Here is a 72089-nt window from a genome sequence, read left to right on the forward strand (position 1 = left end):
TACGCAGGTACATCTAGTGATGAGGTGCGATTCGAATGGAGGAGGAGCGTGCACAGAATATCAACCCTTCAACCCTAGCATCAAAGAGGAACAAGTCCAATATATGGGTAACAATAACTCTAGATCCCAAAATAACCCATATAGTAATGTTTATAATGCTGGTTGGAGGAACCATCCCAATTTCTCGTGGGGCGGTCAAGGAAATCAAAGACCACAACATCCTCTGGGTTTCCAACAACCACCCTACCAACAGGAAAAGAAGTCGAACCTTGAAGAGATGCTCTCAAAGTTTATCTCGGTGCCAGAAACCTGTTTTCAAAATACCGAGACAGCACTTAAGAATCAACAAGCATCAATCCAAGGGCTCGAAACTCAGATTGGACAGCTTGCCAAATTGATTTCTAAACGACCACAAGGTAGCTTGCCAAGCAACATAGAATCTAACCCAAGGGAGCAACTCAACTCGATTACTAGTCAAGATGAAGAATGGTTAGTCATATCTGTACCAGAACCAACATAAGAAACTGAGATAAGCAAAGGTAAAGGTGAGGTCGACCACAATGAGCAGAAACCGATAAGTACAGAATACAAACCTCATGTGCCATACCTCAATGTGACAAGGAAAGACCGCTCAGATGAACAATTTGGTAAATTCCTTAAACTTTTAAAGAAACTACATATTAACTTACCATTTATTTAAGCACTTTCGTAGATGCCAAACGCAGTCAAATTTTTAAAAGAGCTTTTAGCAAACCAACGAAAGTTAGATGAAAGGTCGCATGTGGAGCTGAACGTGGTTTGCTTAGCCATTCTTTAGAATAAGCTACCCAACAAATTGAAAGACCCAGGGAGTTTTACAATTCCTTGCTTAATTGGTAGTTTAGATGTTAATAATGCATTAGCTGATTTAGGGGCTAATATTAACGTAATGCCTTACAAAATGTTTAAACAACTAGGTCTTGGGAAACCCAAACAGATTAGGATGAGCATTCAATTAGCAGATAAAACTATAAGATTTCCTAGGGGTATTATTGAAGATGTGCTAGTTAAAATCGATAAATTTATATTTCCCGTTGACTTTGTTATTCTAGACATAGAGGAGGATAGCAATACTCCTTTGATTTTAGGAAGGCCCTTTTTAGCAATTGCTAAAACAATTATTGATGTTGGCACAGGTGAGCTCACACTTCATGTGGGAGACGAAACAATCACCCTTCAAGCTCGTAATTCTAGCAACACATCAGAAATTGAAGGTGATCGTCTAAACTATTCTACTAAAACTGACAATATGGTGCAACCTACTTTGCAGGAAATGAGTCTGAAGGAAGTACATGAGCCATTCTTAAGCAATAGTATATGACCTATTCATGAAGAACGAAGGCTACAAATCGAGGAGCTAGATGAATGGCAGACGCATAAACAGTGTTGAAAAGATGAAATATAACGAAGGTATATCTTTTTTATCAGAGGTTGAATCAATCATCAGAAGAAGAATTAAGCCAAAAATTAGGATACATTCTGGGAAAATAAAACTTCCATCGAAGAGAAGCAAATGAAAGGCTTTCATAAAACTTCTCGTAGAATCGAGAATGAAGTTTTCATTCTGTACATGCCAGATCATGAATTAGTAAATGCATCCAATCTCCAAAAAAATCCCAATTGTTTCGAACTTTCTAGGTTTGGAATGGGAATATTTGCAGAATCCCTATGAATAGGCTCAAATATAGGTACTAAAGATGAAGAAACAAGGTTAGTTTTTTGGCTCTGAGTGTATACTAAAAAATGCCTTAGGTTATCCCTAGGTATCTCAATAGGCACAAATTTAATCAACCAAACAATCCCAAATTCAACAATCTATCATACACACTAGCGTGCTCATTTCTCTGTATTCTTTATATCATCTGGTGCATTCAATTGCTTAATGCTTATTTACGGTGTAAAATACAAAACTTAGTAGTGTAATCATAAAAAAATTAAAATCACCTACTTTCATGCCAAATTTATACTAAATACAATCAACCTATATACATGCTCCTAACCAATCACTTGTTTTTCTACAAGCTGAAGCACACAATTGACAATAAAAATTAAAATAATGACATAAAAACTAGAAAACAATTTAAAATAAAGGCATAAAAACTAAAAAAAAAACAAATTTCCTATGTTACCCCTACACTTTAGATAAGGAAAGAAGTTACCCTATTGATTGTGGTAGTTCTGTAATCTATTGGTGAGTGTTCCCTTTCATTTATTGTTGAAAGTTCTAAAAATTTTTTTCTTTGGTGTGGAGTTCATTCACAAAAAACTTAGAAAAAAAATAGCAACCTACTATTAATTCTACACCTAAAAATAAAAATTATTCCAAAATTAATTATAGTCTTTAAAAAAAAAGAATTAACAGCTCAATCATCTTCCTCCTCCTCAAAATTCATCCCCTCTCCTTCCTCACCCTCCCTCTCTTTCTTTTAATCACTTTTTTGCTCCTATTCTTCCTGCTCAGGATGCCCTTGGCTGAACATATCTAACGAATAATTGGGTACTATAATGTTATTCTACCATGCAAATTCTTGGAATACTGGGCTCGACTCTTGCATGGTGTGCATCATCCAATCTAACTTTGGATGACTGCTATCACCACTTTCTTTTCAAGTTTCCATTTTTTTCTTTCCTTTGAGATGAGGCCGAAGTAGTCGTCTTCTCTTGTTGGCATTTATTCTACTTCTTTATTTGTTTCATACAAAGCTCCATGTACTGCGTATACAGTGTGTCTCCTATTATGCTTTTAGACGGCTTCATAAATTGCTGAGTGGACACCATTAGAATGCCTACTCTTTTGCACAGGTTCGTCACTAAGTAGGGAAAGAAGATTTTGACTTTCTGGTCACTAACATACCGTTTCATATATTGATATATCCATGTTCTGATGCATACTTGTTTTCTCTGCAAAACAACATAAAGCAAAATCGCTCGAAAAGTATTGACATTAGATACATTCAAAGTAGGAGTGATTCGAATCCGTAAAAATTGAATCCAAATTTTCGCAAAAAGAAATATTATTGCTTGATTAAAAGATGTGGGAATATCAGTACCTGGGTGACGCTTCCATTCACCCAATCCTTTTGTTAAATAATTTATAAAGTTGTCCATATTTATGTCTCTAAAATTTTTCAGACCAGTTAATTTCACAAAATCTCTTTCATAAAATAGAGGATTATAGAATTCACAGATAGCTCAAGGGGTAATTCTTACTTCCTTCCCTCTCACCGGTACTATTTCCTATGTGGCACCTTCGTCCTCTTAGACTCTTGTTCCCGCAAAAATGAGTAAAATTCCTACACTACTAGGACCACAGTGGGATCTTTTGGGATCACACAGAAGCGTTCCCATCTGTGGGACCGGACCAAGGGCCAAATTTCTTGACACAGTGTCATAAACAGTTAAAATCCCCATTCTTGAATAAATGTTTTCCCTTGAATCTCTAAAAAAAAATTTCACATTTGCATTTGGGAAATTAAAGGAATTTGGAACCACTGATGATTTCGGTTCATTAGTTCTTTTAACTTTTGTTTGTGGTATACTCGATATTAATTTATGCTCAGACACTAATGAAATATCAAACAACATTTCCAATGGAATAGTAAAAAGATGGATTAGGAACCCTTAACCTCGAATCGAGACGCGTTAGCTTCCTTGTGAAACTCGTGCTCATTTCCTTGTTGCTATGGTGTGCCCACACCGATAATGTAACACTCCAAACCCGGCCTGGACGTTATGGCCAAATCTGTAATGTCACATTGAAGTGTGTTTTGAAAAGCATCGTTCTGTTTGAAAAGTCCGTACTATATCAATACCCTTGTAGTGAACCTTTTACAAAACTTTTAGGTATCTTGATCGTTGTTAAAAACTCAAGTAGGTTTAGCAAAAGTTAATCATTTCGGGTTGTTATTACACTTTAAAAACAATGTTTGTTGCGGAAGCTTTTTGAAATATGTTGTAATAGCGTGGTGTTTTGAAAAATATTTATCTTTTAGAAAACTCGCGTCCTACTACTAGCAGATATAAATCAAAATAGGTAAACCCCAAGTTAAAATAAAAATTTAAAGAGGCCTTATTACATAGCAAATACCCAAATTAAGTAGCTTGAAGATTAAAAGTTTAAAACAATATCAAAAGCAGTTGTGTGGCCTCCATTGAGTCCCTCGTAGCACCAACCCGCCTAAGGATTACCTGCACAGGAAAATAGAAGGGTGAGTTTATGAAAAACTCAGTGTGTAATGCCTTTACATTAATCAGCCAGGTCGTAGGCAAAAACAGTTTAGGTCTAAGCCCGTTTCAGTGATAGTCCAGTATCAGTTAGGGCCATAGCCCAATAGAGTAACAATAACAGAAACGCAATCGAAAGTCCTACCCATCCATCCTTTACACTCCATTTCGTCCAGCCCTACACTCCATATGGGGATAAAATTGACCCACCCATCCCTACACTCCAAAATATAGCACCGGTTGAGGCACTAAACAATATTTGCAGTAGAGCTGCCAGTATAGTACACTTCATTCAAATATATCAACCTACCCCATGCAACATGTCATGTCATATTATCATACTTCTATGCAGAATGTCATGCTCAGATACAGTTATACATAACCTAGGGGTATATCAGTCATTTTACCTTGTAGGGGTATAATGGTCATTTCATCAGTAAGGGGTCTAAGTGTACTTATCGACCCAACATTAGGTCCATAGTCTTCTTGGGCAACCCGTGCAACCTTAACAATCAAACAGTGAAAATTGGCCCAAGGCCCATAATACAGCCCATGTGGGCCCACATGCCTGTGTGGCTCGTAAAGCCCAAAAATGACCTTGGCCGTGTGAACAACACAGCATGGCCCAAAAAACTCCACACGTCCATGTGGTTTATCCGTGTGGAGCCCACGAGCTCATAAGGCTCACACGACCTATTTCAGCCTAACCTGGCCAAATGCAGCCTAAGCCCATGAAATCACTCATGGAGGCCTCTAGGATCTAACACCTACGTTTTACGCGTTCGGATTACTACACGAGTGAGTGCACGCTTGTGTAGCATTAGTAGACAAACTTTTTCGGCTTTTGCTGATATACGTTTATAGCAATGTGGTTACACACCTGATGCGATTTGAAGTTAGTCCACACCCCGAACACTCGTATACCTGAAGAACAATTAATATAAACTAATCCACTATTTAACCCAAGTTCCAAATTGAAAACTAATGGAGTGCCAAAACAATCACAATCTACTTACCCAAAAGCCTCCAATAATCGCACTCTTGATTCCTAGGGGATGTGTCAATCAACTTCGACCACCACCTACATAAAAGACACCACCTTTCTATGTTAGAAACGCATTTGAAGTAAAATACCAACACAACCGCACCACACTTACCAACAACAACTACGCAGATTATAGACCAAAGATGTAACACACACAGAACCAAGAATAAGAATTGATCTGAAAGATAAACAGAGGGGTAATCGGCAAGAAGAGATAAAATAAAAAAAATGGTTCAACAAGGTGAAAAGTCAAAAGGGGAAGAAGTGAAGCTAAGTCTTACCTATCACTATTCGGCCAACACAAAAGCACTAGAGTGAGAGAAGAGAACCCTGCGCCCAACCCAACTGATCACAACACACCTGCTAACTGAAAGCAAAATAACAAGGTGAGATAAGGTATTCGGCCAAGTTACCTAAATGAAAAAGGGAAAGGCATAGGGAGAAAGAAAAGAGGGAAGGTGAAGAAAAGAAGGTGTACTCGACCAAGAGAGAAACGTTAGAGTAAGGGAGAGGAAGAAAGGAGTCAGCTTACCACCAAGGCAGACGTATTCGGCCAAAGAGGCTTGATTACGAGAGAGAAAAAAAGTAGAGGAAATCAGTGGACAGGGACGTTAGAGGAGAACAATCCAAAAAAGACCAAAATGAGTAAAGCCCCGAATGATTACTACTAGCAAACCGTCCCACAAATGACAAATACGAAACAACCAAAGCCAATAGGTAGGAATTTGGCACCAAGGAGAAAAGAACCGAAAAAAGAATGACCAAACCCCCAGTTATTGCTCAAAAGCCAAAAATTACAAAGAGTGAAAGTCCCAATTTGGCACACCCTCTACCACTCCCTTCAGAACTCTTAATTTCTCTCCCCATATCACTCCTAAGATCACTCAACCCTACCCACTCATCCAAATTCCTACCAGCTGAAATTCCCTTCAACCAATCCCTAGAATTCAGCCACAACTCCTCACACTCCTCCAACACCCTAATTTCAATCCAACTACAACACTTCCCCAATGTCAGTAGCAAAGCAAAACAAAATATTCTTTTGCGTTGCTAAGCGTCAAACCTCAGATCCCCTAGAACACTCCACACGCCTTCATCCCCTAGATCAGTAGGCTTTTTATGACACAAAACACCCACATTTATTTAAGAAGCCTACTAATTAGAGACAGGGTTAATTCAAGCTTGAACCTAAGACTTCTCAGACACTTCCCAGAACACTTAACCACTGAAGTAGATACACAGTGTAACACAACATAAAAAAATAATTGCTTTGATTTTTGGGACGTTATAGATTAATATCACATTTTTTTGCAGAAAAGAGGAAGGAGATGGAGGAAAGGTTTTAGGATTTAAGGATTATTGAGAGGATTTGGGTTTTAGGAGTTGACAAAGATGTAAAGCTATGTAAATATAAGGTTTAAGTTAAAAACCTATGTTTTAAAGCCTAAAAATTGAGTTAAAACTATATTAAATATGGCAGGTCGTATGATCGGGTCAAGTCGACCTTGCAGAAAATTACAACTATGTCGCAATATAGGGGTTCCGTGTCGTGACACCTTTAGCAGCTTACCAATTTCGCGACATTGGGGCTCAATGTCATGATACATTCTGAAATTTTGGAAACCTGGTAAACTAACTTTTGTGTCACGACATAGAGGTGCTCTGTCACGACATCAAGATGGTTTTCTCAATTCTTTTTATTCTGGATGTGATGTTGTAACACAGGGACCCCATGTTGCAACACCGACTTTTTTTTAGCCTAAATTTCTAATTTTCAGAGTGTCTTGGGTTCTATAAAAAAATCATTATTAACAATTAAATTCTAAACTAAGTGGTTAGTTAAAGATACAATATTATACATAAAATTAAAATTCAATTTTAAATTACCAAGTCTTGCTGTCGGATTCATCCGTCAGCTCAATTAATGTATCCGGAGACGATTCTTTAGTTCTATCAATGTTCGTCTAGCGTCCATCATGCCATTCCACTTTCCTTCGCTTATCCCGCTCTCAAAACTTGTTTTTCCAACCTGCACTAATCACATAAAACACTTTTCCTGGCTCAAGGTAGTTAGGTTTGTAGATAGTTATTTCATAACAGGGCTTTCCTAACTTTTCCCTATTTCCCTTATTCTGTTGGTGACCACATTTAAACGTTTCTATCTCACCATTGATCTTCATTGTTAATTCATTATTTTCTAGGTCAATGGTATATCGTGATGTCACTAAGAATGGTCTACCCAACATAACGGGTATTTCATGGTCTTCCTCAAAATTTAAAATTACAAAGTCCACCGAGATGATAAAGCTTTTTACTTTAACTAATACACCTTCAAGTACTTTCATAGGTTAATTGTACTAAAGACCTATTAGCAAAATTGTTGTGTGATCTGTGTATTTTTAAGATCCCTTAACCCGAGATTTTCATAAATAGATAGGGGCATTAAATAAATGCTCGCTCTTAAATTACATAGAGACTTACTAAAATGGATGTCCATTATCCCTATAAGTATCGTAAAAGTCCCCGGGTCTTTTAGTTTTGGGAGAATTTTTTTGAGATAATGACACTATATGAAGCACTTAAGTTAACTTGCTCTCTTGTTTTTACTTTCTTACACCTAGACATAATTTCTTTTAAATATTTAGCGTATTCAAAGACTTTCTCAATTAAATCATTTAGAGGCAAGTTAACATTTAGAGATTTATATAAGTTTAGAAAACTTACAAACTTTGCCTTATCCCGTATTTTTTTATCTTCCAACCGTGAAGGGAATGGTATCCTCGTCAATCTAGATTCTTCTATGAACTTATCTTCTAGCTAAGCTTCCAGCTTGGCTACCTCTTCAAGTTCTGGTTCAACATCAGCTTCTTGAGAGTTTTCTTGAAGATCTTCAGAATCCTCCTCATTTTTCTCTTGGGGGATTTTTTCTGGGCAACTTATTACTTCACCCAAATGAAGAGCTATTTCCTTCACATGCTTCTCTCCCTCTATCCAAGGATTATATTCTGTGTTACTCGGGATTCCCTTACCAATTTGCCTTTTGCTATCTCCCATCATGATCATTAATTGTCTCATTTGATCATCGAGTTTAGTCAATGTTTTTGTCATATTGGTACACTTAGACTGTACCTATTTCACTTCTGTCCTCAATGACTACATCCCACCCTCAATCTAATCCAAGCGTTGACCGCATACAGTACAGTCATTTAGGTTGGCCATTTCTTAAGGATTTTCTAAATAAGGAGGTTGATAATTAGCATTTTTAACTTGGTTAGAATTATTACCTCCTCCCTAGTTTTTTTCCCATCTCAAATTTGGGTGATCTCTCCATCTGAGATTATAAGTATTTGAATATATGTTTCCACCACTATTCTCGATGTAGTTTATGTCCTCAGTAAGATTATTGATGTAATGGAAGAGAGGTTTATCTCCGTCATATGTTAATGATGCATTAGATAAGGACTATATACAATTTAAATTATCCACTATCTGTTGATATCTATCATCCTCTTAGTGAACTTGGACCGAAGATGGCTTTTAGCCATATGTGTATCATTCAGTTGGCCACTGGTAGGAATTTCATTGCCTTATTCTCTATCAATTCATATGTTTCTTCGTATGTCCTGTTCATTAAGGCTCCTCCCATGGATCCATCTAATCCTGCATCCAACCCATTGTAAAACGTTTACAGTCTAAGCTACTTCGGTAATCCATGTTGTGGGTGATAACTCTTGAAAAGAGTTATCTTGTAGGCCTTTAAATTGAATTAATTGTTTTTAATTAAGTAAATATGGTTGCATTTTTAGGATATTTTTAAAATATTGTATAAAAAAGCTTGGATTGTGCTATAAATGTCATTATTTGTTACTGGGGACAAAATGTGTTGGCTATTGTTGATAGTAGGTGTAAGATGAAAAAGAGAAGAGAGAAAGGAGCAAAAAAATGAAGGAAATGAAATACTTCTATAGAAAAATGTTAGTTATATTGCCAACAAGAATACCATGGCAATTTCAGGAAGATGATGCATCATTCAGTCCACGTTTGTCTCAGTCAACTGTACTTGTACCAGATAAACCACACTGAAAAAGAAAAAGCAAAATGTGTGCTGAGAGGGAGGGACCTACCCTATAAAAGAGGAAAGAGAAAAGAAAATAGGGAGCGAGGATTTAAGGGAGAGAGGAATTGGAGAGAAGTTTTTCTCTACATCGAACTCTCGTGGAAAAATTCAAAAAAAAGAAAGGAGAATGTAGCAGCTTATAGAGTAAAAAGTCACAGACGCAAGGAAGCGGAAGAGAAATCTACCCTGGGTTTTGCATCAAATTTCAGTATTAAAATGAAAGTTGGAGTAGCGAGAGCTTCTTGCAGTTCTACCTTTATTTTCTAATTTGAGCTTTGTGATTCATAAACTTGAATGATGATGTTGAATGGTTTTATTTTGGATATGAATGTCCAATCCATGAGCTATCTCATTAGGTTGGAATTATTTGGGTGAATTTTTACTATCTTTAATGCCCATAGTCTAATTTTGAATAGATTACTGTTTCATTTGATTTGTGGTTATTTTAAATGCATGGATGCAAGCTCAAGACATAGATGATTGTATAGTATGTTGTTAGATCTAATTTAATTCTGAAAAGATTAAATAAATTGGATTATTGTCGGTTGATACAGGCTAGTATTTGAAAGAATATTCACAGCACTCTGGATGTAGAAGTTGCGATCTGTACAGGGAAAGGAAGAATAGTCTGGATATCATTCTTAAGTTCTGTAGACATACAAAAATTCAGAATGATAACTTAAAGTCAGGCTCTCGAAAGAAAAAGACTACAGTAGTGAATCCCTAAGCAATAGAATGGTCAAGCTTTTTCCATGGCATTATTATGATATAAAAATAAAACTTGAGTAATTCCAACCTTTATCATTCAACAATACAAATCCTCCCCACTTATTCTTTGAGAATTGCCACAATATTTCAATTTCCCTAGCATTTTTCATTCATAATTGATTTTATTAATCCATTCATTAATTCTCTTCATCAATTTATCATTTGTTTCTTTTGCACTATTTAATTAGTCAAGTTCATAGTAATAGCGTAACCATTTTTTTTAATCAATTTCAATCTCTGTGGAGATGATACTCACTCATCACTTTATTACTTGATTCAACGTGTATACTTGCAGATTTGCATTACAAATTCACACGCGACAAGTTTTGGGTGCTGTTACCGGGGATCTGTAATATTAGTGAAAATTTGGTTTGTTATTACCTCTTTAAGTTTGTTAGTTTAGCTTAATTAGTTGGTTTAATTTTTTTCAGGATTTTTGTTGGTGTATGAGTAGATATTTTTACATTTGAAAAGTATTCTTTTGATCTAGAAATGGAGAGAACCTTGAGAAAAAGGAGAAAATAATTACAAGGAATAGAAAGAATTCAAAATGATCAGGTTAGAGAAGAGCCATTACATTAGAATGGAAGGGATATTGATATTCTTTGAATAAGAAATGACAGAGATAGACCCATCAGAGAACATGTAGTGCTGATCTTGGATAATCTGAATCTAAGAATTGTTACACTGCATATTCAAGCTCAACCTTTCGAGTTAAAGCCAATGATATTTCAAATGTTACAAAATGTAGAGCAATTTAGTGGATTGCCTACTGAAAATCCACGGTTGCACTTAAGACTCTTTTTGAAAGTCTACGATTCATTCAGGCAACAGGGTGTTCCTGAAGATGCCCTGAGACTGAAGTTATTCCCTTATTCATTGTGAGATTGTGCCAAAGCATGGTTAAATGCATTGTTGTCAGGTACGGTGGCATCTTGGAATAAACTTTTCCAGAGGTTTCTGCTAAGATATAATCCTCCAAACATGAATGCCAAATTGAGAAACGATATTAAGTCCTTTCGATAATCTGAGGATGAAGCATAAAAGTGATTCAATGAGTTAATTAGAAAATTCCCAATGCATGGTTTTCAATATTGTATGTAATTGGAAATGTTATACAATTGAGTGAATGTGCATACAAGGATGTTGGTTGATGCATCTGCCAATGGAAATTTGCTCAATAAATCATATAATAAGGCATATAAAATTCTAGAGAGGATAGCAAACAACAATTATCAATACCCTACTATAAGAGTAGAGACTAGCAGAAGAGTTGCTGAAGCAATGGAACTTGATGTGATTACTTCCCTAATAGCTCAAGTATCATCTTTAACGAATATGATGAAAACACTGAAAAGACTAGCTTTAGTGCAGGAAATGAAAGCAACTAAGTTAGCATGTGTTCATTAGAGAGAAGAGAATGTTTTTGATGAATGCCCATCAGACCTAGCCTCAATTTATTATATGGGAAATTTTAATCGCAACAACAACAACCCATATTCTAGAACATATAATCCGGGGTGGAAGCAATATCCCAATTTCAGTTAGAGTAATTAAGGAGTAGGAAATTCCATCATTGCTATTCGACAGAATGTTGCGAGTGCACCACCTGGATAAAATCAACCCATACCACGGCAAAATGCTCAGCAAAATTCAGCTTCGAGTTCTTCATCTATGAAAGCTCTATTGAAGGAATACATGGCCAAGAATGATGCTATCTTTGAAAGTCAAGTTGAATCTCTAAGAGATTTAAAAAATTAAATGGGGCAAACTGCCAAAGCATTAAACTTAAGACCGCAAGGAGAACTGTCAAGTAAGATAGAAAATTCATGATCTCAAGGGAAAGAATAGTGCAAAGCCATTACATTCAGAAGTGGTACGCAACTACCAGGAGTTGTTAATAACACCACTATTGAATAAGGTAGTTTGGATTTCAAAAATAAGAAAAATTCAGAACTATTAGTGGAGCAAGCTACGAAAGAAAAGAGCAACTAGAAAAATGTTAAAGCAAAATCATCTTGTATTGCCAATAAAAATGCTAAGGAAAAACAACCTCAACAAATGGAAGGAAGGTCACTGCCACTTTTTCCTTAACATTTCCAAAAATCTAAGCAAGATTTTCAATTCAAAAGATTATTGGATGTCCTGAAGCAATTACATATCAACATACCATTGCTGGAAGCATTGAAATAAATGCCCAACTATGTGAAATTCACGAAATATATCTTATCAAAGAAGAAAAGTTTAGGGGATTTCAAAATTGTCACTCTCATTGAAGGGTGCACAACAATTCTGAGAAATAAATTGCTACCAAAACTGAAGGATCCAGGGAGTTTTACTATACCTTGCTCTATTGGAAATCATTATGTAGGCAAAGCATTATGCAACTTAGGTGCAAGTATAAATCTAATGCTTGTGTCTATTTTCAAGAAGTTGAAAATAGGGAAAGTGAGACCTACAACTGTCACATTGCAATTAACTGATCATTCATATGCACATCCAGAAGGTAAAATCGAAGATGTGTTGGTAACAGTTGACAAAGTTATTTTTCCATTAGATTTTATTATTCTGGAATGTGAGGCTGATAGAGAGGTACCAATCATACTTGGGAGATCTTTTCTAGTAACTGGTAGAATATTAATTGATGTACAAAAATGTAAATTAATAATGAGAATTAATGATCAGCAGATAACCTTTAATGTTTTAAATGCTATTGATAACTCTTGAAAAGTGTTATATTTAAGGCCTCTAAATAGAATTAATTGATTGCAATTAAGTGAATACATTTGCATTTTTAGGATATTTTTAAAACGTTGCATAACAAAGCTTGGATTGTGATATAATGGTCATTATTTGTTACTTTTATCATTTGAAGAGGAAATGTGTAATTTTATATGAACGCAGGTATAGAAAGAGCAAGATGATGAAGAGGGAAAATAAGGGAAGTAAAACATTGCCATGGCAATTGGTAAGTTTTATTGCCAGTAGAATCGCCATGGCAATTCTGGGAAAATGACTCAGCACCCTATCCACATCACTCTCAGCCAGCTTGACTTGTACCAGAAAAAAAGAGAAAGAAGGAAAAGAGGATGAGAATTTGTGTGAGAAAGAGAATGATGACAACAATCCTCTCTTCGCACAGAGAAAAACTCCATCGAAGAATTTCAAAGAAAGAAAGGGTAGCAATTACAGAGAGTAGAATACACATGTGAAGAAGGGGAAGATACATCTATCTTGGATTCACGTATGATCAGAAGATAAAAGAGAAGCTGGAGTGTGGCGAGAAATCTTACAGTTCTGCCTTTAGTTTTCCTAATTTCTATGATTCAAACTTATTTAAATGTTGATGAATTATTTAAATTCAGTGTTTACTTTTTCACCCATGAACTAAATCTTTTCTAGGTTGGAGTTATTTGGGTGGATGTTTATCATCTATAATGTTCATGATTTGAAATTGCCTATATCACTATTTCATTCGATTTATGCCTATTTTAAATACATACATGCAAGCTCTAGACATAGTTGATTGTATGCTATGTTCATAGCTGTATTTTTAATTCTAAAAAGGTTAATTATACTGGATCTAGAATCGATTGATGCAAGCAAATATTTGACAGAATATTCATAGCACTCTAGAAATAGATGTTGCGAGTTGTGCAGAGAAGAACGTTCATTGCAGCTATTAATCCAGAGTTCTATAAACATACAATAACTTATATTTTTAGCTTAAATCTAGCTATTGAAAGAGGCAAGTTATAGTAGTAATTCTCTGAGTAGTTGATTAAATAATATTTTGATATGAGCATTTCACCTGAATAATTCCAACCCTATTCATTCAACAACAAAATTCCTTTTGTTTTTCTCTGTAAATTGCCACTACATTTTATCTGTCATATCAATTTTCTATTTTTAGCATTAGATTACATTAATTCATTATACCAACATCTTATGTAGTTTAAAAGTATTTCTTGCTATTTAGTATAGATAATAGGATTACAATAACTTAATCAATATTTTACCAATTTCCGATTCTTCTGGAATGATACTTATTTATCACTTTATTACTTGAAAGATGTATACACTTGCACAATTACATTAGTTATTTACACGCAACAAGTTTTTGGCGCCATTTTCGGGGATCGACAACATTGGTGAAAAGTTGATTTGTTATTCTTATTATTATTTTGATTCAAAATACTATTTTGATCTTGCGATTGAAAGGACATTAAGGCGAAGAAGGAAAACATTAAGAGAAATTGAGAAGACTATAAATGATCCAAACAGAGAAGATTAGGTACTCTAGAATGAAAGGAATGCTGATATTCCTCAAATCTTAGATGACAAAGATAGACCCATCAAAGAACATGTAGTGCCTACTTTGGGTGATCTAAGTACAGGAATTGTTAGGCCACATATTCAAGCCCAACACTTTGAATTAAAACCAATAATGTTTCAAAAGCTACAAATGATAGGGCAGTTTAGTGGTTTACCAACTGAATATCCCAAATTGCACTTGAGACTTTTTCTTGAAGCCTATGATCGATTCAGGCAATAGGGTGTTCCTGAAGATGCCATTGGATTAAAATTATTCCCTTATTCATTGTGAGATCAGGCCAGATCATGGTTGAATGCATTACCATCAGGTACGGTGGTGTCTTGGAATGAACTGTGTCAGAGATTTTTGCTTAGGTACAATCCTCCCAACATGAATGCCAAGCTGAGGAATGACATTACATCGTTCAGGTAATCTGTAGATGAAACATAATACGAAGCATGGGAGCATTTCAAGGAATTAATTAGAAAATGCTCGATGCATGGTTTTCAGTATTGGACAAAAATGGAAATGTTCTACAATGGATTAAATGATCATACACGAATGGTGATGGATGCACCTACTAATGGGACGTTGCTTGAAAAATCCTACAATGAAGCATACGAAATTCTGTAAATAATAGAAAACAATGATTATCAGTACCCCACTACTAGATTTGGTACTAGTAGAAGAGTTGCTAGAGCAATGGAACTTGATACGATTACATTGTTAATAGATCAGGTATCATCTTTAAGAAATATAATTAAAAGTCTGAAAAAACCCTTTACAGTACATGAGATGAAGGTTGCAGAACTAGCATGTGTATATTGTGGAGAAGATCATGTTTTTTATGAATGCTTATCCAATCCAGCCTCTGCGTATTACATGGGAAATTTTAATCGTAGCAACAACAATCCCTACTCCAACACCTACAATCCTGGGTGAAAGCAAAATTCAAATTTTAGCTGGAGTAATCAGGGAATGGGAAATGCCAGCATTGTTAATCGATAGAATGCAACTGGTGTACTACCTGGACACAGTCAACTAATGACACTGCAAAATGTGCACCAAAGTTCTTCATCTTCAACATCAACTATGGAAGCTTTATTAAAAGAGTATATAACTAAGAATGATGTAATTATTCAGAGCCAGGCAGCTTCCTTAAGAGCTCTGGGGAATCAAGTGGGACAAATTGCCACTGTATTAAGCTCCAAACAACAAGAAGGATTGTCCAGTGACACAAAAATTTTTATATCTCAAGGAAAGGAACAATGTAAAGCCGTAACACTCTGGAGTGGCATTTAGTTGCTAGGAGTTGCTAATGATGCCTTATTTAAGGAGAAAAGTTCTGAAGTTCCTAGAAGCACAACTTTCAAACCAAAAGTGGAACAAACTACAAAACATAGAAAAAGACAAAAGCATACAGAAGAAATTCATCTTGTTGAGCCAATACAAATGCCATGGCAAGGCAACCTCAACAAATGGAAGGAAAGCACCGCCACCTTTTCTCCAGTGTTTTCAAAAGTCGAAACAAGATGTTTAATTCAAGAAATTTCTAGATGTCTTAAAGCAATTACACATCAATATACCTTTGGTGGAAGTATTAGAACAAATGCCTAACTATGCAAAATTCATGAAAGATATCCCATCCAAGAAGAGAAGGTTAGAGGAGTTTGAAATTGTTGCACTTACTAAAGGGTGCACATGAATACTGAAGAACAAACTACCACCAAAATTAATAGATCCAGAGAGTTTCATTATACCCTGTTCAATTGGAAATCATATTATAGACAAAGCATTATGCAATTTAGGTGCAAGTATCAATCGAATGCCTATGTCTGTTTTCAGGAAACTTAGGATAGGAAAGGTAAGACCTACTACAGTCACACTACAACTAGCTAATAGATCATATGTCCATCCAGAAAGTGAAATTAAATATGTACTGGAAAGAGGCAACAAGTTCATCTTTCCAACCGATTTTATTATTTTAGACTGTGAAGCAGATAAAGAGGTACCTAAAATACTTGGATGACCTTTCTTAGCAACTGGTAGAACATTGATTGATGTACAGAAAGGTGAGTTAACTATGAGAATTAATGATCAGCAATTGACTTTTAATGTGTTTGATGCTTTAAAGTGTGCAGATCCAGAAGAAGAATCTCATGCTATAGAATTTGTTGACATTGTAATTCAGGAAGAATTTGCAGGACATATACATAAGAATTTTGATGTAGACGCTATCAAATTAAATGAAACAAATTCGACTGAAGAATATGAAGATTTGATGGAAACTCAACAATTTGAAAATGGATGCAGAAGGAGCTTTGAATAATTAGATTTATCAAGTCACTCTTTCAACCCTCCTCACTCATCAATAAAAGATTCACCAGTGCTGGATTTAAAGCCATTACCAGTGCATTTGAAGTACCCTTATTTGGGAGAAGATGATACATTGCCTGTAGTTATTTATACTAAGCTTACAAGAGACCAGGAGATGCAATTACTAGAGGTTTTAAAGAAATCCAAGAAAGCTTTAGTATGGTCAATTGTGGATATCAAAGGAATTAGCCTAACAGTCTACATACACAAAATAATACTTGAAGATTACCATGGCAAATCTATTGAACAACAAAGGAGACTTAATCCTGTCATGAAGGAAGTAGTTAAGAAGGAGTTTATCAAATGGTTGGAAGCTGGGATTATATACCCAATTTCTAATAGCTCTTGAGTGAGCCTCGTTCCTAAGAAAGGAAGAGTGACAGTAGTCAGCAATGATAACAACGAACTCATTCCCATACGTACTGTCACAAGTTGAAGAGTTTGTATGAAATATCAAAAGCTCAACAAAGCAAGCAAAGTTAAAATTACAAATTGGAGGGTGTTTAGTAACTTTGTCATGACCTTCAACAACCTAGCCTTCAAGATACTAGGGAATGAAACGACATGCACATATGTGAGGATGCCTGCGAAACTGTCGAACATGTGTTTCGGGATTGTGTAACTATGAAGGAATTATGGGGTAAGTTAGAGATTGGGTAGCTACAAAATCTTTCAGCAGTTGGATATAGCGAATGGATGACATACCTACTAGAGAATGGAACAAGTAGGCAGAGGAGTTTAATAATCGGGCTATTTGGGCAATCTGGACATCTAGGAAATGAGTCCTGCATGAAAGACATAGTCAACCGGTTCAAGAAATTTTGGAAATGGTGAAAAATATACAATAGAATGGGGAGAGGTTAGAAAACAGTTATCTTTTAGAATTCCTATACTAGAAGGATAGAGACTACTGATGTCAGATTTTATCAAAAGATACTTTGGTAGAGTTTTTCAAAGGAGCAAAAAAGAATCGTGTCCGATACTGGTAGTACAGAGGCCTGATGGGATGGTGGTAGGCTCAAAAATAATAATCAACAAATGTATTTCATTAGTGTTTGTAATAGAGAAGGTTGCATGTCTCTAGGTGACACATATGGGAGTAGTTCTGGGACTCCAAAGGGTCAAGATTGAGGGAGATACTCTCACAATAATAAAAAAGGCAAATATCAACAGGAGAGATGAATCGGTGATTAGTGCCTCCGTCGAAGATATCAGAAAGCTGAATGAATTTTTTCATACCTGTCATTTCTCATACACTGCAAGAGAAAGAAATGGGTTTACTTACATCCTAGAAACTGTGGTTTTGAAAAGGAAAGAGCAAATGTATATGTTAAGAGAAGTGTCATCGTTTGCAAAGAGGAAGATGGAAGAGGAGGGAATCTTAACCGGTTGGTGAAGCACTGGGGCAAAATATGACTTAAAGGGTATCTTAGAGAAAAAAAAGGAAACTTCTTGGAATCAAATCAGTTGGATAATTAGGAATTAATTTTGGGCCCTAGAATACCATTGGTTTTAGTGGTTTTCAAAGCATAGGATTTTATTTTAATTGGCTTTTTAGTTTTTATTTTTGTTATTGTGTAGTCACGGCTTTATTATATATTTTTTCTTTGATTTTGTTGATTCAATTAGTAAATCCAATTGATTAGTTTTAAAAATATATATTTACCTATGTCAGACTAAAGGACAACAGATAGTTAAGGTGGGGTGGAATTTAATGTATATTATTATTTAATATTGCATATTAATTGAAGGGAGTCTGTTCAACGTTCTAGATTGTTTGAAAATTTACCTAGCACAAACTATTTTCCTTAAAAAAAATTAAATCTTAAACCACTAATTGAATACATAATGCATTTAAATTCAAGTGAATATCAATTTTCGAATCATATATAACCATTTTTTTTATTTTTTTAAGATATAAGATTAAAATTTTCTTTAAAAAAATTAATAATTAAACTTTAAAATTTAATGTTTAAGGTTTTGCCAGATTTAAGTGCCACGATTTAATATTTATAATTTATTATTTAAATTTTAGGGTTTAGGATTTTAATTTTTAAAGATGTATAGTATGAAATTTTTGGAGTTGAGGATTTAAATTTAATGTTTTAGAGTTTATTGGTGAAGGATTAGGATTTTAAAATTATGGATTTGGGTTTAGAATCTAAAACTTATGTGTTTAGTGTTTAAAATTTAAAATTTAAAAATAAAATTATTTTATAATTATTTGTATAAATTATTTTAGAATTTGTCTGTTAATCTAAGAAGAGATGATGGAATGTGAATGTGTACAAGTCCTTTAATAAACTTAACAGGTTATCGATTTCACATGAAAGTTATTCGTTTTTATTCTGGTTATGTAAAATTATATTTTTGTAATTCTTTTATCTAATTTTTTTTCATTTTAGTTACTTAATTGTTAAATTTTTAAAGGTGGTTGACTATACATGTTACCTAATGTTTAAACTTTCATTTTAGTTATTTAAAGAAATCATTTTTTAAAGGATTAATCAGGGTAAAAAAAATTAAGGATTAAAGTTAAAAAATGGTAAAAAACTAAATAATGCATTAAAAATTGTCATATTGTATTTGTTTATCTCATTGTTAAAAATTTTAATTTTTTTTAACGTTAAAATTTTAATTTTAAAATATCAAAATCAATTAAATAAATTGCAATAATTTTTTTTATTCCTTGACATTGTCAACTAATTTGTTATTGTAATATTGAAATTAATTAAATTAACTAACTCTTCCTAAATTTTAAAATTTTATTTTATCTTTTCAGATTAGTTTCAACGAAAGAAGCTCAAATAACTCATATTTAATAATTCTCTACAGAATTTAAATTGCAATGATTTTTCTTTCCTTTTAACTTGGTGTGGAAGATTTAATATCATATAATAAAAAGAAATTTGAGATTCATAGACAATTATTAAATATAAGTTATTGGAGCAGATTTTAATTGGAAACATAAAATAAAATATTTAAAAATTTTAGAAGGAGATTAAATTGATTAGTTTAATTAATTTCAATATTATAGTAACAATTAGGCTAACACTATCACGAGATAACTTTTTCTAATAATTTATTTAAATGATTTTTTTCTTTTGAAATTTAAAATTTCAATATTGAAAAAAAAAACGTAATTTAAAGCTTTCAACAATAGGTAAACAAGTATAATTTGACAATTTTTTAAAGAATTATTTTAATTTCTACCACTTTTTCATTTTCATCAGTTTTTTTTTACTCCGATCAAGACTTAAAAACAAATTTTGGTGGTGACAAAAATAAAAGCAAACTAGAAAGGTGATTAAAATGAAAGTATAAACATGAAGTGGCATGTATAGTCATCTACTGTTAGAGATTTAATAGTTGAGTGACTAAAATAAAAACACCTAAAAAATTAAGTGACGAAATTGCAATGCTTTTATTTTAATTATCTAAAATAAAAACACTATAAAAATTAGGTGTCCAACTAAATAATTCAGTCAATAATTAACTAATAAATTTCACACTTTTTAGTCTCAATCATAACCAAAAATATTTATTGGTACACGCCATAGTTCCTTGTTAATTTTTCCCATCAAACTTCAATCATTTTATAGTTTGACAGTATTTAGAGCCTGCACTACAGCAACAACAACACTCTAGCAAGATATAGGGATGGATCCATGATTTTACTTTAAAGGGGTGAAACTTTTAAATCTGAACGACTTTTTTTTAACGTAAAAAAGTATCGATTCTTTTTGTATTTTTTTTATCAAAAAAATTAATTTAATGTTTTTTAAAAAGCATGAACTATTTAATTGTAAAAAAGAAATCACACTATATAAAATTAAATATTTCTTTCTAATATTAAAAAAAAAACTAATACTATACTACAAATATAAAAAATATCATTATAATTATAAAAATTAAATTAAAAAACTTGACCTTTGTCTTATTTCTTAATACTAGGTATCCTAAATTGCACCCTTTGCTTTTTCATAAGATCAAATTCATCAATGATAGAATCTATTAAAAATTCTCGAGCTATCTCTTTTTCGTTGTATGTCCAAGTAAGTTGAAAGAAAATCATTCATTCTATTGTGAAGCCTTGTCTTCACAATTTTCATAGCTGAAAATACCCGTTCAGTTGTTACAGTAGACACGAAAGAGTTAGCACAAGACAAATAATTCTATCAAGAGGAGGATAAATACTTAACTTATTTGTCTTAGCTAGCACTTGACACAACATGACAACTGTAGAAGCTTTCTGCAACTCCGTACTTTGATGAGCATTGAGTTGAAAATGCTTTAATTGAATCTTCATGTGTAGCTTTTCTTGCTTCGTAAAATCGTTCGGATAAAAATAATTCATAAGCTTGCAGATATCTTCCACTCAAAAGCTTTGTAATTATCACGTGGATTCAAAGCGTAGCTAAGAACAAGTAAGTCCACTACTTTATCATTAAAGCAAGAATTCATTTTTGTTAGCAATGAATCGATAACAGCAATGAATATATCAAACCAATAGTGATGTTCAATTGTGAGGTTATCTCTCTGGATGCGAGATCAACCCCAACCAACTTTGTACAAAGCACTTAAATTAGGAACTTCTATCTCATGATCTTTACAAAATAATTTCACTTTCTCAAACAAAGGAACCCACCTAGGTTATCTGAATTTTTGGAGAAGCGTTTTAGTTTGTGACACCAGCTACATCGCTTTTAGTATATCCTGCGATTTATACTGCAATGCTTGGTAGAGATCCTCAGTGATTCCAAGCATCTCAATCATGAAATGCAAGATGAAAACAAATTCAACAGATGTTATTGCATCATATATTCCATCAGCTTCACTCATTTAAGTAAGGTTGTCGGACTTGATGATATCTTGTAATACAACACAGATGGAATTGAACATCCTCATCAAGCTATTGAGAGAAGCTAAATGAGAACCCCATCGTGTATTGCCTGGACGTTCGAGAGTACCGACTTGATTTTTCCCATTGCCAATCAACTTCACAATATGAGATGCCTCAATGTCTCTTAACTGATCATGTCACTTGCTTGAAGAAGCAACCAAATTGATTATACCAGTCAAGTATGAAATAAATTGACAAATAGGAATAACCTTCTTGGATGCAACTACTGGAGTTAATTGGAGATGATGAGTGAGGAAGTGAACATAGTATGCAAATCGTCACTTTTTAGAATATAATGTTTGCAAGCAGTTCCATTCGCCATGCATATTACTTGCACCATCATATCCTTGACCACGAATATATCCACGTTAAGGCAATGACGTAAAAAAACTTCATAGATTGTCTTTTCCAAAGCTAATGATGTGGTCTCCTTCACATGAACCAAATCAAAGAAATTTTCATGTAAAAAACATTCTTTATCAACAAACCACAATACAATTAACATTTGTTCTTTCTTTGACTTATCACGAGCTTCATCCACTATAATACAAAACTTTGAATCTCCAATCTCCAATATATTCCCAAATAAATCCTTGGATTTTACTTACCAAAATAGAAAGAATGTCCTTTTGAACAGTCGGATTGATATACTGTGCATTTTGAGAGGCATTTTCTAAGACAATTGCCCTCACATCTTCATTATAAAAAGGTAGAAGTTTTATTAGTTCAAGAAAGTTACCTTGATTTATTGAATCTGTGCTTCATCGCGTCCCCTGAAGGCACAACCTTGAAATACAAGCCACTTGACAACATTTATGGACACCTTGAGCGATAGACGATTTCTTACAACTTGTTCAGAATTTTGTTTCTTAATAATCCTCTCAATATTTTGCAAGGAATTCTGAAGATCAAGATAATTTTTCATTGCATTCTTATTTAAAGAATTTGCATCCTTATGTACGTGAGTAACAAAAGGACATTTAGATCATTTATTGACCTTCTTCCATGATCAAAATCCTTGACTTGTAAAAGTATTTGTATGATGCCCAAATGGCTTTTTGAAGAGAATACAAGGAAGAAAATATGCGACATTCTTAGAAAACTTGAGCCAATCCAAGAATAACTTGTACCAAGATGGGAGAAATTGACATCCATTCTTATCAATATTCTGAGGAGATATTGGAGCCTCACTTGGAGGAATCGGTTGATATGACCCAAACTTAATGTAAGCTCGACGGACTTCGCCCTGTTGATTTGGAGGGTAATCCCAGTCATGCTTTCAAGAAGAAGCATGAAACTTATTTGTTTCAACTCTCGGCACCTTACGAGGATGTTTAAGAACTTAAGAAGATCCGATATCTCGTTTAGGATCTTGGGATTGAGAAGACTTGATATCTCGTTTAGGAGCTTGGGAAGACTCTATATATTGCGTTTAGCAACTTGGGATTGAGAAGACTTGATATCTCATTCAGGAGCTTAGGAAGATTTGATATTTGATTTTTCTCCACTAATAACAGAAGGTTTAGAAACCGATTGATTATTATTTCTTTCTGACACCCTTTTCTTGAAAAAAGATTCGATCTTTTTCTTGACCATAATTTAATTGGAAAACCTGAAGGCTGTAATAACATATTAAGCAACAAAATATTAGGAAAGAAGAAAAAAAGTCAAATAAATAAAGAACATAATTTATGCAAAAATATTTACCGAGAGATCTTTTGCGTAAGAAGCCGAAAGGAATATAATTTGTATTTTTTTACTTTGTGCTCTTAATCTTAGCATCAAACTCTTTTCTTTTTCTCTCGGCACTGTCGGTACCTTACCAGAGGAAGATAATTCCTTAGCAAGACATACAAATCAAAATACAAGAAAGTCACTAATCTAATATGTATGGGTATGAGCCAAATCACTTAATTCTGGAATTTGACTTTAAAGTTCAGATTGAGCCTCTAAGTTTAGTCTTTCAAGACCCATCATACATTAATATTTGATTATTATTAAATTTATATAATTAAAAACTGAAAAATACTTTGTGAAATACAATTTAATTACAAATTAAAGTTATATAATAAGTTTAGGTTTAAGGGGGCGAATTATATGAAATACAATTTGACCAAAGAGGGCAAATGATATACATTGTGGACAGCAAATCTAAAATACATGATAATTTATATATAAAATTTAAATATCTAAAAACTCTAAGACAGTCCTTGGATCTATCCCTGGCCGGATATTGAGAATCTAGGTGTTGACGCATTGCAACCCTTCAATTTAATGTGCCATTTAATTACCTCAAAATTGCACTGTAATTAGATTCCACCTAAAAAGATTACCCTATAGTTACCAAATGAGGCTAGGGATCATTTAGGATCCTAGTACCAAACGTTATGATTAATTTCAAAAGGACTGGCTTCGAAAAAAATATCATTTTATGGTTTTTAATTTTTATGTTTAATGAAAAATATTTGGTTTTGATGGCCAAATTTGAACACCTTGATAGCGAAGGTTGGACCAATATAAGTAAAAGTATCATAGAAGACTTTATATTAAAAGTTGCATAGTATTTTACATTTTCTATTAAGATATAAGTAAATTAGTCTTTGTACATTAAAACTGTAAAGGCCCAATTTTATCCGGACCTTAAATAGAAACCAAAAAAAAATAATAATAATTTTAAGTCCAATTAAAAAAAAGGCCAAAAATACAAAAATATCAGGCCTGAATTTGTAAGCTCAAAACAACCCAATATAAAATAAAAAATAAACCTTAATGGCCAAATAGCCTAATAACCTAAACATTTTTTAGTAAAACAAACAAAGCCCTAGCCTCCTTGCCGTTTCTACTTGATTGTGTCGCGGGCTCCTCGTCCCAAGATCTGATGCGCTTCTGCCACCTTGCACCAAAACGGTAAAGGGCACCTCTTCTCTCCCCTTCGTTGACCGTGCCGGTACCTACAAAAAAGGGAATGGAAAATGACAGAAACATTAATGAAAACAATAGAAAGAAACAGTAATTAACAATGTAATTCATGGATATAAAAAAGAAATAGAAATACAAAAAAAGAAATACCATGGATTGTAGTTTTTTACGGAGAAATACAAAAAAAGAAATAGAAATCAGATACAAACTAAAAAAGAAAGGTGATTTTTTTATATTTTCATTCTTTATTTTTTTATTTTTGAAAACATATATAAAAAAATAATAGAGAAGAGTTGAGTTGTCGAAACGGCTGAAAAATTGGTGCAAGTGGTTGGAGGAGAAATTCAGAGCTATGGAGAATGCTGATTACCTTTATGGGGTTGATGCTAAGGAGTTGAGCTTAGTCCCTGATCTAGTGCTCTTACCAAAATTCAAAAATCCAGAATTCGAAAAATATAATAGGACTAGTTGTCTTAAAGCCCATATCACAATGTTTTGTCAAAGAATGTCGGGATACATCAATAATGACCAATTATTAATTCATAGCCTCTAGGATAATTTGTTCGGGTCGGTCGCCAAGTGCTACAACCAGTTAAGCTGTGCCAAAATCAACTCATGGAAAGACCTAGAACAGGCTTTCATGAAATAATACGGCCATGTGATTGGCATGACACCTGACTGAATTACGCCGCTGAATATGGAAAAAAGCAAAGTGAAAACTTTAGGCAGTATGCTCAAAGATGGAGAGAGGTGGCAATGTAAGTCCAACCACCTCTTCTGGAGAAAGAAATAACAATGCTTTTCATAAACACTCTAAAAGCCCCGTTCATTAACCATATGTTGGGAAGTGCTACCAAGAGCTTTTTAGATAGAGTAATGTCTGGAGAAATGATTGAAAATGCAGTAAGGAGTGGGAAAATAGACGTGGGGAAAAAAGCCAAAAGACTGGCCCCGAAGAAGAAAGAAAATGAAGTGAACACAAGGAGCATGTATAATAAAGGCCATTTAAAACTGATCACTGGACGCCAATCAAAGACCGTAACAACCAACCATTAAATCCCCTCAATACAAGAATCTAACTCAAGACCAAACACAGAAAAACTCTAGTTCACACCCATCTCTATGACATATAGGGAGTTATATCAGAACTTGTTTGATGCGCATGTGGTATCCCCATTTTACTTAAAACCCATACAACCTCTGTTCCCAAAATGGTACGATGTGAATGCTCAATGAGAGTACCACGTAGGAATAATGGGATACTCAATTGAGAACTGCATCACATTCAAAAAGTTGATTGAGAGGATCATCAAGATGAAGATCGTAAGGTTCGATGATCCATCAGGACCTAATGTGCCAGGAAATCCGTTACCCAGTCATTCAAATCAAAGAGTAAACGCGAAATTAAGAGTAGAGAAAAGAGAACCAAAACTAATGTGGCGGAAGTAAAAACCCCACTAAATTTTTTTTGGCAAATGATGATAGACGGGGGATTAATAATGCAAGATTTAGAGGAGAGACTTAAAGAAGTACGGAGCTACTGTGAGTTCCACGCTGAAGAAGGTAATGAAATCCAAGAATGCATTGAATTCAAAACTTTGGTGCAAAGTCTAATGGATAACAAAAAGTTGGAATTCTTTGAAGAGATCAAAGGCTAGAAGGAATGTTCGGAAATCTGTGCATCAACGCTATATCCGAAGAAAGAATTGGGGAAGAAAACCTATCAGGCATTCATCCTTATATCCTCGAAAGTATTCTGAACAATTGGACTGCGGAAGAGATCCCTGTAATTTTTAGAACTAATTAAGAGTAATGTTCAAGACACACTTATTGCTCTAAGCCTGGAAGCAATAAGAACCCTTTTGTGAAATAGGCATATGTCCAAAATCTTTATTTCAATAAAATGCATCTTTGTGTTTCATTTTGGGAAAATATTCTTTTATTTTTACCATTTTATTCATACTCATACCACACTGATAATTATTCTTAGATTCGTTTATTTTTTGGGTTCCCTTCGTTTATATAATAGGTCTTCAGATATCAATGATATGAGTAACGCTACTACTAACTCAGAATCTCTGTTTGAGTAAGATATGTGTTCAGAGGAACCTCAGGACTTTGAAGATGATCGAGATGGTAATCTATCTCTTGATTTGTTAAAGATAGTAGAATAAGATAAGAAACAAATCCTACCTTACAAAAAGTCAGTAGAAATTGTGAGCTTAGGAGAAGAGAAAGAGGTAAAGATCAGAGCTTGCATCACCGTAGAGACAAAGCGAGACATCATTGAGTTACTCCAAGAATTCAAAGATGTCTTCACATGGTCATATCAAGATATGCTTGGGCTAAATACTGATATCGTGGTACACCGGCTCCCCATAAAGGAAGAGTGCAAGCTAGTCAATAAAAGCTCCGAAGGATGAGGCCCGACGTCTTACTGAAAATAAAAGAAGAGGTCAAAAAGTAATTTGACGCTGGTTTCTTACAAGTGCTTAAATACTTAAAATGGGTAGCAAATATTGTCTCCGTCCCTAAAAAAGATGGGAAAGTACGAATGTATGTAGACTACAGGGATTTAAACAAGGCCAACCCTAAAGATAATTTCCCATTGCTTCATATTGACACCTTAGTGGACAACACAATAGGTTACTCACTGTTTTCCTTCATGGATGGTTTCTCTGAATACAACCAGATTAAGATGCATCCTAAAGATATGGAAAAGTCGACATTCATAACCATGTGGGGAACATTTTGCTATAAAGTGATGCCATTCGAACTGAAAAATGCAAGAGCGACGTATGAAAGAGCCATGGCAGCCCTGTTTCATGATATGATGCACAAAGAAATTAAGGTTTATGTCGATGATATGATCGTAAAATCTCGAACAGAAAAGGAGCATATACAAGTCCTGAGGAAATTATTCTTGAGGTTGAGAAAATTTCAGCTAAAGCTCAATCTAGCAAAATGTACCTTTAGGATAGGTCGGGAAAATTGCTAGGATTTGTAGTCAGTGAAAAGGAGATTGAAATCAACTCAGATAAAGTCAAGGCTATACAGGAGTTGCCTCCGCCGCGCACTCAAAAAGAAGTTTGAGGTTTCCTAGGAAAACTAAATTACATCGCCCGGTTCATTTCACAACTGACCGAGAAATGCAATCCCATATTCTGTCCCCTTAAGAAACACAATCAAGGTGTATGGGATGAGGAGTGCCAAAATTTTTTTGATAAGGTTAAACATTACTTGTCCAATGCCCCAATGCTGATGTCGCCTATCCCAGATAAGCCATTGATACTGTACTTGGTAGTATTCGATAATTTCATGGGACGCGTACTTGGTCAACATGATGAGTCAGGAAGAAAAGAAAGAGCGATATACTATCTCGTAAGAAATTTATTGAATGTTAGATAAGATATTCGCCAATCGAGAAGTTGTGTTGTGCCTTGATTTGGACAACCCGAAGATTGAGATAATACAATATTTACCACACAACTTGGCTCATCTCAAAAATGGACCCTCTAAAGTACATGATAGAGTTGACTACTCTGAATGGAAGAATAGCCTGATGGCAAATTCTACTTTCCAAATTTGATATAATTTATGTGAAACATAAGGTAATAAAAGAGAGTGCAATAGCATATTTTCTAGCCAGCATAGCTCTAGAAGATTACGAGCCTTTGAACTTTGATTTCCTGAATGAAGATCTAATATATGTTGCAACCAATGAAGAAGATGCTCAAGAAGGACATCCTTGGAAATTAAATTTTGATAGAGCTTCAAACGCTGCGGGTAACAGAATCAGGGCAGTCCTAGTATCCCAAAATGGAGGTCATTATCCCTTTACTAGTAAATTAGGTTTTGATTACACGAACAATATGACAGAATACGAAGCATGCATCACGAGTATTCGTGCAGCCATAGAACACAAGATCAAAGTACTAGAGGTATATGGGGATTCTACACTAGTGATCTATCAACTCAAAGGTGAATGGAAGATAAGAAATCCCAAATTGATCGAGTATAGAAGGCTGGTCCTGGAGTTAATGAGAGAGTTTGATGACATCACCTTTTTCTACCTTTCATGAGATGAAAACCAGATGGCTGATGCCCTAGTTACTTTAGCTTCTATGGTCAAAATGAACAAACAAGAGGATGTAAAACCTATCCGGATGAGTATTTATGAGGCTCTAGCTCATTGTTACAACATCGAAGAAGAAGAAAAGGCCTTGGTACCATGATATACTGCAATATGTAAAGAATCGTGAATATCTTGACTAAGCAACTGAGAATGATAAAAGGACATTGAGAAGATTGACCAATGACTATGTCTTAAATAGAGAGATCCTATATAAAAGAAAAAAGGATCAGGTGCTACTAAGATGTGTGGACATTGTTGAGGCTAAGAAAATCTTAAAAGAAATCCATGAGGGTGTTTCCTGAACACATGCTAATGGTTTTATAATGTTAGGCAAATCATGAGATTTGAATATTATTGGTCTACCATGAAAGGGGATTGTATCAGTTATGCCAAGAGATATCATAAGTGTCAAATTTATGGAAACAAAATTCATGTGCCTCTTTCACCTCTTCATGTCATGACTTCTCCATGGACTTTTTCTATGTGGGGCATGGATTTCATTAGGCCGTTCTCGCCAAAAGCTTTCAATGGGCATCGATTCATCTTCGTAGTTATCGATTACTTCACCAAATGGGTAGAAGCTGCTTCTAAAGCCAATGTCACGAAGTCGGCAGTCAGTAAATTCTTAAATAAAGAGATCATATGTCGGTATGGAATGCCAGAAAGGATCATATCTGACAATGCATTAAATTTGAACAACAGTATAATATCAGAAGTCTGCAGTCAGTTTAAGATCAAACACCACAACTCATCACTATATCGCCTAAAAATGAACGGTGCAGTGGAGGCAACCAATAATAATATTAAGAAGATTGTGGGGGAAAATGACTAAGACTTATAAAGATTGGTATAAAAAGTTACCATTTGCCCTATATGCTTATCGAATGTCTATCAGAACTTCCACCGGGGCAATGCCTTTCTCATTGATTTACGAAATGGTGGCGGTTTTGCCCATTAAAGTCGAGATTCATTCTCTCCAAGTTTTGTTAGAGTTGAATTTAGACGAAGTAGAATATATTCAATCTCGATATGATCAATTGAACTTGATTGAAGAGAAAAGGCTGACAGCTATCTGTCATGGTCAGATGCACCAAAAACGAATGATGCAAGCTTTTGACAAAAAATTTCACCCCAAATAGTTCCATGAGGAGGGACCTGGTATTGAAAAAGATCATTCTCATAAAAAAAGACTTCAGAGGAAAGTGGATGCCAAACTGGGAAGGACCTTATGTAGTAAATAAGGCCATTTCTAGAGGAGCGTTGATTCTGACCGAGATGGATGGCAAAAATCTGCCTAATTCTGTGAATTCAGATTCAGTCAAGAAATAATTCACTTTAAAAAAAGAAGAAAAGTAAAAAGAGAGGCCAAGGCGAAAACTCGTAAAAGGGCGCATTGAGACCAAAGAGGTTTTGAGTTGAAAACCTAGGAAAGGGCAATTCAAATTTTGATCGAAGATGGGGCATGTGGTAGTGTTCTCCTCTCAGAATTAACAAGGAGGAGGAACGCTACATCTTGAGCCATCAAAAAAGTACTCTAGATCTCCTAAACACACATCAAGTTCAAAAGGCCGTTGAGAAGTAAGTGCGGAGAAGCTCATGCTGCGATTTCTGGGGCACCTAGTTTCATCTTACTCATTTTGTATTTTATCAATGTTTGTTATTTTGATTAATTTATTCATTTTGATCTTTGCTCTCAATAAATTTCAATCTTGTCCACTGTTATGATATTTTTCAAGTATTTTACATTGAAATAATGATTAATGGACTAATAATATTCAAGTAAAAGGATTTCTGCATATTGCTTTAAAAGCTTTTCTAAATAGTACAAGGACCTGAAACAAGACCACTAGTCAGAACTAACCAAATCTAAGAGTTGGAAATGTTTGGAAATGAATAGTTTAAATTGTGATTATTTTCTCGAGTTTTCTGTCAAAGATACCAGTTGAACAAGAAGGCAAGGTAATGCGTCAGTGATAGAACCTTGATGAAAAATGAGGAATGTCAACCTAAAGAGGGGATCATTCTTAAAAATGACATTTTTCATTCATACAAATATCATTCATATACATCTAGCTAGGAGTATTTGATTCATTCTGATCATAACATCTTAAGCACTTGGCATAAATATAGGCCTATAAAACAAATTCTACAGGTCATGTTCCCCAGAGAACGGTGTAACAGACAAGTGAAACTACAAATCCTACACCCCTGAAGTTGCAGTGGGATGGATTGAAGTTATCATGACAAATTTTATCTCCCCGAAGTTATAGTAGAGAAAATTAAAGCTATAAACCGTATCCCTCTGAGGTTGTAGTGGGACGAATTGAAGTCATTGTGGTGAATCTTATCTCCTTGAAGTTGTAGTGGAATAGATTATAGCCACAAATCTTATCTCCCTAAAGTTACAGTAGAGCAGATTGAAGATAGTAAATCTTATCTCCCTAAAGTTGCAGTGGAGCAGATTGAAGATAGTGAATCTTATTTTTTTGAAGTTGCAATGAAATAGATTAAAGCTACAAGTTATAAACCTTGTCTCCCTGAAGTTGCAGTGGAGCAGATTGAAGATAGCAAATCTTTTTTCCTGAAGTTAAAGTGGAACAGATTAAAGCTTCAAGTTACAAATCTTATCTACCTAAAGTTGCAGTAGGTCAGATTAAATCTACAGTGGAGAATCTTATCTCCCTGAAGTTGCAGTGGAGCAGATTGAAGTTACAAATCTTATCTCCCTGAAGTTGTAGCGGAGCAGATTAAAGCAACAAATCCTATACCTTTGAAGTTACAGTGGGTCTGATCAAATCTACCATAACGAGTCTTATTTCCCTGAAGTTGTAGTAGAACATATTAAAGCTACAATCACAAATCTTATCTCTCTAAAGTTGCAGTGGAGTAGATTGAAACTACACTTCCTATGCCCCTGAAGTTGCAGTGGGTTAAAACAAGGCTACTTAAAGAAGAGAAGCACCAGAGAAGTCAAGATTCGGTAAGACCGGACAAAATTTGTCCTTCTTAAAGACTTTGCTCCATTCTCGTTGCAGGACAACGAGCAAAGAGGGTTAACTGTAATGGCCCAATTTCGTCTAGGCCCTAAACAGAAACCAAAAAATAAAAATAAATAATAATAAAAATTTTAAGTCCAATTACAAAAAAAGGCCTAAAATACAAAAATATCAGGCTTGAATTTGCAAGCTCAAAACAACCGAAAATAAAATAAAAAAAAACCTAATGGCCTAATGGCCCAATAACCTAATCAATTTTAGTAAAATAAAAGAAACCCTAGCCTCCTTGTCGCTTCTCCTTAATCGCGGCATGCGCTCCTCGTCTTGAGACCTGATGCATGCTTGCCGCCTTGCACCAAAATTGCAAAGGGTGCCTCTTCTCTCCCCTCCGTTGACCATGCCGGTACTTGCAAAAAGGAAATGGAAAAGGACAAACAGTAATGAAAACAGTAGAAAGAACAGTAATGAACAGTGTAATTAATGGCTATAAAAGCCAATACCATGGATTGTAGTTTTTTAAGGAGAAATATAAAAAAAGAAATAGAAATTATATATAAACTCAAAAAGAAAAGTGATTTTTTTATATTTTCATTCTTTTTTTATTTTCGAAAACATATATAAAAAATAATAATAAAAGTGAAACTTATTTACCTATATCGTCGTCTTCTCCCTCCATTTTGAAAGACCGGCAGATCCTCAGGGTTCGCCGAATGGTTGTGACAGAAGAAGACAGAACCTAAAGGTTCCTTTGATTTTTTTCGAATTTTGGTAGGCTTTTTGGGCATTTTGGTCTTAGATTGGGGTTGGGGGTAGTAAAATATCAAAAAAGGCCGCTTTTTTATTTTGCCAGCCACTGTGGACGGTAGATCTATCGCCGACGATTGGCGGTCGCCACAGCGGACGGACGACGATGCCAATGGCAGGATCTAAAGAGGGCTGAGAGAAAAAAGAGAGAGCTGAAGTTTTTTTTTTTAAACAGTCAAAAATGATTTTTTTCTAACTTTTTTTTACTTATATAACCCATGCGAAATGACATCATTTTGGAGATTTAATTTTAGACGCCAAAATGGCATTGTTCTGATGCGACCCATCGCCCGAATCGATCCACCTTTAGGATCTGTGTGTTTTTCCTTAAAGGGGATATTTACAACTTTAGTCCTCCTGCGTTTTTGAGTTGTTTTGATTTAGTCCTAATTTCACTTTTTTTCCTTTTTTGAAATTTTACCATTAAATTTTACCCCGTTTTCAATTAAGTCCTCGGTTCGCTGACCTCCTGGAGAAGGGACGCGTGTCCTGAGGATTGGGATAATTTCTCATTTGGTCCTCGCTTGTTTTCGCACTTTTCATTTTAGTCTTTTATTTATTTATTTTATCCCAATTTATCCATTTAACTTAATTTAAGTTATGATTAAGTCCTTTACTTATTTTAAATCTTTTATCTACTTATTTATTATTCCTTTACTTTTTGTTATATTTAAATTTTTTTATTTTCTTTTCATCGAACATCTATTTATTTATTTTACTATTTATTATTTTATTATTATCTATTTATTTATTATTTTAATTTTTAAATACTTAAATTTAATATTATTTGTTTCATCTATTTATTTATTATTTTTTAATATTTAAATTGGATACTACTTATACTTCCTTCTCATTAAGCACCTTTCATTTTTATTTTTTATTTTTTATTTTTATTTTAAATTACCTTATTTATTTTATTATTGTGATTTGATTATTAATATCATTATCATTATTATATTTTCATCATTATTATTATAGTATTCTATTATTTATTTATTATTTATCATTTTAATATTCTACCTGTATAGCTATTTTACATTATTTCATTATCATTGTACTATACATTACGTTTAAAAATATTTGTTCGTTTTGCATACGCTGCCCGAATAAATTAAATATATACCATTTTAAGTGTTATATTAATTTTTACTTGATGAATAAAAAGGAAAATTTTAAATTAAGGCAATGTTCCACATTTGAAGATTCAAGAAGTCGTGCCCTAATTTACGGAGTTCGACTTTCTCTTTGAACCTAGATAGTTGAACATCCCTTTCAAAGTTAAAACTCACAAGATTTAAATAGTAATTAAAGAAAGGGTAAACTCATTTTTGAGGATTCGAGATGGCGTGTCCTAACTTACGGGATATGACCCTTTTGTTACCTCGAGATAAGAGGGCCTTTTACACGTTTTGATTTATTCAAGGGATTTTACTTAAAAGATACATTAATACAAAGATGGATAGTATTTTAAACTCTTTTTGAATTTTCAAATTTCGACATTAAGACACCAATTAATCAACTAGGTAGCAATTTTGGGCGTTACGAGGGTGCTAACCTTTCCTCGTGCGTAACCGAATCCTGAACCCATTTCTTGGATTTTGTAGACCAAAAATCATTGTTTTATTAAATCAAAACTTTTATTAAAACAATCAGATTACGAGGTGACCCGATCACACATCATAAAAAAAAGATTGGTAGCGACTCCTATTTTCATTTTCAAAATATAAATCTATTTCAAAAAAGGTTTCGAATAGAACAAAGAGCAAATTGGTCTTTCTGTTAAAAATTTCATCCATTTTTACTGTTTAAAACTGGTCTTTGTACGTCATCATGAGGTACACGTAACATATCATGTGTCACTGTTTGATTATTTTATCAGACAACCTATTTTTTAGCAATACAAATAAATAATTTAAAAATAAAAAGATCAATTTACTCTTTAATCTAATGTTTCTATTTTCTTCGTATTGGTTAGGGGTGTTTGATAAATAGAGTTTTGGGTTTTTTTTAGCTGATTTGGACATAAATGGAGGATTAGGTAGTCAAACACTCTAATTGTTGTGTTTGGTGGATGGAGGTTTACAAGAGCTTGTTGAGCTAAAACCTCTAAAATAAAAAAAGCATAGGGATGAGCAGCGTTTTTAACAACTGATTGGAAATGAGATATGTTGAATGACATATTTGACCATGCTTAATAAAAAATTACACCCTTTAACACATGCTCTCAAACCTAATAAGGGTGCCAAGATATTAGTAGACGACAGCGTTATGTTTCTTAAATATTTGTTTTTACTTGTTTAGATATGTATCTATTTCTTGAATATTTATGTATTCTTAATTTATTTACAATTTATTTGTGTGAAATGATTTCTTATGCAACTTTATATTAGTTGAAATATGCTACTTGACAAATTTATTTAGAGTGTGACATAATTATCACTAATTTACATACTAAGAACATGACATAACTATCACTAAGAATATAGTTTACAATTATATTAAAACACTCTTAATATTTATCAATTTCCACAAGGTTAATATTTACAAATAAGGAACTTAAGAAATTTGTTTATTGAAATTTTAAAAAATATTCACTAATTAATTTTCATAATGAATATTTTAATTAATTGATAATAGTATTTTATTTCAATAATTTCACCTATAAAGACTAAAGTATTATAAACAAATAAATGCTTAACAATAAAATGTGTCATGCTCTTATTTATCATTTTACACGTCTTAACTTTCTGTTAAATTTTACTCAATATTTTAAAATAAACAATTAATAGAATCAGTTGGTCAAATCAACCACTACAACCAACATTTAGCAATCATTATTACCTACCAACTATATGCGGATTGCCAAATACGACCGTTTTTTTTTTTTGTTGTTGTTGAAACTCTAAAAAGCGGAAAATCTTTTCCCACTCTTTTTGTTAAGTAATTGGTACGCTAAATATTTTAATTATCTTTATCGTGCAGGGTTGAGTTGACATTTTTATCTCTAAGAAAAACGATTTCTTCAAGTCAATAAACTATCGCCTAAATATGACGAAAGTTCCAATAGGGAACCTCGCACTTCTTATATAAATTGAAGCTCCTTCTTCAACCTTTGCCTCTCACTCCTAGCAAAGCATTTTCATTACCTTCCCTCTGTTATTTCTTCAAGCGAAATGGGGCGCCTTGTTTTCTTGTTTGCTTCCTCTTTGCTTCTTATGGTGGCTGCTAGAACAGTTTCAGCTGCAGTATTGGAGCACTCATTCTATGTAATGAATTCTACTCTTATTCATTTTCTTTTCTTCTATGGATTAAATTAGCCCCTCCTTTACCATCCCAAGCTGGCTCAAAGGTTTTCGAATTTCAACTCAATCAAATCCATGAAACCAGAAGGATGGTTTTATATTCACACTCCTCCCAATATCCATCATTACATATCTTACCTGTGTAACACCATGCATTTTGATTTGAGGCTATGGCTTTTTAAACATACCCTTCACTTTCCTTTACTCATATTTACCTCCTTGACAAGCTTTCGACCATTACAGTTTGATAATCGGGAAGTTAATAATTAGAATTTGTTTTCAGGTTCAAAATTTGACTGTTACTAGGTTGTGCAAACGCCAGGTGATTACAGCAGTAAATGATAGCCTCCCTGGCCCAAGCCTCCGCGTTCGAGAGGGTGACAAACTCATTATTCACGTCTTTAATATGTCACCTTACAAAATAACAATTCACTGGTAAACACGAACAAGTCAATCATTTGGGATGCAAATGCAAGCAAACGTATATCTTATTCCCATGCGATTCACCTTTTTCTTTTTTCCTTTTCTTGAAAATTCATGTGAACCATTTTTATATAATACAAAGATTGCTCAACTTCAACTACCGATGATTGAGTACTAATTAACCAAAGTCCAATACTAAATATATAACCTGTTTTTCTTTTTATATTCATTCTTATGATTTAATCATTTGCTGACGGTTATGTTGCTTGAACAGGCATGGCGTTTCTCAGTTAATGAGTGCCTGGTCAGATGGACCTGAGATGATCACTCAGTGTGCAATTCTCCCCGGAAATAACTACACCTACAATTACAGAATCACTAAACAGGAGGGAACCCTTTTCTGGCATGCTCATTCCTCCTTTCTCCGTGCCACCGTCCACGGAGCAATCATCATCCACCCCAGGGCTCGCCACTCTTACCCATTCCCAAAGCCCTACAGGGAAGTTCCCATCTTGTTAGGTATTAATGGCTATCGGGAACCTGAGATATTACATTGAATTCATTAATTATCAGAGATATATAAATGTTTCTTGGCTCAAGATTTTAGCTTACAAATAGCAATGCGGTTGCAGGTGAGTGGTGGAATGCTAATGTCGTTGATATTGAAAACCAGGCTCTAGCCCTTGGCATTGGTCCTAACATTTCGAATGCTTATACAATAAATGGATGGCCCGGTGATCTCTATCCATGCTCTCAAAACCGTAAGTAACTGATTGCAGATTGATGTTGTCCATGCGTACTCCACATGTTGTAACAATCAATGTTTAATTTAACTTAATTTAATTATATTATCAGAAATGTACAAGCATAGGGTGGAGCAAGGGAAGACTTATCTCTTACGGATTATCAACGCTGCAGTCAATTCCCATCTCTTTTACAAGATAGCCAATCATAACATGACTGTTGTGGCTGTTGACGCTCGTTACACCAACCCATATGTCACCGACGTCGTTGTTATCTCCCCTGGCCAGACGGTTGACGTTTTGCTGACCGCAGATCAGCCGGTTGGGTCGTATTACATGACCGCTAATAATTATGCAAGTGCCAGTGGCACTGCAGTTGGTGTACCGTTCAATCCTAGTACGACTAGGGGTGTTATCATCTATCAGGGTGCACCATCTTCAACAACGCCGCTAATGCCGGTAGTACCGGCTTTCAATGACACCCCCACGGCTCATAAGTTTTTCACCGAACTTACCAGTTTGGTCGGTGGGCCTCACTGGGTCCCTGTCCCACTTAACGTGGACCACAATATGTTTGTTACCGTTGGAATGGGGCTCGATGTCTGCCCACCAAACGTATCTTGCCAGGGTCGTCCACCTGTTGGGGCAGCGCTCTCGGGCAACATGAACAATGTATCCTTCGTGCTACCTACTAGCTTGTCTTTGTTGCAAGCCTTTTTCTTCAACGTCGGAGGAGTGTACACCACTGATTTCCCTGCCAATCCCCCGGTTCAGTTTAACTACACCAACCCTAGTATTAACGCCGACCTACCTCTGCTATTTGCTCCAAAGAGAACCAGCATCACCAAGGTTAAGTTCAACTCCACTGTGGAGATGGTGATGCAGAACACAGCTCTTATTGGAGTGGAGAACCATCCCATGCATCTCCATGGCTTTGATTTCCATGTATTGGCGCAAGGGTTTGGGAACTTTAACCCTACCACAGATACACTGAAGTACAATCTTTTCAACCCCCAAATGCGCAACACTATTAGCGTACCTGTTGGAGGATGGGCTGTCATTAGATTCGTAGCTAATAATCCAGGTTTATTTTCTAACATCCATCATTTGCTTTTTTATTCTTTTTAACTAGTTTTTGTCAGCCTAGTACTTGAACTCAATTGTTTTAATGCATCTGAAATGAACAGGTGCTTGGTTTATGCATTGCCACTTTGACGGGCACAATTCAGTAGGCCTGTCCACTGCCTTCATTGTTGAGAACGGACCAACTCCCGACACAACCTTGCCTCCCCCGCCACCGGATCTTCCAGAATGCTAGACATTTTTTGTTTTATTTATGAAACTACCACCTGACCTTCTTTTTACAAGTTAAAATAAACTAAATATAGCTTAAACTTTAAATTCAAAATAAAAAGAAATTAAACTTAATACTTAAATATGATATGTAAAATTCAAAACCCAATTCAAAATCAATTTAATAAAAATATTTGCTAACATTGCATTTTTGCCATATCAACATGATATCAACATGATGTACATGTGATCACTACATGTCACTGTCCGATTGGTCGGACAACCATGTCAGCAAAACGTAACAGTCAAACTTGGTCAACATTAATGGAGGAGTTTGATTGGTTAACTTTTCATCTTTAAAGGTTCAATTGGATTTTATATTTTATTGAGGCTTTAATTGATTTTTTTTTTCGCTTGAGGACTTTTTTTTACTAATAAGCCTTATTAATAAAAATGTTAGATAATATTAAATAATCGGCAACATGAAAATCAATTTTCATAAGTTATTTAAAAAAAATTAAAGAGGTTATTAATAAAAAATAGATCAATATTCATATTTACAAATATCTATTTCTTAGCACAAAATTGTTAGGGATAATATAATTTTTAGCCCTCTAACTTGGTAACTAGGATCACTTTGGTATATGTATTTTTTTCTCCACTTTGGTATTTAAATTTGAAAACTAAATTCATTTGGTCCCTGAACTTGAAAGATATAAAAGTTTGATGACGTGACACTTTGAGATGTGCCACATCATCACTTGAAAATTAAAAAAATTAAATAAATTTTTATGTGATGACGTGGTACAATTTTAGAGTATCACATATAATGATCTAATAACCTGATCAATGGTTGAACTAGTCAAACGATTAGTTCCTGATTCAATCGATTTGATCAGTTCATGTGCTAGACTAACAATAATAAATAATTAAAATTTCATAAAATTATAATATATATATAAATTATTAAACCAGTTAACTTGTAGTTTTTGTACTAGTTTTCGACTTTTATTGTTTTGAGTAATTTCTGATTCAATCGGTTCAACCCCTTTGTTTGGATTAGTATATTGGTTGGTTCTTAGTCCAACCAGTCCAATCAACCAATCAAATCATGGTTTAAGAACATTGGGCATTACATCAAATCTTGACAGAATTTGAGTTTAGGGACCAAAATAAGTCTAGTTGCCAAGTTCAGATATTAAAGTGAACAAAAAAAAGTACAAGTACCAAAATAGACTTAATGCCAAGTTTAGTGGACAAAAGTTATATAAGTGACAGAATCAATTACAAACTAATATAAGTAACATTTGAAATTGAAAATAAAGACTCTGTGTCTAAACAAATTTGATTAGCAACTTTAGTTGGGGGTGCATGAAAAACTCGTGGGTGAAACATGAATTCTTTCATTAAGCCTACCAAGATGTGTGGTGCAAAATTCGTGTTTCTTGGGATCTGTTTGATGACCACATGCCAATCACGCTTGCAGAGTTCTTTAATTTTATAAACCAAGTCTCTATTTGTATGTTTCTTAGGGCCGCCAAGGATACCTTTGACACTGTAACTTCTTTCCATTTGACCCTCCATACATATTGTAATCCATTGTAAATGGCCTAAAGCTCAACTTGTTTAATACTATGCCTCCCAATATTTTTCCCAAATCCCTATAACCATTTACCATGCTCATCTCTTGCAACGACTACCGAAAAAGCGATGCCTGAAGATGGGTTGTGTTCGCCATCTACATTCAATTTAAAGGAAGCTGTGGGTGATAGGAGCCATCTACAGTCTCAACTATTATTGCAGGAAAGGACCCCAACCCTCTCTGTTCTCGTCTTGATACACCTTGCCCAACACCACGAAGATTGGATGAAATTTACTAAATTCAAAGGAACATCATTAAAATCATATAAATTTTTTGTTTCTTTAGTTTCCAAAACACAATGTCGATGAAGGATGGCCAGGCCACATCTTGGAATTATAATATAAGGGTATTTATCAAATTTTTTAAGATCTAATCCTACAAAGAGTAAGAGAAAAATTAGGTAAAGAGATTTGAAGGGAGGATCTGTTTCCAAATTTCATTAGTGTGTTGGCAATATTTTAGGACGTGAATACATGGCTCTTTAACATATCAACAAATAACACAAGAAGGATCTTTAGAAATCCATCTTTACACCGCTCCAAATTAGTCAAAAGGCGATCATTCAAGACTAGTCAAAGAATTTGATGAATCCGTAATCAATCATTTCACTACTTAAATTCTCAACCATAATCATGCCAAAACCATCAAACTTGCATAACTTCTAAATGCATTTCATTATCATCATCTTATCACCTATTTCAAGCCACAAGACTTACCATTTCAATATCACATAATCAAGTCACAACATACCATTATTCTAACCTTAATACTCCTATTTACAACTAATTAAAATAACAACTATATAACTAAGCCAAACAAGCTAACATATAAGGCATTATATACATCACATAAATAACTTATCAAACACATAACTTAAGCCAACTTAAATGGCTCAATTCACACCAACATTTACAAGCCAAAACTCATGGCTAAAATCAAGTCTCAAAACATACCACAATGACACTAGCCTATACATGCCATATACCATATATACAAAGTTCCAAAAGTACCAACGAGGTGATCGATAGTGCGATGAAGTATTCCCGATGATCCCCGAGTCTGAGCTAGCTTCGATAATCTATAAAACATGGAAATAACACACAAAGTAAGCTTTAAAAGCTTAGTAAGCCATATACAAATAAAGTATTCACATGAACATCTAAATATCAATTCAAATATGCTTAACATGGCTAATCTCATTCAAATTCAGAAACCTTTCTCATTGAACATATATTCCATGTCTTAATCAAATTCATCATTCACTTCAATTCTCATTACTCGTATGAATCACATACATACCTGAGTCACTTAGCTCATTCATATATTCTTTCTCAACTTGACTTTTCTCGTTGAACTGTTTGGAATCATTAAGGATACTAAAAAATCACATAAGCTCGTACAATGCCATATCCCAGATATGGTCTTACATGTTATCACATGTCGATGCCACTGTCCCGGACAGGGTCTTACACGAAATCGATTAACGATGCCAATGTCCCAAACATGGTCTTACACATAATCTTAATACAATGCCAATATCTCAGACATGGTCTTACATGTAATCACATCTCGATAACCTAATGTCATGACATTTGTATCCTATACTATTCCTAAAGTTCGTACGAGACTTTTGGATATTGTAACTTTGTCGATTCATGCTCGCTCGTTCGACATTCATAGCATTTCAATGATAATAAAACATATATATTTCAATTCAAAGATATTTATTTGCATATGAACTTACCTCGTAGTCGTAGTAAAGGGCCGGCTCGACTATTCAATAACTCTCGACTTTCCACGATCTAAATCTGATTTCTTTCGTTCTTGATCTATATACATTCAAAATTAACTCTTTTAATCATCAACACGTTCAATTTAGTCCACAAATACATATTTAGGTATTTTTGCACTTTAGCCCTTAAAATTACAAATTTTTACAATTTAGTCCCTATTTCTAAATACACAAAATTACACAATGTCTTTCAAATACATGCTAGCCGAATTTCTATAGGTTCCATAACAGTGCATATTTATCAATAGTTCACACATTTAACCACACATTTTCATCTTTTCACAAATTAGTACCTTTTATGCAATTTCACTAAAATCACTTTACAAAACATGATAATCTATCAACAAATACTCATTTTTCATCATTAAACATTCAAGAACACATGAATTCATCACTGGAAACTTTCAAAATCATCATCACTTTCAAAAATTGAGGCATGGACTAGCTAGTACTCAAAGCAACGATCACAAAAGCATAGAATTCATCAAAAACCGAGCAAATAACATACCTTAATCAAGGAACAAGCTAGCTGAATATCAAATCCCTAAAATGGCTTCTTTTTCTTTCTCAAATTCTGTTCAAAAGGATGAGTAAATGGCTACCATTTTGTTTCTTTTAATTAATATTAACTTAATTATCAATTACCAATTTTAACCTTTATTATAAAGCATGAAAATTAACTAATTCATGCCCATAATGGTCCACTCAAGCTATTAATGGTATAATAACGTCATACCATTTAATAAGCATAGCCATTTGGAACTTTTAATTTATAGCATGCTACTTTTGTATTTTATGCGATTTAGTCATTTTCTCAAATTAACCACTTAAATGATAAAATTAGTACACGAAAATTTCACACATACATATTCACATGCTGTAAACACATAAAATAATATTAACAATAATTTTACAACCTTGGATTTGTGGTTCTGAAACCACTATTCTGATTTAGCTAAAATCAGGTTGTTACAACTCTCCCCCCTTAGGGATGCTTTCTCATAGCATCCTTGGGTTCCTACGTAGCTTCTTCTAGCCCGTGTTGATGCCATAACACTTTTACTAACGCTATTCTTTTATTTCTCAGTTCTTTGATCTCACGAGCTAAAATTAGGATCGGTTCTTTACTGTACGATAAATCTGACTGAATTTCAACTTCGGTTGGGGAAATAACATGCAAAGGATCGGAATTATACCTCCGTAGCATCGATACATGAAATACATTATGAATCTTTTCTAACTCAAATGGCAATGCTAGCCGATAAGCCACTGGTCCAACTCGCTCGATAATTTTATATGGTCCTATGAATCTCAGACTCAATTTACCTTTACGACCGAATCGAAGTATTTTCTTCCACGGAAATACTTTCAAAAACACTTTATCCCCGATTAGAAACTCTATCTTTCTGTTTCAAGTCTGCATATGATTTATGTCGATCTTACGCTACTTTCAGACTATCACGAATTACTTTCACTTTTTCTTCAGTCTCTCTAATCAGATCAACCCCGTGAATCTTATTCTTACTTAGCTCAGTCCAGTACAATGGTGTTCGACACTTTCGACCGTATAAAGCTTCGTACGGTGCCATTTTAATACTTGATTGAAAGCTGTTGTTATTCGCAAATATAATCAATGGCAAATATTTTTCTCACGTACCTTCGAACTCAAGAATGCAACATCTCAACATATCATCGAGTATATGTACAACTCGTTCCGATTGACCATTCATCTGAGGGTGAAATGCGGTACTAAAATATAGTTTTGTACTTAATACATGTTGCAGTTTCTTCCAAAACCTCGATGTGAACCTCGGATCTCTATCCGAAACAATAGAAATAGGTACTCCGTATAATCTTACAACCTCAGAGATATACAACTCAGCAAGCTTGTCAAGTGAATAATCTGTACACACAGGAATGAAATGAGTTGATTTTGTCATCCGGTCAACAACAACCCAGATTGCATCTTTTTTTACTTGGAGATAGGGACAAACCTGAAATAAAATCCATAGTCACTTTATCCCATTTCCACTCGGGAATCATAATCGGCTGTAATAAACCAGACGGTACCTAATGCTCAGCTTTAACTTGCTGTCAAATCAAACATTTAGAAACAAACTCTGAAATGTCATGTTTCATACCATGCCACCAATAAAGTTGTTTCAAATCATTATATATTTTCATACTTCTTGGATGAATAGAAAAACGACTATTATGTGCTTCATTCAAATCATCTGAATCAACTCTGAATTTCTCAGAACACATGTTCGGCCTCTGAATCTTAAATAATCATAGGAATCAACTTGAAACTCTAAATCAGGGTTAGAATCACATTAAGCTCTTTTAGCTAACATTTTATTATCAGTCTTCTGAGCTTCATAAATCTGCTGTACAAATAACGATCTCAATTTCAAATCAGCTGCAATTGAGTTGTCATCAGATAAAGCCAACTGAGTATTCATTGCACTTAAAGCAAACAAAGATTTTTGGCTTAATACATAGGTAACAACATTTGCTTTTCCCGGATGATAATCAATCACTAGCTCACTAGTATCAATCAAATGACTAGTTCCGCAGGAAACTAGCATATGAGAGAAATCGTGAACATAGATGATCACTCTAATGATAGTCTGTTGGGTACTAAAGGCCAAAATAGTCTACAGCAGATGAACATGTTACACTTAGAAGCAAAGGTATCGTGAACAATATGGATTACAAGAAAGAAATCCGACCACTATTCAACCTAAGTGGAACTTGTTCTACTAGAATGGCATCGGTCTTTATTAGTTAACCCAACATATGGAATATTAGTAAGTCCTTAAGGGCCACGATAAGGAAAGAAGTCTGCCAATGACTAATCAGAGGCGGAGGGGTTGCCAAAGAAGACATAAATAAAATGGGTCATTAGGAGGGTAGCTGAAGGGCTACCTTATAAGCACAAGACGAGAAGAAGAATCTAACACTAGGAATAAATAAAAGAAAAAAAGAAAGAACAAGAAGTACAAAGCCCGCTAATATGGTAGGACATCCGAGGGAACATAGGAAATAGTCAAAGAGTGATAGGATTTTCCAAAGGGAGATTGTTTAATAGTCTAACCACCACTTCAAGTTGAGGAAACTATTCTTAATACAAAAAGGAAGTTAAACACATCTAGTAGTTTCACCTAATGCCCTTAAGAGACGGGGTTTATGTTTGAGTAGTATTGTGAAGAAACTCACTAAGTTCTTCTGAATTTATAGAATTTGGTTTATGTATGTAAGACTAGTTGGACAAGGAACTCATGAAGGGACTAAACCAAACTATGTTGGATCAAGAATCACCTTCAGTAAAGTATCATACACAAAGGGAGGGGGTATCATTAGATGCTTCTCCTAAGGGTCAAATGTAATGTAACTAAATAGTCTATTAGTGTCCGAAGTTAGGGATAGTGAAATTTTTTTTATTTTAAATTATCGCCTCTATTGTAAAGGTTATTAAATAAATAGGTAATACAGTTTGACTCTAAAATAGTGAGTTCAACTCTTGTATACGAAACCGGTCCAATTGTAACGCTCCATACCCAGATTCAACAATCGAGTCGAGTACGAGTGTTACATCTATCAAGTCTGAAGCTTGATAATGTGAGATTTGGAGTTGATCCGATATACTTGTTCCGGAAAATGCCAAATACAGAAAAATAGGAAACGAAATAGAGTAAGCTTTACGTAAGCTTAGTAAGTTCATAGATAAACTATATACAAACTTACTTCAACCAAGCAAATGTAATTAAACAATTAACATAATATCATTAACCTAACATAACAATTCACAATAAATAGATGAGTTCATCATAATGTCAATTCACCGTGTAATATGTTATTCATCTAACTCTTTCACATAAATTCAACATGTACCATTAAGTCATTTATCAATTATTCACATGTTCAATTAGCCCTATGAACTATAGTAAAAATAATTCGAGTATTCAGGTAACTACACCACACTAAGGAGCACTATAGTGCTAATAATGGCACCAAAGTGCAATCAGGGGCACTGAAGTGTAAACAGGGGCACCAAAGTGCAAATATATAGACACTAAAGTGCAAACTTGTACAAGCGCGCATTCTAACCCTCCAATCGTATCCTAATCGTTTACTACGTTCAAACGAGCATTTATATAGGATTTGTAACATTTATAATGCAAGGGCACTTCCATGTTTTTAGTATACATGCCATAATCAAGTCATATTCATTTAGAATCCACATGAATCATGTTTCACAAGTATTATAAACTTTCAATTAGATCATTTCTCACATTAATATTAAATTATAACATTTCAAAATTTCAATCCAACAATGTATACAAATACATACATATATATATATGCAAAACTCAATATATATAAATACATTTCTTTGCCCTATGAACTTACCTAATATAACCAGCTAGCGAATTTGATCGTAGCGACTATTCTATAATTTTTCCTTTTTCCTTATTTTCCTGTATTCTATTCAACCCTCGATCTATATAATGATTAAGTTCAATTTATCAATTTCAAATATCTTATAACACTCAATTACATATATATGGCTTATCAATTTCATTTTACAACATTTCCTTGAACTTTTACATTTTGTGCAATTTAGTCCCTAAAACCGAAACCAATATAACTTTCACAATTAAACTTCATTTTTCAATCCAATACCAATTTCATCCTAATATAGCACTATAAGACCATAATTTACAGAAATCTCATATCAACTTTAACATATTTACTATTTAGTTCTTTAACTCAAATCTAAACAAAAGTACTTTAGAAGCTAGTCCTTAAATATTTCTAAGTTTAAAATTCCACCATTAAACATTTAAAAAGCTTCAAAAACAAAAAGAACATCTTTCAAAATCTTTGACAATTTTACAAATTAATTTCCAAACTATCTAAATTGAATTACAATATCTCAAAAATATAGAATTTACTAAAAATTTACTTGAAAATCACTTGCAGCAAGTAAAGCTGGCCCAACCTCAAGACCTCCAAAAATGTTGTTTTTGTTGATATTTCGGTGGAGAAACCAAAATGATGATGACGACCTTTTGCTTTTTACTTATTTTAACATATTATTATTATTATTATTATTATTATTATTATTATTATTATTATTATTATTAAAGCATAATGTAACATATAAAATCTATGGAAGAAAGCACTAATCGTCCACTAAGATTTTAATTTTTAAAGTGGTTAATTTGCCACTTAAACCCTCAAACATTTATTAATTAAGCCTTTTAACTAATAAAAATAAATAATAATTAAAATTTACAATTTTTATAATTTAGTCATTATATCTTAATTAACCATTTAATCATTAAAATTACTGGACCAAAATTTAAGAAAACTTTATATTAGACCAGTAAATATTAATAATTAATAATTAATGACTTAATTATCGAAAAATGGAGTTCCGAAACCATCGTTCCCGGTACCACTAAAAAACGAATTGTTACACTTGGCTCTCTTCATTGTTTGTCGTCTAATATGAAAAATAAAAAAATAAAATAAGTTTTATTTTTCGAATAAATTAATTTAAATAAAAATAAAACTGACCTAATTTGCTAATTTTACCAAAAAAAAATATCATCTTCCTTTGTACATTAAAATATGACGTATCGGTAAAAGGAACTTTTCAAGATGACGTGTGAATTACCAAACCTTCATCCATGCAGGACTGAGAAATATTTGTTTTGGTAATAACCCACAAATATTGTTAATTGATAGAAAGGGAACGTGAGAAATTTTTGGGAAAAATTGACTTTACAATGCTGTAGTTTGTATTTTGAATATTTCTTCTATGATATAAAAATAAATTTTAAATCAACAAAAAGTCAGAGCATTTTAATGTCACCTTATGGCATTCTACGGTCCTACTTAATCAAACCAATAAATCTGTATACATCAAAACCTAAGTATGTGATAATTTGTTAACTTAGAGATAAATAGGGTTTACCAATTCTAACTACATTTCTACTTAATTTTTATTTTAACTGCAATGAACAGAGAGTAATTTGCTGATTGGATAGGCAAGTTGTTCCAATAGCTTAACTTTTCTTTAATTATAAAATTGATTTAACACCTTTATTCATATTGTTGTGGTAAGTATTTTTTCAATTCCTGCTAAGGTAACTATCGCTCTCAACAGCTCAAATTCAATGTTTGTTTTATGAATTACCATAATAAAATTAATTAAAAGGGCTGATAGGAATATGAATTTGACATATTCAAATAGAAGTGGATATGCATAAATCAGTTTCTCAAAGAGTCAACAGTATTGCTAGAAAAAAGTTTAATTAATTTATTAATCCAAAGTAAACCATGGCGCAGCCATGTAGGATTCAAGTAAGGTCCATGAAACCCTTCAAACTTTTAGATTTATCAATTTTATATATAAATTAGCATGTATTTTAAGTTTGGTGTTATATTTTATATTAAAAAATATTTTTTAATTTTTAATTATATAATTTTTAATAATAATAATCAAATATTAATGTATGACGGGTCATGAAAGAATATAGACTTTAAAGTTAAATTCCAGAATTAATTGATTTGGCTCATACCAATACATATTAGGTTAGTGACTTTTTTATATTTTGATTTGTATGTCTTGTGTTAACTCTTCCCGTGTCTATTGTAATAATTGAACGAGCATTTTCAACCATGAAAATTATGAAGACAAGACTTCGCAACAGAATGGAAGATGATTTTTTTTAACTTACTTGGTGGCATACATCGAAAAAAAATAGCTCGAGAATTTTTAATAGATTCTATCATTGAAGAGTTAGATCTTATGAAAAAGCAAATGGTGCAATTGAGAAATAGGATTAAGGCTAAGTTTTTTTTAATTTAATTTTTGGAATTATAATGATATTTACAAAATTTTTAGTATAGTATTAGTTTTTTTTTCTTTGCATATTAGAAAGAAATATTTAATTTTATATAGTGTGATTTTTTTCTTTTAATTTTTACAATTAAATTGTTCGTGCTTTTTATAAAATATTAAATTAATTTGTTTGATAAGAAAAAAAAAGTTTTCCAAAAGAATTGACACTTTTTTAGTTAAAAGAAAAAGGTTGTTCAAATTTAGAAGTTTCTCCCCCCTTTGGAGTAAAATCCTGGATCCGTCCCTATTTATATGTTGGAGGCTGAGTTTAAATCATGCCATGCACACCAGCAGGAGCGAAGGCAGAAACTATTTTTAGGGGGTCAGAATTAAATTATATATTTTTATGATAGTAAAATTATAATTTTTTTTATTTTAATAATTTATATATTTATAATTTTTAGATAATTAAATTAATTTTTTGTCATTTTTAAAAGGATCACAGTATAAATTATAAATAGGGCAAATGAAAATTTTTCCGCAGTTGCACACCAGCTCTTTTCAATGGTAATGGGGCTGTGCCCTTACTCTTCGGTGATCATGGTTTGTAGTTTTTAGTAGTTTCAAAAGAAGTTGTTTAAGCTCTCTTCATAACTGAGAAACAAAAATTTGAAAATGTATTGATTCTCAAAAGAGGACAATACCTTATTCACATTATTAGTGAGAGATGCTTAAACAAAAAAACACCTTTTCATTTTTTCATGGGGCGTAGGAAAATGAAAAATTACAAATAATATTTAATTTAAATCCTTTTAATCTTTTGATTAAATTTAAAAAATGCACTTTTATCTCTTCAAAAAAATTAATAATTCAATTTAAGATCTTTAATACAAAATTTTTAAATTTAACTTTTAAAAATTTTAAAATTTTAACCTCCACCAACACAATCTTTTATTCTGATTCAAATTTACTCATAAAAATTTGAATTTGATCAAACAACATACATTCATTTATTTTTATATTGAGTAAAAAGTAAATATAATTACTTGTATATGCAATGATTTAAATATAATAAAAATTTATATATTAATTTAGGAATAAATAATAAGTAATTGGGAGTTGTCTTCAAACTTGAGACTTTGACAAATCATGTAATTAAATTAAATTTAAATTGAGAGATATCTTAAGTGTACAAGAGACGTTAATGATATTAATTTTACTCCCAGTGGCAGCGTACAAGGTGCAATATATAAATCGATACCTTTGGTCCTAAGGCAAGCAAGTGACCAGAATATCTGGAAAAAAGAAACAAAAACATATAAGTCAACATTTGCCACATAATACATAACGAACTTCCTGCTATTACATCGAACCAAAGACAGATCAGATTAGTTGGTGAACTTGATAATAGCTTTGATCAAGACATGGTTTTCATTTATGTATTCCATGATAGTTATATCTAATTCCTCAATGATGAACGCTTACGTGTTTACGGGCAGGCCAAGCAAAGTATTGTTTTCTATTTGGGTATATATATAGCACCTGACCCATTTAAATCTTTAGTCTTGGTAAAGATATGTGCTTTTAATCTATTACTATAATAAGATATTTTATATTTATTTTGCTTTTTCATACACTAATTGTTGTTTTTTTAACTTGTCTATTTGCTCAAAAAGAAGATTTCAATACAAGTGTTAGTCTATAGTCTTCATTACAACTTAGCACTGCGAAAAACTATGTAAACAAAATAGAAATAATACAGAGATTTGTTTATACAGTTTAATTTCTCTACATCTGTGGAGTTTGGCTTAATGAGTAATTCCATTATCTTTTATCACAAACACAACAACTGATTCACACTCTATAACTCCTTCAGTATAGAGACCTCACATTTGTACCTAAAACTAGAACACTCACCTTCAAATTTTCCCCTTAAGAACTTGGACAATAAACACTAACAGTTTGCACTCTCTCACAAAATAATTCTTTAATGAACAAATTAGAATGCACTCAATAAACTCTAATTACATAACCTAGACACACTTTAAAGTATATATCAATTTCTACTTCAAAACAAAACAAAATAGCTAATATATCAATAATAATCAAAACAAAATCACTCGAAGATATGCTACTCAAAATCAATAGCACTATCTCGACCAAATCTTACATTCCAATGACTTAATTGATTCACTTGAGTCCGATCCAAACTTCAAACTCTAAGGATTGTTTTCCAGAGATAGACCAAAATATCTTGAAAATAACAACACATAATTAAGTCCAAAGATTTTCTTAATTAAATTACTAAACCAAAAAAGACAAGTTTTTAATCTTCTCGGTGCTACTCAATCATTCTCAACTCACTTTTCTTCAACACTATTAAATGAGTTTACTTGAAAGGAGAGGGTCGACCAAAATACATGGGCCAATAATATTTTTTTTGATACAACAATGATTTGAATCTAAACTATTTCTGAGAAATATGAATACCCAATCAGTAAGCTATAACTTCGAATTAGATAAAGAATAATATGGAATGAGATTTTAACACTTTGACATATATATTTTCTGGAAATGAATATAAAATATGGTAACAAAAAGGAGTTGAATGTTCAAAGTCCAAAGGTTGTACACAAAAAACCCCACTAATTGATCTACTTGGGTTTCGTTGTTTTTTATTTGGTTTGAAATTTATGGTGTCTAGAGCTTAAACTAAATTTAAATTTAAATCTAGTTGAACTCTTAAATAAAACTTTTTTATCTACTAAACCCAAAATTCAAATCTTATTTAAAAGATCCCTTGTTAGTAAGTTTGTTTTAGAGAAAATAAAAATAAATGAAGATCGAGGAATAGGAAAACTTAAAACTATTGACTTGATCCAATTAGCGTATATATTAGTATAGCATTTTTTTTTATTCCTTTTACTTGGCCAAATTCAAGCATTATTTTAAGTTAAGGTTTCAATCAACGAAGGAAATTACAAGAAGTAAATGAAGACTACAAAAGGAGAAATTACTCTATATTCTTTCTTGGCAAGCAAATTTTTATTTATTATAATATTTATTATTCAACAATGTAAAAAAGGGTTGATTAAATCAAACACGAATATTAAAAAAACTAATCAAACTTAAAACACAATATTAAAATGATGTAATTATTAGAATAAACACAAATTAAATGAATAAAAATAAATAAAATATATATTAAAAATGTTGGAAATGTATTCCGGTGATAAAAGCCTGAAAAGGAACAAAAACATAAAAATATTGGAAAATTCACAAAACGTATCTCATGCCCAATTATAAAATTTATAAATAAATAAAAAAGAAGAAGTAGTACCGAATATATTGAGAAATAATATATTACCATTTGAAGAAATTGATGCATTCAAACAAAAGATTTTCATCTTTAAATTAATGTAAAAAATTACAAAGTATGGATATTCTTGAGAAAATATAAATGCATTTTATATAAAAAAGTCAAAATTTTATATATGATATCAAAGATACGACTGTTATCCATGAGACGTAATTCATAAAAAATAAAAAGCAAGATACATTAAAATATGAATATTCAATATTTACCTATGTCAGACTAAAGGAGACCAGAGAGTTTGGGTGGGGTGGAATTTAATGTACATTATTATTTTGTGTTGCTTTTTATTTTTATTTTTTTTAAAAAAATTAATTGAAGGGAGCCTGTTCAACGTTCTAGATTGAAAATTTACCTACCACAAACTATTTTCCTTAAAAACATAAATTTTAAACCATTAATTGAATTTAAATTCAAGTGAATTTCAATTCGTGTTTAAGGTTTTGCCAAATTTATTATTTAGGGTTTTAATTTTTAAAGATTTAAGGTATGGAGGATTTAAATTTAATGCTTTAGAGTTTACTTGTAAAAGATTAGGATTTTAAAATTTTAGATTTAGGTTTAGAATCTGATTAAATTTAAAATAATAAAATAGAATTTGTCCGTTAATCTCATAAGAGATGGTGACGGTAACTGTAGACGGTACAAAAGTCCTTTAATAAACTTGACACTTTATCGAGTTGAAATCAAAGTCAACTAATATTTAGAGTATTTTTATTTTGGTAATACATAATTAATTTTTTATAATTTTTTTATTTAATTTTTATTATATTTTTATTTTAGTCACTTAACTATTAATCTCTAACGGTAATTGACTGTATACGCTACATCATATTTACACTTTTATTTTGGTCTATATAATGCTTTAAAATTTTGTATATTGTATTTGTTTATATTTTAGAAAATTTTAAATATTTTTTAATATTAAAATTTTAAATTTTAAAACATCAAAATCAATTAATTAAATTTTCAACCAATTTGTTATTGTAATATTAAAATTAATTAAATTAACTAATTTAATCTCCTTATAAGTTTTAAAATTTTATTTTATATTTCCAGATTATTTTTAATGAAATAAACTCAAATAACTCATATTTAATAATTGTCTATGATTATATAAATCTTGGATCTTCCATATTAAGCTAAAAACAAAAAAAAAATCCTTACAATTACTTAAATTAATTGCTTATTCTTCATTTGGATAAAGACGTGGGTAAAAAAGTCCTTAGTTTTTTTTGGCATGGGTAAAGATTCAAAATCATATAATCAAAAAAAAAAGATTTCATAGACAACTATTAAAGATAAGTTATTCGAACTGATTTTAATTTGAAAACATAAAATAAAATTTTAAAATTTAGAAAGAAATTAAATTTATTTGTTGAATTAATTTCAACATTATAGTAATAAAGAGGCTAACACTATCAAGGGATAATTTTTCCAATAATTTATTTAATTGATTTCGTTGTTCTGAAATTTAAAATTTCAATATTGAAAGAAAATAAGAACTTTTAGCAAAGGGTAAACAAGCACAATTTGATATTTTTTAAAGAATTATTTAATTTTTACCCTTCTTTCATTTTAACTGTTATTTTTTTTTTACTTTTTGGGGCTCAAAAAATGAAAGGACCTAGAAGGGTGATCAAAATGAAAGTGTAAATATGAAGTGACATTTATAATCATCTGCCGTTAGAGATTTAACAGTTATGTGATTAAAATGAAAGAACTTAAAAATTGAGTGATAAATTACAAAAATTTTATTTTGATCACCCAAAATAAAAACACTTTAAAAATTGAATAATGAATGACATAATTTATTAAATAATTAATTAATAAACTTCACACTCTTTAATCTCAATCATAACCAAAAAAATATATATATCGGTACACGCCATAGTTCCTGGTTAATTTTCCCATCAATTTTCAATCATTTTATAGTTTGACGATATTTAGAGCCTGCACTATAGCCACAGCAAGACTCTAGCTGGTGATGCATTCCAACCCTTCAATTGGATGTGTCATTTAATTACCTCAAAATTGCACTGTTATTAGATTGCACCTAAAAAGGGATCATTTAGGATCCTAGTACCACATGGCTAATTGATCCCCCCTGCCCGGACTTTCTAAAGAGATCTTCCACCCTGTCGTACGAGCTCAATTAGATTGATCCTACCTTGCCCTTGGTATTTTCGTGCCTAAACGCCTTGCTCATCCCTTTCTTTAAGTAAAGTACCGGCTTGGTTCCACCTCTCTGCTTAAGGCTTCATAGACGTAGCTCCGTAGGTCTCACACGGCTCATTGCTTTGACTTGAATCGAGATTGGGTTTGTATCAAGCCGACTCTACTAGAATACCAGGGGAGAATTGACTCTTCTAAATTCATTACAAAGATTTTCAAAAGGATTGGCTTCATAAGATTCTTTTATGGTTTTTAGTTTTTATCTTTCATGTAAAAAACGTGGCTAAATTTCAACACTTTGGTAACGAAGGTTGGACTAACGTAGGTAAGAGTATTATAGAAGGTTATGTATTAAGAATCGAATTGAATTTTTTTATTTTCTATTAAAAATAAGTAAATTAGTCTTTTTATATTAGATCAAAGAATAAAATGATATTTTTGTTAAAAATTTTATCTATTAAAAACTAATTTTTGTATATTAGTGTGAGGTACACGAGAAATATCATATGTCACTGTTTAATTATTTTATCATGTATAATTTATTTTTAACAATACAAATACATAAAATTTAAAAAGAAATGATTGTTCAATTTATTAATTTTTTTCATATTGGTTTTCGTGTTCGATCTCTAACTTTTCCCATTCATTTTGTCTAGGTTGTTAAGTAATTAGTACGCTGAATATTTTAATTATCTTTATCGTGTAGGGTTGAGTTGACATTTTTATCTCTAAGAAAAACGATTTCTTCAAGTAAATAAACTATCGCCGAAATATGACGAAAGTTCCAACAGGGAACCTCGCACTTCTTATATAAATTGAAGCTCCTTCTTCAACCTTTGCCTCACACTCCTCGCAAAGCATTTTTGTTACCTTCCCTCTGTTATTTCTTCAAGCAAAATGGGGCGCCCTGTTTTCTTGTTTGCTTCCTCTTTGCTTCTTATGGTGGCTGCTACAACAGTTTCAGCTGCAACAGTAGAGCACTCATTCTATGTAATGAATTCTACTCTTATGCATTTTCTTTTCATCTATGGATTAAGTTAGTCCCTCCTTTACAATCCCAAGCTGGCTCAAAGGTTTTGAATTTCAACTCAATCAAATCCATGAAACCAGGAGGATGGTTTTATATTCACACTCCTCCCAATATCCATCATTACATATCTTACCTGTGTAACACCATGCACTTTGATTTGAGGCTATGGCTTTTTAAACACACCCTTCACTTTCCCTTACTCATATTTACCTCCTTGATAAGCTTTCGACCATTACAGTTAGATAATTGGGAAGCTAATAATTTGAATTTGTTGGCAGGTTAAAAATTTCTCTGTTACTAGGCTGTGCAACCGCCAGGTGATTACAGCAGTAAATGATAGCCTCCCTGGCCCAAGCCTCCGCGTTCGAGAGGGTGACAAACTCATTATTCACGTCTTTAATATGTCACCTTACAACATGACAATTCACTGGTAAACCTTCACCGCAAAATACAATTGAATTTACTCAAATTCACCAACTTAACTTGAAATATAATTTTCCTTCTAAGCGCTAGCTGTTTCCAGTATCAAATTTTGCTTGTTCGTTCGTGAAATTATTATTGACTCATTCCTTCGGTTTTATTTAATTCAAAACAACATTTTTAATTATCTTATTAAAATATGATGCGTGTAGCCACGACCACGAACAAGTCCATTTGGGATGCAAACGCAAGCAAACGTGTATCTTATTCCCATGTGATCCACTTTTTCTTTTTTTTTTCCTTGAAAATTCGTGTGAACCATTTTTATATAATACAAAGATTGCTCAACTTCAACTACCAATGATTTAGTATTAATTAACCAAAGTCCAATACTAAATATATAACCTGTTTTTCTTTTTAATGCAGTCTTATGATTTAATCATTTGCTGACGGTTATGTTGCTTGAACAGGCATGGCGTTTTTCAGTTACTGAGTGCCTGGGCAGATGGACCTGAGATGATCACTCAGTGTGCAATTCGCCCCGGAAATAAATTCACCTACAAGTTCAGAATCATTAACCAGGAGGGAACCCTTTTCTGGCACGCTCATTCCTCCTTTCTCCGTGCCACCGTCCACGGTGCAATCATCATCCGCCCCAGGGTTCGCCACTCTTACCCATTCCCAACGCCCTATAGGGAAGTTCCCATCGTGTTAGGTATATATGGCTATCGGGAACCTAAGATATTACATTGAATTCATTATTTATCATGAGATATATAAATGTTCCATGGCTCAAGGTTTTAGCTGACAAATAGCAATGCGGTTGCAGGTGAGTGGTGGAATGCTAATGTCGTTGATGTTGAAACCCGGGCTCTAGCCCTTGGCGTTGGTCCTAATATTTCTAATGCTTATACAATAAATGGATGGCCCGGTGATCTCTATCCATGCTCTCAAAACCGTAAGTGACTGATTGCAGATTTATGATCTCCATGCGTACTCCACATGCTGTAACAACCAATGTATAATTTAACTTAATTTAATTATATTTTCAGAAATGTACAAGCATAGGGTGAAGCAAGGGAAGACTTATCTCTTACGTATTATCAACGCTGCCGTCAATTCCCATCTCTTTTACAAGATAGCCAATCATAACATGACTGTTGTGGCTGTTGACGCTCGTTACACCAACCCATATGTCACCGACGTCGTGGTTATCTCCCCTGGCCAGACGGTTGACGTTTTGCTGACCGCGAATCAGCCGGTTGGATCGTATTACATGACCGCTAATAATTATGCAAGTGCCAGTGGCACTGCAGTTGGTGTACCGTTTGATCCTACTACGTCGAGGGGTGTCATCATCTATCAGGGTGCATCATCTTCAACAACGCCGCTAATGCCGGTCGTACCGGCTTTCAATGACACCCCCACGGCTCATAAGTTTTTCACCGAACTTACCAGTTTGGTCGGCGGGCCTCACTGGGTCCCTGTCCCACTTAACGTGGACCACAAAATGTTTGTTACCGTTGGAATGGGGCTCGATGTCTGCCCACCAAACGTATCTTGTTTGGGTCGTCCACCTGTTGGGGCAGCCCTCTCGGCCAGCATGAACAATGTATCCTTCGTGTCACCTACTAGCTTGTCTTTGTTGCAAGCCTTTTTCTTCAACGTCGGAGGAGTGTACACCACTGATTTCCCTGCCAATCCCCCGGTTCAATTTGACTACACCAACCCTAGCATTAACTTCGACCCACCTCTGCTATTTGCTCCAAAGGGAACCAGGATCACTAAGGTTAAGTTCAACTCCACTGTGGAGATGGTGATGCAGAACACAGCTATTATTGGAGTGGAGAACCATCCCATGCACCTCCACGGCTTTGATTTCTATGTATTGGCGCAAGGGTTTGGGAACTTTAACCCTGCCACTGATACATTGAATTACAATCTTGTCAACCCCCAAATGCGCAACACTGTTAGCGTACCTGTTGGAGGATGGGCTGTCATCAGATTCGTAGCTAATAATCCAGGTTAATTTTCCAACATCCATCATTTACTTTTTTCTTTTCAACTAGTTTTTGTCAACCTAGTACTCTGGGAAAAGCAAGGATAATTTTTTAGTGTTGAATAAAATTTTTAATTTTTATAGTTTATATTTTTATAAATTTTAAAGGATTAAATGAAATTTTTATAATTTTAAAAAGTTAAAATATAATTTTATTTTAATTAATTTAAAATTTTAAAAAAATTTAAAGAACTTAAATGAGAATTTATCATTTTAGGGGCGGGCCCATGCCCTAGAATCCCCTCTGCTAGTATTTGAACTCAATTGTTTCAATGCATCCGAAATGAACAGGTGTTTGGTTTATGCATTGCCACTTTGACGGGCACATGTCAATAGGCCTGTCCACTGCCTTCATTGTTGAGAACGGACCAACTCCCGACACAACCTTGCCTCCCCCGCCAACGGATCTTCCACAATGCTAGACATTTTTTGTTTTATTTGTAAAACTACCACCCGACCTTCTTTTTGAACGTCGTTCATTCTTTTCCTTCAATTTTCTTTTCATTTTTGTTATGAATTTGGATTTTTCTTAGCGCAACTGTAACATTTGTTGATTTAAGTCAAAACTCTGTTGTTGTAATCATCGTTTCATTCTTTTTATAATAAATTAAGTTCGTCGCCTATCATTGCCAATCCTTTTTAGTTGCTCGTTCGCCTTTTATATTTCCTAATATTATATTTTTCATACTAATTAGATACACTTACCCTAATTTTATCATTACAAAAGTCATTACAATAACTTTAACAAAATTGATATATAATTCATAATACAACTCAATCTTAGATACTTAAGTTTTTAGTATCTCAAACTTTATAATATAGATAATGTTTCGTTAACGGATTATTTTATATCACGTTTGGTAAGAGTATTATATACATATTTTAATATAAATTAATAATAAATTAATTTAATTAGTAATATTTAGCCACATTTATAATTTATTTATAGCAAAAAGAAAGAAACTTTTTTGAGTATTTTGAAAATATATTATTTTTTACAAACATTTTTACTTTCTAATTTTAAATCTAAATTTATGCTAACTATTATTTATTTTATATCTATATAATAAATAAATCTTAATTAAAGAAAGATTCTCTTTAACAGTGGGTCAAGGGATCAGTGAATTGAATAGCTTATATAATATACTTTCGCTGATGAAAGTGATATCAAACGGTTAAATCTTAAATTGGAATTTTTTTATGGAAAAAAAAGGAATTGGGACATTAATATCTGACTTTTACTCTAGAAAAACCTGACTTCTAAGAAGTCAAATGAATAAAACAAACGAGTGTTGCAAATTATTTCACAATATTTGAGCCGGTAAAATAAAAGGACTGACTTAAATTTTTAAATTTTAATGATGAAAATTCAATTCTAATATTACTCCATCTTCATTACCATACAAGAAAAAATTGTATTTAATAATCAAATCTTGTATCGGTATTTTGTGTTGTTGTATAATTAATAATATAATAACAATATTAAATATTGTTTGTAAAATTGCAATATTTAGAATGACTTTTGGTTGTTAATGTTAAATTTAATTTTTAGGATTTAAGATTACAATGATATTGTTAAATATTATAATATTAGCAATAACTTTAAAATATTATTATATAATTTAATTTTTTGCTTATTAATCACAACACGATTAGTTGTTGCGAATCTTTTTTTTTTGTTTTGGGAATAAAAGATGAATTTAGCCAAAACTAAATTAGATGAGTCCAAGCCATTCAAGAATAATCATCATATAGTAGTTGAGAAACTTCATCTGGTGGTTGCATAAATATAGATCTACCTAAAGGTCTTGAGAACGCTAGAGCTGCCAAACCATCAGCTACTCTATTGCCTTCTCTGAAGAAATGTGAAATTCGAACCCTCCATGGACGTTGAACAAAATCCTTTATTGCTCGTGTCACAGCTGAATAATGCTACTCACCTCTATTAGCTTGGATTACTTGAATAGCGTCAATATTATCCATCTTAAGTATCATTTGATTAAGGTCGAGATTCCATACTATTTGGAGCCCTTTTAGTAACCATAATCACCAAACAACAACCAATATTTTTTGAGAAACCAACAACCCAAAACCCATGATGATCACGTATTAGTCCACCGACTAAAGCATGCCCAGACCTTTGACAAACTGCACCATTAGTATTTACTTTCTACTAACCATCTTCAGGCAATGTCCATTTTATGAGTCGGCAAAATCTAACAGTTGTGTGCCTCAAAGGATACTCCATCCCATGATTGAACTGAAGATAACTATCTCACATCTATAAGCTTTTCTCCAAAACACTCCCGGTTTCAATGAAATCTACATTAAAAACATACTTATTTCTCCTAACCCAAAGTTGCCCACAAATGTTGCCAAAGAGGGCCTGCCACTCACTAGGATCACATGCAAAATTGGATTCAAAGAGGTTCTTCTCGAGCCATTCTTCTAAATTGAGGCTGAAAAATACATGTCTCTTTTCTATCTTAATTACTGAGAGTCATGTTGCCATTGCTGGGGTATAAAACCGTAGTATGTGATTGATAGTTTCTGTCAAGCTTTCTCAAATCGTACAGCTTGCACCAGAAGTAAGGTGTCCTCAAACTCAGTTTTAATTAGTAAGGATTTTATTTTAAAAAACTAGTCAAATGAAAACACGTACCTTTTGAGGACCCGAAATATACCAAATTCGATGCTAGATTTTATCTTTTCTAGCCCTCTCCACCCCAAAAGTAGCAGCATAAGCATATTTAATAGAAAACTACCCTTTCTTATAATATATCCACCCCAAAAAATCATCCACGCCATGGATTGATGGGGGCTTGTATGCTGATATGCTCAAAATAACTGGAGGTGGAAAGATCAAATTTATCACCAACCAATTGCAAACCCCACTTGGCATAACCATATCTTTTATGAGAATATGCTCATCAGAAATGTATACAGGTGTGTATATACATCAATTAGAGGACCCCAATCCTTAACCCATTTATCTCTCTAAAAGTCAACAATTATGCCATTCCCAATATTCCATATAACACCATCTCGAACTTTACTTCAAACACTACAAATCCCCTTCCATAAGCGTGAAGCATTGCCCTTATATAAGGTAATAGGTAAGCTCACTTTCCATTTATATTTTGCTCTAAACATTTGCGCCCATAATTGATCCGACTTCTTAATGAGATTAAATCCAAGTTTCATAAGGAAAGCGTTATTCAGGCAGTCAAATTTCTTGAATCCAAGACCACCATTCTTCATTTCTTTATAGAGATCCTCCCATTTAACTAGATTTATCCCTTTTTTTATCCTTGTGTCCCCCCAAGAAAAGTTACAAATAATCTCCTCCATTTCATAACAAACTCCTTTCAGGATAATCGTCAATTGCATAGCATAAATAGGAATAGCAGGTAAAACCACTTTAGCCAAAGTAATTCTACCAGGTAAGGACAACAATTTAGCCTTCCAACTTGCTAATATTTTCCTCATATTTTCGACGATATACTGAAATGTATCTTTTGTAACTCGTTGATGTAGGAGCGAAACCCTAATATATTTTCCCAAATTGTCTACATGAGAAAAACCAAGACCATAGTCGATATCCACCTTTAACTTACAAGGAATATTTTTTTTAGAACAAATATGAGTTTTTTAGCATTAACACGAAAGCAGACACAGAAGCTTTCAAGCACTCTTTTCATGATCAACATCTGGACAATAAACGCCTCACCAAATAAAAGTAGATAATTTATAAAAAAGAGGTGAGAGATACCTAGTCCATCCTTTGAAAGCTTTATAGACTTCCACCCCTTTTTGCACTTCAACATTAATCAGTTGAGCCAATCGCTCCATATAGAGAAAAAAAAGGTAGGGCGAAATAAGGTCACCTTACTTTATACCTCTCGACAGAGTAAAAACTTCTAAAAGATTCTCATTCCATACAACTTGCATAGTTGATGAGCTAACACAATGCATAATAACTTGTTGGATGTTACTTGGAATACCGATGTCAATTAACGTTTCCCCAATGAAACTCCAATCTTGTCTGTCATATGTTTTTCCTAGATCGAATTTATAACCATCCATCCTTTCTTCCCAATTGTCTTGCACATTGAGTGAATGATCTATTGAGCTACAATAATATTATCCGTTATACTTTTGCCAGGGATAAAACTTGATCGATTCAGAAGAACTTATTTATACTTTAAAGGCTTCAATCTATTTACAATAATTTTTGTCACAATTTTGTAGAGCACCATACAGAAACTAATGGGATAAAATTGGGATAGACTTTCAAGATTCTCTATTTTCAAGATCAGTACAAATAAGGTACGATTAATCCAACCTTCAATACTACCATTATTCCTAATATTCTTCACAAAATCATAGAGACTTTGTCCAATCACCACCCAATTTTTTGGTAGAAGATTGTATGAAACCCATCAATTTCTAGAGCTTTCAAAGGAGCCATATCAAACACAACCTTTTAGATTTCCTCATTCATGGTAATGGCCTTCAAGGAATCACACTTAGCTTCGGTCATCTTATAAAGCAACCCTTATTGGATATATCCAGTATCCAGTAGCCTTTCTTTTGTGAAGAGAGCTTTGTAAAACTTCGTAGCCAATTGCTGTAACACTTGAGGGTCACCATACCAACTATCGCCCCTCAATTTTAACACAATGATTTAATTAGACCTCCTTCTAATAATAGTGCTAGCATGAAAAGAATTACTGTTACAGTCACCATCACACACCCATTTACAACGTGCCTTTTATTACCAAACACTCTCCTCTTAGGTAAGGACTTCCTCCAGCTCAATTTTTAGTTGTTTCTCAAACTTAATAAGGAAGTTTGAGGGATACTTGTCAAGTCTTTTTTCAATGCCCTTAAGCCTAGCCATAAACTCCCTTTTCTTATTCCCAATATGATCAAAAGAGCTAACTTTCCACTCTTTGCTTTAGAGTTAAATTTCTCGATATTTGCCACCACTTCTTCGCCCAATGGCCAAGAATTATTCAAGACCAAATCAAACTAGTCATGTTCCAACCAAGCAACAATGAATCTAAATGGTCTTTTATTATTGGAGAGGACCTAAACCCTAGTAAAGACATAAATCGGTCTATAGTTTGACCCAATACGTTAAAGATAGGCCATAGAAAAATCAAGAAATGATCCATTTAATCAGCATTCATTTTTAGACGTTGAAAAAGCGAACCTCGCTATAAGTGAAGGTCAACCCTTTGTAACCCATATAAAACAACCCATAATCAAACACAAAATTCTAGATAAGACAACCAATACCCATACGAGTCCCTGCACCTCATTTCCTTTCTTTGCTGGACATATTAGCATTAAAATCCCCACGAGCAACCACGGTACATTCCTTTGGGGAATCAATGATGGTAAATGGTTCCACAAATACTTGCATTTTACTGCGTTAGGACTTGCATAAACTATGGTAAACAAAATACTTTGTTTCATACATTGCCTGAAACACCAGCAATAAATGAACTGGGTTGAAACTTCGACAACATCTATCATCATTTTCTCCTTTCAGAGCATCCAAATACCACCTGAAAGCCCCTTTGCTTCAACCCTGTATGAACAATCGTAAGTAGTTCTCTATATATCCTCATCAACTTTCTTTGTACTTACTCTGATTTTCATCAACACTAAAACATCTGGTTTTTGTGTCTGCAAAATACTTTTTAAAACAATACTAAATTCAAGGCTAGTAGCCCCTTGATAATCCAACATACAATTTTAATATCCATAAAACCAAAATAAACAAAAAAGAAGCATTTATTGCCCCATTGACATACGATCTGCTATAGGAGTCTCCCCCCCGCCTTGCTTGACTACCTTATCCTGGTGAATCGAATCTTTCCCAATCGGATCTTCCATCAAATTCTCTAAACCCAAGTTAACCCTCCCCACAGTCGCCACTTTCATAGGTATCTCAAGTTCATCTTCTAAATCACGAGCTTTATTTGAATCATCAAGCTCTTTCGAGAGAGAGAGTAAACTACTATGTTAAAATAGTATTTGAAGGTGGTTTTTGTTCTAATCTCATACACACTTTATACCCCATTTGATAATCTCTTTCATGGATAAAGCTTTATTTTTTATTGTTGTTGAGCCTTTAGTTTTGCATGGTCCATGCATCCCTTGTGCAGGTTCATTCTTACCACTTCCTTCCTCAATTGAAACAACTCTATGGCACGTGCTTGGGAGGATTGTATTTTTCTCAACAATAATTGGGTCGTTACCTTCCCAATGGATTGATTTTAAACCACTTGGTCCACGTATCCACTTCTCAACACAACCCTTTAACACAGTTGGCCCATTCACTCCACTTGTCCCAATATTACTTTGGTCCACCTTCAACCTTTCATTCATTACTTAATCAACAACCACTTCTTTGTTTTTTTTCTAATCCCATATTTTCCGTGATCAACCCCTCTTTTCCTTGGTTTCTTTTATTTTTTTCAACCTTCTTACCATTTTCATCTCCCTTAATAGTCGCATTATTTTCACCCCTGTAATTTTACACTTCCTTAAATCTTAGATCTTCCAAATCAACAAGAATATCAAATCGAGTATTGTTCGGAGATATCTTTTCACCAGTAGAACTCTTTCCATTATTAATTACTTTTATTTTTTTAGCTGATCGACATTTTTAGCCTGACACTTACATACAAAGTCCAAAACAGTTTTGTCTAGTCGCAATCTTCTAGCCAGATGGCGATGATGGTTGTGAAACAGTAGCAGTGCCCCTTGCCATCTCCGTTTCTTTAACCTTTAATGGGCAGGTTTCCAGAATATGACCATAGCACCCACACTTGTAGCATATCAATGGTAGCACCTCGTACTCAACACAATATGGTACAGCATTAATGCCAACAAACACTTTGTTATAGGCCAATTTTGGGCCAGTTCACATCACACAAAGCCCAAATACAAAAATAACCCACCTAAATACCAACTAACCCATAACCCAATTATCCCTTAACCCATCAACTAACAGCCCAAATCCCACCAAAACCCTTAGCCTATTTTAACCCTAACCTATTCCCAACAAATCAGAAAACAGAAAATTAAAAAAAAACCTACTCCCACTTACCTCTGCCGACTCAGTCTCTGCCAACACCATTCCCTGGCGCCACCTGCCCCAAGGTCACGTCCACCACCACTGTCTCCATCAGCAACTTGCACCTGCAACCATTGAAAAAACGAAAAGACAGAAAACAATAGAAAAATAGCTTGTAGATGGCTATAAAAGCCGATTAAAATGATTTGTAAGGGGTTTGAATTCTTTTCAATACACGCATATATTTTCAAAGAAAAGCAGTAGATAGAGCAAGAAAATCGATTGAAATCAGAGAATCAAAGCATTAACAATCAAAAAAATAAAAACCCAAGGTGATTCTATTTTGTTTTAACTACTGTTTTAGATTGATTTTTGCACAAACATATATTAAATAAATACTAAATATTTAAGAATATAATGCAAAAAAGATAATAATAAAAAACTAAAAAAATTGAACCTTTTGAACTTCCGGCCACCGCGTACGGTAGCCGGCGCCGGAGGCGGACGGTGGCCGACGATTGGCCGGTGACCGGCCCCACCCTGGCCGGAATCCCTCTCTCCTTTCTCCCCTCTCTCTTTTTTCTTTTTTTTTTCTTCTTCTGCTGTTACAAATGAATTTTTAAAAAAAAATTGGCTTTTATAGGGACCAAAACGCACCGTTTTGGTCCCCCCATTAAATGAAAAACGACGTCATTTTGGCCCCGGGTCGGGTCGACCCGACCCGCTCCAGGAAGATCAGCGTGTTTTCTGAAGGAGGGGCTATTTTCGAAATTGGTCCTTCCGAATTTTTGGTGTTTTAAATCAGGTTTATATTTATTTACAAATTGGCCCTATTAATTGTTGTGTTTTTCAATTGGGTCTCCCCGTGCTGCGCTGCTTTTCGATCAGGGGATTTATTGCGCTTTTGGTCGCCCAGGTTGCGCGCATATCACTTTTTAGTCCTTTTCACTTTGTTTTTTTTTAAATCGCCCCAAGACTTCGTTTTTGTTCCAAATTTAGTCCTTTTTTTTTATTTAAGTTCATTTTCATATCATTTTTGTTATTTTATTTCTATATTATTATTATTATTTTTATTATTCCTCTTATTATATATCATCAATGTATTATTATTATAGGCAATATTATTATTTCTAATATATACATGTATGACGTACATATTTTTTTTAATATTATAATGTATTTATGCAATATTATTTATAAGTTTTTATATTAATGATTTTTTTTATATATTAGGTATATATTATGTATTTATTCTAATACTATATCATATACATACTCTTTTTGTATTATTATATATATTAATATCATACTTTTGTTGTTATGTATATATTTTAATATTGTTAGTTATAAATATTTTATAATATTGTATGCATATTTCTAATACCATGGTATATTCTCCAACGTCGTCATTATTTATGTATATGTACACATTTATGTATCGTATGAATATTTTTATTTATCACTTCTAATGTATATATATATCGCATATGTTTTATCTCATATATTTCTCTTATTTATGTTTTTATTATTAGTTATATGTTTTTTATTTTATTTCATGTACATACTTTAAAATACTATTATATATACGTATTTTTTTAATACCATATTGAGTATATATTATTATATTTATATTTATTTCTATTATATTTATTATTAATATTAGTACATATATTTCACTATACGTATATATATACATTTTTGTGTATATGGTATTATTTTCGTATACTTCATTATATTATTTTTTAAAAAAAATAAAATAATTATATTATGTATAAATATCATGCTATTCGTATATTTTTATGTTATTTCATACATATATCTTTATGTTATTTGTTATATATTTCTTTTACTATTTCATGTATATGCTTTTAAATACCATAATATTCATATTTTTTTGTACTATCTCACGTATATATTTTGTCCTTATCATTATGAAGATTAGTATATGTTCTATTATTTATGTATATATATCTTTAATACATATAGGTATATGTTTATTATTAATAGATGTTTTCAATGATATTATTATGTATGTATATATTATGTAAATATTTTAGCATTATATCGTATATGCTCTTATACATAGTTTATATATACATATTGTTAATATTATTAGTTATATGTTTTATCCCATTTCATATATATATCTTCACTACTCTTTTGCCGTTATTAATATTAGCATGCGTTTATCTATATATCTTTATCAAATGTACGTATATATGTATCTTTTAACGGTGTATTTTTATTTTTTATTTTTATTGTTGTGCATGTATTGTAATACGCATATGTATATTTTAATTAATTGTATATATTCCTCATGCTATTTCATGTATGTATTTTTATATAATCCTTATTATTGTTATTAAGAATATTATATATTTCATCATATACGTGTATATGTATATATAGTAGTTTTCATTATTTCATTTCAATATTTTGTATTATTTGTTACTTTTTTGTGTTATTATATTAGTATATATATTGGTGTATATATTTCCTATGTGCATACATTTTTCAATATTTATTTTATATAAGTATACGTATATATTATGTATATATTTTCACATTACAAGTTATATTTCTATCATCTTAAACATATACTTCAAACACTATATATGGTATATTGCTAATACTATTACTATTTATATATTATTACGTACATACCCATTATGTATATGCATTCATTGTTTCTATTTCGTGTTTAATTCTAGTATTATGTCTAATATCGCATATATCTTTGTTATTTTTAATATTATTGTCACACTTGTATTTGCTTCAATATATTTCTAGCTCTGTCATTTATTTATTTGCTTTGCATGAGTTCGAAAATCTTATTCTTGTTTTCTAATTAATTTCAATACATGAGGCAACGTATCGGTTTAATACTAAGTTGTCGATTTCATCGCTATGTTGAGTGAACATCAATCGACTCGTGTTAAAACAGTATGCCCTTCTAAAAAACCAAAAAAACTAAAATCTCTCGTCTTTTCAATCGGATCACAACTAAATGTTGTATTTAACTTGCATTTTCGAAAATCAAGACAACACGTGTTTTACAAGATACAAATTTTGGGCGTTGTGAGGGTGCTAATGCCTTCCTCACGCATAACCAACTCCCGAACCCTACTTTACTCTGGTTTTCACGTAGACCTAAATTTAGCCTTCGTTTTTGTTCGAAAATAAATTTTCTTTTCAAAAAGACGATTTATTAGGTGTCCGGTCACACCTATAAAGAGGATCGGTGGCGACTCCCTTTACTTCAAATCAAACTTCAGTTTTCAAGTTTTCACTAAATCGCCACAATTAGCGACCAAGCTAAATTTTTACGTCGTTACACACTTTATGAAGTTTCTGAAGGTCCACAACTATGGTTGTTGAGTATAACTTTTATTTCAGTCAAATTTGAGAAATAATCTTCCAGTTAAAGTCTGTTTATTTGATTCAATCAAATTCTGATTAGTCTAAATTATTTTATTATTATTTGACCTATGAATTCAGCCTATAAATAGGCTCTTTTATAGTCTTAGAAAATACACTCATTAGAGATTAGAACTCATAACACTTTTAGAGAATTTTGTGTTTACGTTTTGAGGGTTCTTTGTTTTTAGGGTTTAGTTTTTATCTTCATCTTTTGTACTTTTCGTTCTTTTTCCATTATAATAAAATTATCTTTGTCAGTGGTTTTTTATCCTCTTTGGAGGGGTTTTTCACGTTAAATTTGTAAGTTCAATTTCTTAATTTTTTTGCTATTTTTACTTATTCATTGCTTAATCGAGTCGATCCCAAACAAGTGGTATCAGAGTTAGTTTAATTTTCATAGATCAGCCCGTCCAAAGATGGCAACAACAAAGTTTGAAATTGAGAAGTTCGATGGTGTCACAAATTTCAATCTGTGGCAAGTTTAGATGATGGCAATTCTAGTTCAAACCGACCTGAAAAAGGTTGTTACTGAGAAAAAGCCTGAGAATTTAAATCAAACAAAATGGGAAGAGCTTGATGAAAATGCCTTATCTACAATCTAGTTGTGCCTCGCAAATACAGTATTGCAAGCGGTATTGATGGAAAAGACCTCATTCGATTGTGGAAAAGGTTAGAAACTCTTTATGTGACTAAGTATCTAGCTAACCATTTAGTGTTGAAACAACGTCTATTTACATTTTGCATGAACGAATGTAAGCTTTTTAGAGATCACATCAGTCAATTCATTACTCTTTTAAATGATTTAAAGAATGTTGAGGTTCAGATTAATCATGAAGATCAAGCTATGTTATTATTGTGCTTTTTACCCCCTTCATACAAGTCTTTTAGAGAGACCCTGATTTATGACAAAGATAAACTCTCGTTCAAAGATGTGAAGGGTCATTTTTGAGTAGAAACAAACTTGACAATGAGTTTGGTTCGAATAACAAGGTAGATACGTAAGCTTTCGTTTTGGTAGCCTCAAAGAAATGGGACAAAAGGTATTGCTATTGTAAAAAGTTAGGTCACGTCAAATAGTTTGTTATAAACTGTGAAATAAAAGAGCTGCTGAGAGTAAAAAGGAAGATGTAGCTGGTGCTAATTTGGTCGGTGAAAGCAGAAATGATTTCTTGTTAGTGTCAACGAGCGATAATTCCAAGTAGCTATTTGAATGGATCCTAGATTTGGGATGTTCTTTCCACATGTGTCCCAATAGAGAGTGGTTCTCAACATACAGTTCAATTGAAGGTGGAGTTGTGAGCATGAGAAATGATTCATCCAATAAGGTAATTGGTATTGGTACTGTTAAAATTAGGATACACAATGAGATGATTAGGATACTCTCAGATGTCAGGTATGTACTTAATTTATGAAAGAATCTCATATCCTTGAGTATTTTAAACTCGAAAGGTTGCAGAATCAACATCAAGTCAAGTTGCATTAAGGTGTCTCGTGGGGCTCTCATTTTGTTAAAAGGTAAAAGGACTGGCAGTTTTTATATTCTAGAAGGTTTTAAGTGACCGGTGAAATCGGACATCTCTCATCTGTTACGAAGTCGAAGTTAACTTATTTGGAGTGGAGGTAGCTTGATCATAGTAGGGAAAAATGTATGGTTGTTTCGTTAAAGAGAAATTATCTTTCGGATGCAGGTTTTGAAAAGTAAGGGCACTGTGTTTGAGAAAATCAGACATGGGTTAGTTTTGATTTGGCAGTGTACAAGTCAAAGACTAGAAGTCTTCCAGTTCCTAAGCACAGATTTGACTCAGTTAATTCCCTACATAGTTCAAGATAGGCCCGTGGTAGGCTTTGGCAATGATGCTGTTGTGGAAATATAAGCCGAGGTGGAGATCTGTTGAGTATAACTCCTATTTTAGTCAAATTTGAGAAATAATCTTCCAGTTAAACTCTGTTTATTTGTTTCAATCAAATTCTGATTAGTCTAGATTAATATGAATTTAGCCTATAAATAGGCTCTTTTGCAACTTTAGAAAGTACACCTATTAGAGTATAGAGCTCATAACACTTTTAAAGAATTTTGTTTTTACATTCTGAGGGTTTTTTGTTTCGAGTTTTCGGGATTTAGTTTTTATCTCCATCTTTTGTAATCTTCATTCTTTTTTCATTATAGTAAATTTATCTTTGTCAGTGGTTTTTTATCCTCTTTGGAAGGGCTTTTCAACATTAAATTTGTGAGTTCAATTTCTCAATTTCTAATGCGGTCGTCGAGAGCACCAAAAATATCCTATTTCTTACAAAATAATGAAAAAGAACAGTAAAGGGGAAGTAGGGTCGAATCCTCAAGGACCGGATTGGACGAATGCTTGTTTCTCGAAATCCTAGGCAGAATCGTGCCCAAAAAAACCTGCGTTCCTAGAAAAAATAAAAAAATAGAATTAAAATTTTTGATCTGGAAAAATAAAATAAAAAAAGAATTGAAAGTTGAATTGAAATTGCGAAAATAAATTACGAAAATTAAAATGGAAAATATAAAAATAGACAGAGTTTGGGAAAAGAGAGAGTTTCTTATGTGGTGAGATTCTAGCCTCCGGTTGTCTCGATTCGCCTTAGGTCCAATCCTTGGCCTTTAAGTGATTCTTCTTAAGCAGAATAAGCCAACTATAGTGGAAGAGGACACCTACGACCACTAGCTCCAAGAATTTAGACTTAAGATTTGGCAGAACCTGACTCTAGCCAATAATTGCCTTTTTGGGACTATCTTCTGCTAGATCATCACTTCCCAATGGCGAATACCACGCCATTTTGTCTCTTGGACTCGCCAACCTCTGACGCAGAAAGCCAACGAACCGACTGTTCAACCTTCCCCAAACGTACAAAGTGGCCATTCCTTACACAAGTTGAAAAGATCACCTATTAAGGGACATGGACGGAAGCGTCAGCCCCATAATACGGAGAAGTGATGAATATCCTGTTGAGAAGGCTAAGCGCGGATTTTAAGCCTTATGAACTTTTTTGGGGAATTTCGACAACCTTTGGCTAGATTAGATTTAGTGGCTCATGATTTTTGAGGAAAAACAAAAAATAATGGAAAATGAATTTTTATTGAAAGAAAATATGGAAAGAATAAAAATACTAAATTTATGGGGGAGAGAGTGTTTACAGCAAAAGATGGACAAAATTTGTGACACTTCATCCCCTATTTATGGTACTAAGAAACCTAGCCTATTCTAATTAAATTTTAAAAGATAAATACAAATAAATAAAGATAATTAAAGATAATTAAAGATAAATAAAAATAAATCCTAAATTTAAATCTAAATAATTATCCTAATATAATAAAACATTAAATAGAGTCTTGTGCTATAAAATCTCTTCTTTTGCATTTTGGCCCCAAAAGTCTTCCATACTTTGCATTTTCGCCAGCACTTCTCTCCTACTTCACATGTTCACCCACTTTATTTTCAAATTCATGTTTTTCGCCTTTAAATTTACTTTTGCCTTCAATTTAGTCCCTAAAAGATAAAAGACCATAAAATAACCCAAATTAGTAAGATCATACTCAAAATAATCATGCAATTAGCACATAAAATATGTCGTTCTAGAGTATTATCAAATTCCCCTTACTTAGCCCATGCTTGCCCTCAAGTATGGTTCGTGTCCACTATGAAAATTAAATCCTGCCATGAAAGAAATACTACTCCAAAGTTTTATAAAAATTAGTCAAAATGCATATGAAAAATAAAGAGAACCCTTAGCTTGCTTTAAGTAAAATTGAAAAATTATTCCAATTAACACACACAAAAATTAAGATCGACTTATATTTTTTCATG

The 72089-nt window shown here is 33.1% G+C and overlaps 2 protein-coding genes, 1 long non-coding RNA gene and 1 other non-coding gene across 5 annotated transcripts; 2 read left to right on the forward strand and 2 right to left on the reverse strand.

Moving 5' to 3' along the window:
- Positions 1 to 14907: 14907 nt before the first annotated feature.
- LOC121228434 (small nucleolar RNA R71) lies at positions 14908 to 15014 on the reverse strand. The gene has a single exon (XR_005926010.1). It is a non-coding gene; the product is annotated as a small nucleolar RNA R71 (small nucleolar RNA).
- A 20746-nt stretch (positions 15015 to 35760) lies between these two features.
- Positions 35761 to 38550, forward strand: LOC107948847 (laccase-7). Of its 2 annotated transcripts, XM_016883496.2 has the most exons (6): positions 35761 to 35907; positions 36227 to 36378; positions 36641 to 36885; positions 36999 to 37127; positions 37222 to 38193; positions 38297 to 38550. In XM_016883496.2, the coding sequence occupies exons 1-6, from the start codon at positions 35815 to 35817 to the stop codon at positions 38425 to 38427; spliced, it is 1722 nt and encodes a 573-aa protein (XP_016738985.2). In that variant the 5' UTR covers positions 35761 to 35814; the 3' UTR covers positions 38428 to 38550. The 2 variants fall into 2 exon arrangements, with proteins under 2 accessions (XP_016738985.2, XP_040967314.1); XM_041111380.1 differs by lacking the exon at positions 35761 to 35907 and having other exon boundaries at positions 36293 to 36424.
- A 16534-nt stretch (positions 38551 to 55084) lies between these two features.
- LOC107948848 (laccase-7) lies at positions 55085 to 58370 on the forward strand. The gene is made up of 6 exons (XM_016883497.2): positions 55085 to 55230; positions 55549 to 55700; positions 56161 to 56405; positions 56520 to 56648; positions 56743 to 57714; positions 58041 to 58370. Exons 1-6 carry the CDS (start codon positions 55138 to 55140, stop codon positions 58169 to 58171), a joined length of 1722 nt encoding a protein of 573 aa, XP_016738986.1. The 5' UTR covers positions 55085 to 55137; the 3' UTR covers positions 58172 to 58370.
- Positions 58371 to 62016: 3646 nt separating this feature from the next.
- Positions 62017 to 65451, reverse strand: LOC107948849 (uncharacterized). Its single transcript, XR_001697574.2, has 2 exons — positions 65300 to 65451; positions 62017 to 64967 (listed from the first exon to the last, which is right to left on the reverse strand). It is a non-coding gene; the product is annotated as an uncharacterized lncRNA (long non-coding RNA).
- Positions 65452 to 72089: the final 6638 nt, after the last annotated feature.

This window comes from Gossypium hirsutum, chromosome A04 (genome assembly GCF_007990345.1).
Source record: "Gossypium hirsutum isolate 1008001.06 chromosome A04, Gossypium_hirsutum_v2.1, whole genome shotgun sequence".
NCBI classification, from domain to species: domain Eukaryota; kingdom Viridiplantae; phylum Streptophyta; class Magnoliopsida; order Malvales; family Malvaceae; genus Gossypium; species Gossypium hirsutum.

Coding starts and splice junctions, on each gene's coding strand:
- LOC107948847 (XM_016883496.2), top strand. CDS start 35,815: ATGGGGCGCCTTGTTTTCTTGTTTGCTTCCTCTTTGCTTCTTATGGTG. Junction 37,128..37,221: donor CTATCCATGCTCTCAAAACC/GTAAGTAACTGA, acceptor TTATATTATCAG/AAATGTACAAGCATAGGGTG. Junction 38,194..38,296: donor ATTCGTAGCTAATAATCCAG/GTTTATTTTCTA, acceptor TGAAATGAACAG/GTGCTTGGTTTATGCATTGC.
- LOC107948848 (XM_016883497.2), top strand. CDS start 55,138: ATGGGGCGCCCTGTTTTCTTGTTTGCTTCCTCTTTGCTTCTTATGGTG. Junction 56,649..56,742: donor CTATCCATGCTCTCAAAACC/GTAAGTGACTGA, acceptor TTATATTTTCAG/AAATGTACAAGCATAGGGTG. Junction 57,715..58,040: donor ATTCGTAGCTAATAATCCAG/GTTAATTTTCCA, acceptor CGAAATGAACAG/GTGTTTGGTTTATGCATTGC.